Source organism: Rattus norvegicus, chromosome 5 (genome assembly GCF_021556685.1).
Source record: "Rattus norvegicus strain SHRSP/BbbUtx chromosome 5, alternate assembly SHRSP_T2T, whole genome shotgun sequence".
In the NCBI taxonomy this organism is placed as follows: Eukaryota; Metazoa; Chordata; class Mammalia; order Rodentia; family Muridae; genus Rattus; species Rattus norvegicus.
In genome coordinates this window covers 29340981-29401928 of record NC_141538.1, presented here as the reverse complement: position 1 = coordinate 29401928, position 60948 = coordinate 29340981, and the positions used below count along the sequence as shown (strand labels likewise).

Here is a 60948-nt window from a genome sequence, read left to right as displayed (position 1 = left end):
TTCTTGAGCTCTCAAAACTCATTCACTGTTGAGTCCCAGTGAGTGTGAGCACCCAGCGTGCATGCTGGGAACTGAACCGGGTCTTCTGCAAGAACAGCCTCTGAGCCACTGTCTCCAGGTGAAACTCCTTTTAATAGCATCCAAGATAGAAAACATAATTATTAAAACTTTAGTGCCAGCAAGATTACACTAGATAAGACCTAGTAGTCTGTGTTTCTCTGAAAATAATGCGAGTAGAAGTGTAGATAACTTAGGCTGGGAATCTACTTGCCCAGCTACTGGGTGCCAGCCACTATTCTCAGCATTCTATGGGTCTTAGCTCAAGTAATCTTCACGACTACTCTAAAATTAGGCACCACCATTATCCCATCATACGGATGAGAAAATCGAGGCACAACTATGCTAAGTAACTTTCGAGCAGTCAGTCATTGAGAACTGGAGGCCCTCTCTTCCTGTTCTCCACCACGGCGCAAGATCGGGGTGAAAAGGAGAACACCATGCGAGAACCTCACATCCGAAAGCCCTGCCTCGGTATCTGTGTGTGGGAGAGTGGAGACAGACTGACCGGGCAGCCAAGGTGTTGGGGCCCCTCACAGGCCAGACCCCTGTGGTTTCCAAAGCTAGATACACCATCAGGTCCTTCGGCATCTGGAGAAATGAGAAGACTGCTGTTCACTGCGCAGTCCGTGGAGCCAAGGCAGAGGAGACTGAGGAAAGGCCTGAAGGTGGGAGAGTACACATTAGGGAAGAGTAACTTCTCAGATACTGTCAACTTTGGCTTTGGGATTCAGGAACCCATTGACCTGGGCATCACATATGACCCAAGCATCGGCATCTAAGGCCTGGACTTCTGTGTGGTGCTGGGTGGACCAGGTTTCAACATTGCAGACAAGGAGTGCAGAATGGGCTGCACTGGGGCCAAATACAGAATCAGCAAAGAGCAGGCCATGCACTGGTTCCGGCAGAAGTGTGATGGGATCATCCTTCCTGGAAAGTAGATTTTTATACAAAAGGCTAATAAAATTTTATCAGAAATGCAAAAAACAAAACAAAAGAACTGCAGGATCCTTGACTGGGGCGGAGACCACACTGATCTATGGGTAAAGGACAAACATTTAGATTGCGGTTAGAGATTATGAGTATTTAGTAAAGTAGTGGTTGTACAGTCTCCTCCAGTAAACGTGATGTCACTAACAATGAGTAGTTACCTGGGTTTCTAGTATGAGGGTCCAAGAATTGCTGAAGGAAGACCCCAGACACAGAGGTTAAGAGCATTCATTCTGGGCTGGAGAGACGGCTCAGTGGTTAAGAGCACTGACTGCTCTTCCAGAGGTCCTGAGTTCAATTCCCAGCAACCACATGGTGGCTCACAACCATCTGTAATGAGATCTGATGCCCTCCTCTGGTGTGTCTGCAGACAGCTACAGTGTACTCATATATAATAAATAAATAAATCTTTAAAAAAAAAAAAGAGCATTCATTCTACAGAAATCGCCAGCATGCAGGGGTCAATTCATCAAAATGGCCCCCTTTTGTGCAGGGCTGGGGGAATTTTCCAGAAGGGTTAGATAACCTCTAATATGATTGGTTGTGGGCAAAGCAGTGACATTGCTACAATTTTGATTAGCTGCCGTGTTGGTTTCATTGTATTTGGCGAGACCGTAAAGAGTTTGAGAAACCAACTCAGTTTTAGCCTTGTTATCTCCTCTGGTCAGGCATCCCAGGAGCAGACTCAGCATCAGATTTATTCTCCCTAAGTTATGGCCACCATTGAGAAACGGCCCATTGTCAATGGCTTCCTCTGAGAGGCTGGTTTGCTTCTCGGAGAGTTGGAAACGTTTATTCCCAAGGTTTTCGGACTGTTCACCAGTGCCGGGTATGGCTTCCCTCTTGCTGAGTAGATCTTATGTCTAAGGAGTGGGCTCTTGGTTCCCACTAAGGCCTGCATGCCACTGCTGCAGCTGTAGGGCTATTGTGCCATGCCTGTCACTGATGTGGTTCATAGTCATCATAGCTGGGTATGCCTGTTGTTTGCCTCCTTTGGGAGCTTGCTTGGTACCATGAATGCTGTTCTCAGGGAAGAGGCATTCAGGTCAGTTTCAGCTCAGGGATCCCTGGGCCCTGTTTCTGAAATGTACGGTATCGTCAACAAGGCCTTCTGCCTCTAGTGAAGCCCAGTCTCACTAGATAACATCTACAAAACACATCTACGTATAAAGCCCAGGGAACATTGCGGAAGAGGGAGCGGAAAGATTCTAAGAGCTGGAGGATCGGTTTGCTGTGTGATTGTCTCTCCTACTAGTATCAGAAGCTACACCCATAAAGTTTCACTAACAGGATTGCCCAAACATGAGGTGAAAACTGTATGACACCAATAGTCATGCCAAGAGAAACAGTCTTCCCTAGGGAAGAGCACACCAATCGGCTGTCCAACGCCAAGCTCAGCCTTGAAAACATATACGAATACGTTATGGAGACTGAACAGGTTATATTTAGGAATCTGAAAGTATATGCATAAACATATGTCTTAGGGTTTCACTGCTGTGAACAGACACCATGACCAAGGCAACTCTTAGGAGGACAACATTGAATTGGGGCTGGCTTACAGGTTCAGAGGTTCAGTCTATTATCATCCAGGTGGGAACATGGCAGCGTCCAGGCAGATGTGCAGTTGTAGGAGCTGACAGTTCCACTTCTTGTTCCAAAGGCAGCTAGAAGACTCACTTCCAGGCATGGGATGAGGGTCCTAAAGCCCAGGCCCACAGTGGCACACCTGGGGCCAAGCATATACAAACCACCAAAACATATATGCATGTAACAACAACTGATGAAAGAAAAAAAGGACCTGAATTTGAAAGAGCAAGGAGGGGTGTACAGGAGGGTTTGGAGGGAGAAAAAGGAGGGGAGAAATGTTGTGATGATAGTATAATTTCAACGTGGAGTATCCAGTATATGAATCTATGTCATGCTGTCCAGAGTCACATCTGGGCCCATGCAATACACCTCTGAAATAAGAGGAGGCCTCCTCGAGACACGCAACCAGTCAACGCATCTGCCTCACCTTCCTTGGATACAGCTCATGGGTTAAGGATGTTCTAAGACCGGGAAGGTGGCTAGAAAAAGGCTCTAGACTATGCCTCAGAATTGAGGTGAGACAGGTTTTAAGTCAATCACGAAACATCACTAACACTTAAAACTGCCTGGAAGGGGCTTGAGAGACAGCACGACTGTGTTCTCATGAAGGACCCGAGTTTGGTTCCCAGCACACATGTCCGGTAGCCCACAACTGGCTAACACACATGCACATGCACCGCACACACACACGATTAAAAATTTAAAAACCGTTTTACATGTATTTGCAAGTTAAAGTCTGGGAATATTTCGAGGTTTACTTCAAACATAATTTTTCTACCCCCAGATGTATGAACGCCCAGCTCTGGATAAGTCATCACAAATACATATGGAGTGGTAGCCATGGCCTTCAGCGTGCTGTCTCAGGGAAGTCTCAACCATGGTCTCAACAACAGAACAGACAGCTGAGATTATATACATATAAAATTTTACCCATTTTATTTTGTTTAAATATCACGTGTCTCATGACTCATTTATTTGGTTGCTATTTAGTCTGCATATCTAATAGGGAATAATATTAGCCCCATGACACTAGCCGCCTGGGTTATCTGTTCACTGTGACAAAGCAGGGCCAGGTCAGGAAGTGGACAGTGAATGATCGGTACGTTCTTGTGTAGGCTGAGCATTTGGATAAGATGACAGTAAGACAAAGGAGACCATGGGGAAACACAGGATCACGAATGTTCTGCTCTCACAAGAAGACAGAAAACTAAATAAGAAAGTGCGGTGTTCGAAAAGTCGAGAACAGAGTGGCGTTTTTGAGTGCAGGTGACTGTGCTAGGACATCCTGCAGAGAACCCCAAAATGATGAGAATCAGGAAGAACCATTGGTTTAGCTTGGGGAGGGGAGGCAAAGAGAAGGCTACAGCAGCCTGCAGGGCAGCTACAGCAGAGGAAGTGGAGTGGAATTCGGTCCACGCAGGAACACAGCAGTTGGGACAATGAGGAAGTCTGCCAGTGAGCCGGCAGCTGCCCATCGGCTGGCAGGCAGCGCTGTTAATTCAGTGAGGAGTGTGAATTGTCACTTGTCATTATCTCAAGAGGAGGATCCCTCTGGTTCATCCTTTGTTCTGAGGACAAAGAGCTCCCAGTTTCAACCGGGCTGCCTGATCTGAAGCTCAGTTCTTCCCAGTACAAGAACCAAGAAGGAAGAGCCAACTCCTGAAAGCTGTCCTCTGGCTCCTCTCTGCGAGGATGACACACTTCACACTGAGGAAACATAAGAAAGAAAAATGAGCGGAAAAGAAACTCTCTTAATATTAGCAAGTCTTTATTCTGTGTTTACATAACTTGCTCATAACTAATAAAGTTTCTTATAACTAATTAAAATGTCTGTGCATTACCTTAACAGTCTTTCCTCTCTCTTCAGTTTGAATCTGATACCTAATCTAATTAGCCTGTGATATAACTAAAGATATGGAGCCTCTTTGTATCAGGTACCATTCAGCTTCCTCTGGTACCAATCTCCTGGCTTGGTGCCGGTTCTGCTTCCTAGCCAACTGGACTCAGACTCCTCCAAAGGACAGCAAACTATGACACCACAGCAGGTAGAGTCACTGGACATTTGAAAGCCATCTTGTGTCATACTTGGACATGCAGGTTTCTGTCTACACAAAACAATGCTTGCTACTCCTATGGGTGGGATGTAATTTGTCCCCCTGAATCTTCACGTATTAGAACCTGGCCCCAGGGATGTAGTTTTGGGTGGTGGTGTGGAATCTTAAAAGGTGTAGGATCTGGAACAGGCTCATGTATTCAGGAAGCTGAGGCAGGAGGATCACCAGTTTCAAGACCAGCCTGAATGATAGACTGGGAACAGAAAAGGAGTAGGGACTAGTCAGAAGTCTGGGGGTTACTGGGGGCTGCTGCTGAGAGGATAAGGCTGTTCTCGAGGAACTCCTGAGCTAAGTTATGAGTGACCGCAAACCCTAAATCACTGTTGACTTCCGGTATGACCATGTGACCCCTTCCTTTTACACATGCCCCTTGCTCCTTGGTGGTCTCTGCTATGAAGCCCTCAAAGGCAGCATCGTACTCCTTGGATTTTCAGTCTCCTAAAGTGAGCTGAACGAACGACAGAAACAACATTCTCGTCTTGAGTATTTTATTACGATAACAAAAAATGAGACTAATTAATCTGCAGAGCATAGAAGGTAGTTTTTGTAGCCAGACTTTCACAGAAATTTAACCTGCGAAAAAGCTGGCAAACAGATGAGGTGTAATTAAGAGATTTTAATTACTTGATTGATCAATTACTCAATTAGTTTTCATTCTTAGATGAGTCTTATATAGCCCAGACTGGCTTCAAATTCTATACATGGCTGAGGTCAACCTTGAACTCCTAATTCTCTTACCTCCACCTGTCTCAAAAACAAAATAAAACAAAACAAAAGGGCTGGAGAGATGGCTCAGTGGTTAAGAGCACTGACTGCTCTTCCAGAGGTCCTGAGTTCAAATCCCAGCAACCACATGGTGGCTCACAACCATCTGTAATGGGATCCAATACCTTGTTCTGGTGTGTCTGAAGACAGCTACAGTGTACTTATATAATAAATAAATCTTTAAAAAAAACCAAAACAGTAACAAACAAAAACAGTAACAAACAAAAACCCCAAGCAAAATAACAGTGAAATCAGTTAGGGCCCAAACATACTTGGACATAAATTCCTTGAATAGTGTTTGAGTTGTTTTCTGGGACCCACCCAGCCTGTGATCTACAGGTAGATCAGAAGTTTAAGGTGGTCCTTGGCTGTAGAGTTTGAGACCAGCCTAGGCTACCCGAGGACCTGTCTCAGAAATAAAAACAAATGGAAACGTGTATAGGCCATAATCGCTGTCTAGAAACAAAGCAAAACAAGGAACAAGTAACAAAATATTACAACACCCACGCTGGAAAAAGCACGTTTCTTGCTGGTAAAAACAGAATGTTGGAAATAACCTAAATGTTAAACAGAGAGCATGCAGTCAGCTTATGCTGTGAACCCATCTTCTTATGTTATTCAGTTAGAAGCTGATGTGTTCCCAACAAGTCTAACGTCTAACATCTAAATTCTGACTTGCAAAAGCCTCGGAGAGCCTAGGATTTGCCAACTGGAAAGTGCCTTACCAGCAGCTCCTAGCGCTGACCCAGCAGTCTCTGGCTTGCAAACTCATGGCCTCTTCCCAGGACTAAGGCCTGCTTTGTTTTCTGAAGCCAAGTGTTGGATTTGAGGACGGGGCTGTGCAGCCCTGGAGGGAGATTGTGATTGGGTCTAGTCCAGTTGTCTGGAGTTGCTAGGCAACATAGAAAAGGTGAGAGGAAGTGCAGTCTGTCCTACCGCTAACTTGTCTGCGAGCAGCTGCAAGGTGAGACCCACTCTCTGTCTGGAGTGATATTCATTTCTAGAATCTTTCTTACCTCACTCCTAAATTTAATTTTCCTTGCTTGCTTCCTTTCCCCCTCCCTTCTGCTCCCGCTTTCTCTTCTTTTTCCTTCCTTCCTCCTCCTTTTCTCTTTTGACACAGCGTCTGAGGTAGCCCAGGCTACATGGTGGGTCTGAGGGCAGCCTGTACCCTTCATCCTCCTGCGGCAACCTCCCATGTGCTGGGATTGCAGGCATACATTACCACCTCTTCTACCGTTTCTTAACATAAATTTTAGAAAACTTTGATGCCTACCGCTCACGCGGATCGTTCATAATTAGGGAAAAGATCTGGAGAGCAATGGTCACTGAGCTATGGCAATTATTACAATTAATTAAAAAATTAAACCACATCCACTCTCTCGCCACTATGTCTCACACTATCAAGAGTGCCATGAGAGGGAGTGTGGAGAAGCGGGGTGAGCAGTAGCGCACGGGCAGAAGGAGATCCTGAGACCGTTGGAGTCCTTGGCATTCGTGTGGTTTCCTGACTCTGGAATTTTCCTGGGAAATGAGACAGATATGTTGTCCCATGACAAAGAATTCCTTAGAGATTAGCTATGTCTGGGAAACCCAGAGGAAGTACAGAGTGGGCACGTGACGAGAGAAATCTAAGGAATTTGAAGGGACATGTTTAAAGTTAAATTTTAATTAAAAGCTGTCTATTGTTAAACCAAAGAAACATGGTGACACATGCCTGGAACCCAGTACTTGAAGTGCTGAGCAATAGGGATTGCCTGGAGTTCGGGGCTAGTGTGGGCTACACAATAAACCCCTGCCCACATAATAAATAAATAAATAAATAAATAAATAAATAAATAAATAAACAAACATTCTACTTAGAAAACTTAGGAGGGGGAGGAAATGCACAAAGAAAATTAACTGTATTTCCACTATCCTGAAATGGCAATTCTTGGCATTTTGCCGTATATGTTTTTCAAATGTTTTTAAGTTGAATGTATAATTTCTGATACTTATGATTAAGTATTTGCAACTGAAAATGAGTCTCGTTAACCACTTTAGGTGTATGGAGAGGAACAATACCGACATTCACATAGTGCAGGCACTATGACCTGAATGCTTTTCATTTTACAAGACTAGAACTTGAGTCATTATAAATAACATAACTTCCAAGACGCCTTCCTGAAAGCCCAGCCCTCTGGAGGCAGAGGCAGAGAGAACCAAGGGCTGGAAGCCAGTCTGCACCACAGCAAGTTCTAGGTCAGCCTGAACTAATGGCAAGACCAGGTCTGATCTATTTTCTGCTGGGTTATATTCTAGGCCATCATCAGTGACCATTAGTTCCCCTGGGCTTTTCAATGGCTGACAGAAATGGTCACTGTCATCTGTGCTGAACTCTACAATGTTTGTCCTGTCTGGCTCAGACTGCTGATAGTTCATGTAAGGGACCAACGGTAGAGCACTTGATATAACCTCTGCTCTGAACCCCAACACACACACACACACACACACACACACACACACACACACACACACACACAGATACACACACATACACACACACTCACACACACAGACACACACTCACACACACATACACACACACTCACACACACTCATACACAGACACACACTCACACACACACTAACACACACAGACACACACAGACACATACAGACACATACAGACAGACACACACACACGCAGACACACACAGATAGACAGACACAGATATATACAGACAGACAAACACACACACAGACAAGCATACGGACACACACAGATATACACAAACACACACAGACATACACAGACATACACACAGACAGACAGACACACAGACACACATACAGACAGACACACACATACAGACAGACACATAGACACACACACAGATAGACAGACACAGATATATACAGACACACACAACACATACACACAGACAAGCATATGGACACACAGGTAGACAGACACACACAGATATACACAGACACACACAGAGATATACACAGACACACACACATACAGACACACACCGACACATACATACAGACAGACAGATACACACACACAGACAGAAACAGATATATACAGACAGACAGACAGACAGACACACACACACACACACACACACACTCCTTGCAGTCTGGAGACCTGTACCTCGAAAGTTCTCTCCTCCCATCTCTTCACATACACACAGAGTCTGTGCCTTCAGGTGTCCCTCTGACTGACTACACCCCTCCACTCTCTCATCTCTGAAGTGTTTCCAATTGTAGGACATTTGTAACTGCGCATTAATCCTCTGTTGTTAGGAGAGACAACCTTTAAATGAGGTCTCTGGTGACCTTTCCATTGCCGCCGGGTCTCACAGAACATCTGCAAACAAGTCTTAGGTTCTTTTGCCTGGCTATGGGATGCAGACAATTATCCTGTTTTCTTTTTTTTTTTTTTTTTTTTTTAATTATCCTGTTTTCAAGCATAAGGTTTTGGGTGAGACATGGCTAAGTCTGTCTGAGCTGGAAGTTAAGAACTGAGGTAAACTGATGAAGGGAGGTAAACTCTGAAGGCCCATCCCTCACCACCTCTCCCCCAAGCCCCACCCCTGTCAAGTAACCTGTCTTGGTCCACTCGCCCTCCGAGGAATAAATGGGCCATCAGTAAATGGCCCCGAGACGGAGATACCTGTGCGGGTCAGGTTTTAAATAGATTTCCTCCTCAGGATGTGGTCTGCATGCAGAAAGGAAATAGGACAATAGCAAACAGAACATGGAAGCAAGTGATTAACCTGGAAAGGGCTGTACAGCACAGACGTCCGCCTTGCCTTTGCAACTAGATCGTTTTTGGTGATGATGGTGGGTGATCACAGCTGATAAACTGTTCGGTCTAGAGGTTTTCCACTTTACATGGCTTCTGACTACATGGATTCCAGGCCATCAGACCCACCGCTTTACATTTATACAAGAACTAGAGCCAAGTAGATGGGAATCGGACATCTTTAGAAAGGAAACTAACTCAGAGGGTGTTGGAAAACGTTGGCTGGATGATCCAGTTCTCGGCAGCGTAAGCTATTCGCAGGAACTTCTCCACACAAAGCTCTGACCTGGAGTATCTTCACCAACAAGTGCATCGTTTCCTGTTTCCCTGGGCATTTCCTGCTGGATTTTCACACACTGTACAAGGGGGTGTGACGGTGGCTTTCTTTATTCCTGTAGCTGGACAAACCAGGGTTCAGCAAAATCAAGTTCGTTTGCTTTCTTCCCCCGCCCCCCACCCTCCTTGCCCGACTCAAGGTTACTAGAAAAACAGGATTAGAATCCAGAATCAGGGTTGGCTGCCTCTCTCCCAGCGTCTCGCTCCAACCTTTAGGTAAAGCCTAGTCTCAGGGCACTTTTCATTTGCTGACTCGTTGAAACAATGCAATTCTGAGTCAGGTAAACATGCTTCAGCCGAATGAAAGCCAAGTGTCTACTATGTTTCTTTTCGGGATAATTTTGTTTACAGTGATTGCTTTGCTGCATTCCACACGATACATTGTGTTCTCGACGGGGCAAGAAGTCTGTATTTAAATGTCACTATCTGGTGACTTGGTGTCTGTTCTTTGCATCCGATGACATCTGGCAGTACCCAGAGGTCCTGATGACACAATGCACAGCATTGCCCCTGTCTTTCCTTTAGCTGGGGCTTAGTAGAATCTTAGATTTTGGAGGGACTTCATGGGCTCATTCAGTTGCAGCTCAGTAACACGATACAGTACCCAGCGCAGTAACACGATAATCTCTTCCATAGTAATCTGGGCAGTAACTGTCGCTCCTTGTTCCCAACATCTCTACAACAAGGCACTCACAACTGAACAAGGCAGTTAAATCCACTTTCTTCTTTTGGAGACAGGCACTCAATATATAGCTCTGACTGGTCTAGAACTCAAGTATGGAGATGAAAGGCATGGGCCATCGCTCCTAGTTTGATTCCATTTTGAATACTGAGTTCCTGCATAGTTCTTCATGCTGCCACAATGAACTAAGATTTGGTCTCCCTGTAACTTTTGTTCTTTTGGCCCCGACCTGTTGCCGGACATGTGAGATTGAAGTCAAATAATTTGAGTTGGCTGTAAGGTTTAACCCTTTGCTGTGATGAGTCTGTACGGTTTCATTTTGCCTCCTGACTGGGCATTTGGTAAGGATTTTTTTGTTCCCTTGGTTGTTCCTCTTTTGTAGCTTGTATGAGTGTCAGTCTTCGATTTGCCAGAGAAAAGGAAAGGGTCTATGTAATCGCGGTACCCCCTGAGAGAGATAGTTTAAAGCTTCTGAGATTGGCTGAGATGGCTCTGTAGGGAAAGGTACCTGACATCCCTCGATCCCAAAGGTAGAAGAAAAATCATCCTGAAAGTTTTCCTCTGTCTTCCACAAGTCAACACACACACCCAGATAAATAAATCAAGTTAAAAAATGTTCAACAAGGGGCTGGGGATTTAGCTCAGTGGTAGAGCGCTTACCTAGGAAGCGCAAGGCCCTGGGTTCGGTCCCCAGCTCCGAAAAAAAAGAACCAAAAAAAAAAAAAAATGTTCAACAAAAACCTTGAGATAGGCCCTTGTTATGTAAATTCAGACTCTTGATTCTCCTGCCTCAGTCTCCCCAGTGCCGAGATATCATAGACCGGAAACCGGAAGCTCCAGCTCTGGCTAGAGGGAGCTTTCGATTCAGACAGATCCAAACTCAGACATTCCAGTCGTAGCCTGCTCTTACTTCCAGTGGGACAAAAATAATTATGGGATCATTTTTTCAGGGAAAAAAAAAAAGCCTAAAGAATGCTTTACTTCAATGGGTGATTGGAATAAAGGATTATTACCAAGTGATGATGGGAAGCCCCCAAAGATACAATCCTGAATATTGAAATCCTCGCTGATCATCCTTGAAGCCTGAACTCCAGGATCATCGTCCCCAGAGATTCAAATCCTGAGTGCTGAAATCCTAAAACCTCAATCAAGACCCCCAACCCGGAATTCCCACATTGCTGGGAAACTGCTACATAAAAAAGGGCGGTAAGTCCAGCCTCCGGAAGGGGGCAGGGCAGTTGGGGAGGGGGTGGGGAGGGATTAGCTGCATGGTACCGCAGGGGTGAAACTTCAGTGTGTTTATTATCTGCATTGACACCCCTTCAAGTTCTTGATGCACTTACACTGCACTTGTGTGAAGAAGCCAGAAAAGTTAACTGGTCCCACAATTACGGAGGTGAGGAGCGACAGGATGTTCACCTGCTGCCGTTTAGTCCGCAGCCATTTTCTGTCAAACGCGTGGCCAGTACGTGAATACCCGCAGAACGGACTTTTGTATATTCAAAATAATGCGCGCTGCGACGTGGGAGACGGAGAAAGTGGGAGGGAATTCTACGTCAGCGAACATCAAATCACGGATAAAAAGTAAAGCTAGCGGGCTGGGGCTGGAGGCGTGGCTCAGCGGTAGAGCCCTGGCCGCTCTTGCAGAGGACTGGATATTTGGTTCCCAGCGCCCTTGTGGTGGGTCGCAGTCATCTGTTCTCCAGTCCCAGGGGAATACGATGACTGCTTTCGGCCTCGGAGACACATTGGTGCGTGTACACACACACAAAAATAAGTAAGTGTGGGGGGAAAACCAATGAGTACTATCTAAAAGGTGACTGAAGATTTTTTTCCTCCTGAGAACCCCCCCCCCCAAAAAAAAGAAAGTAAAAAAGCAAAAAAGCAGATATTCGCTGATTCAAGACTTATATAAAATTTAATGATAGTTGCCCACTGCTATGGACTTACTTGTAGGCGATTGCCTACAACCCACCCGCAAAACACACTTTATTTTTGGTTGTGAGCCTGACCTTTAATGGCTGAGCCAGCTCTCCAGCCCATACACTTTTAATATGTTAATATGCGTAAGCTTTACTTCTTGTTTTACTCTCTTCCCACACAGTGTTAAACCTTCAACTTTACTTTCTACACCTCACCATGTTATATATTTCCTCCCCAGGTCTTCTCAGATATTAGATGCTTTTATTAAAAAAAAGATTTTATTTGTTTTATGTGAGTACTCTGTCGCTGTCTTCAGACACACCAGAAGAGGGCATCAGATCCCATTACAGATGCTTGTGAGCCACCATGTGGTTGCTGGGAATTGAACTCAGGACCTCTGAAGGAGCAGTCAGTGCGCTTAACTGCTGAGTCATCTCTCTAGTTCGATGCTTTTTTTTTTTTTTTTTTCCTGTTGTTTACTTTTTTTTGGTGGTGGGGGGAATGGGATTCCGGGGTGAATTAGACATGGTCTTTCTATGTCATCTTGGCTGTCCTGGAATTCACTGTGTAAACCAGGCTGGCCTTAAGCCCACAGAGATGTACTTGCCTCTGCTGGGATTAAAGATACTCATCAGCATGTCTATCCTCTAGATGCATTTTTGGCAAAACCAGTTCTGTGAAGAAACATTGTTATAGTTGATTTGATGTGATAAAGATCTTAAAATCTCAGTAGGGACATGGTGGCTCATGACTTTAGTCCCCAACACTCCAGAGGTAGAGGCTGACGGATCTCTGAGTTCCAGGCCAGCCTGCTCTTCAGGGCAAGTTTCAGGACAGGTAGAGCTAACAGAGAAACTGTGCCTCAAAAATAAAACAAACAAACAAACAAACAAACAATCAAATGTCAAATTTTCTTTGAGACAAAGAGATTGTCTTTTGTATATCTCCATTTGGGAAAGATAACGTTTCTTAAGATCTTGGCTCTTTGAGTAACTGCATAAACAATGTGTTCCTGATACGACCCATTGTGTGTGTGTGTGTGTGTGTGTGTGTGTGTGTGTGTGTGTGCGCGTGCGTGCTTTCTTGTAGTGCTGGGATTGAACTGAACACTGCCATGTGTTAGGCATGTGCTCTACCCAATACTGAGCGATATCCATGCTCCCCAGTGAGTTTTATTTATCTTACAAAACATGCAAATCGCTCACCAACCACAGTTATAAAGATGAATGCATGAAACTATTAACCAAGAGATATATATGTCCATTGTGCATTTTTTGTTTGTTTTATGAGATGGAGGTCTCACTGTGTAGCACTGGCTGGCCTGGAGATTCCCAAGTAGGACCAGGCTGGCCTTGAACTCATAAAGATCTACCTGCTTTAACTTCCCAAGTGCTGGGATTAAAGGCCTGTGCCACCACTTCCACTCTTGCATTTTTTTTTTAATTTATTTTATGTGTCTGACTATTTTGCCTGTATGTATGTCTCTGTGGGGGTGACATCGGTGACATCTGTGAAGTTAGAAGAGGGTGTCAGATCACTGGGACTGGTGTTATACACACTTGGGAGCTGCCATGTGGTTGCTAGGAATTGAAGCTGGATCCTCTGAAGAGCAGCCAGTGCTCCTAACCATTGAGAAACCTCCCCAGCTCCCCGACCCCCATGTTGATAGTCCAGACTGGACTTGAACATGTCATGGAACCGAGGAAGACCCTGAGCTTCAGCTCTTCTAAACTCTGCATGTCTTGTAACTTTGCATTTTGAACAATGTATGAATACAGCTCATCTGCTCACAACCATTATAATCATGGAATTCTCTGTAGTAAGCTTGTGTGTTATTGTGCATGCTCCCCCCGCCACGTGTGTGTGTGTGTGTGTGTGTGTGTTTCATATATGAAGTGGCCTATAAAGGCCCATTTCATGATTTATGGTCCTGGCTCCTCCATGTGCTTGGTCATGCCTGCTGTGTTGAACTAAGTCACGTGATATTAAATTTCCTAACAGGATATAAAGAGTCAGATTTTTCATTTGGGGAGTTTTCTCAGGTAGGTGACCTGAAGGCTGTTCCCTAAAGACATTTCTCTGCCCCCCACCTTCCATCCCTCTCCTGGGGTTTGGAACAGCTGCTCTTGCCTGGCCTCTCTCCCTCGTTCCTCTTTACAGGAAAAAGCCTGTCTGTCCTTCAAGGCCACATCCTGCTTAGACCTTCATGATTGTATTCTTTCTGCCTAATACCCCCCACTCTACTCCCAGGCCTGGTCATAGCCTGGAAGCCATTCCATTCAAATAAACTTCACTAAAGAAAAAAAAAAAATAAAAAAGAAGTGGCCTATAAAATAGTCTATTGTATTTTTACATTTCTCAAATAAATCTCCTCTTAAAATGTAACTAAGTCTTTTAAAATAAATTTGAATCTTCCCCAGAAGTGTAATTTTAGAATTTTAATCTTTTTGTTATCTTAGACTTAAGGATATTGAACTTTCATGATTTCAACATTCTGGATTATGATATTTAGGATCATGTCTTTTGGCTTTATGGCCCAAATATGAGTAGAGATAATTCTAAATAATTCAGATACGGAGAACACCTAGGGTTGAGACAGAATACTCGAGGAAGAAAAAAAATCGGCCACCTTGTGTTTTATGACTGACAGGAGTTGCTGCGGCGAGGTGTCGCTACAGTCCCTGGCATTCCCAAATTATTCATGGAGAAGTGTCTTTCTGAAGGTACTGGGGGAGGTGCCCGTTAATCTGGTGAAACAAAAGAGCCAGGAGGCAGAAGAGCCGTGGGTGTTGCAAGAGCTGGGCACTGAAGAAGTTGAGCTGGCGTAGAACATACCAGAACCAGAAAGCAGAGCCCTTTCTTTCTTCGGCAATGTCTCCCCAGTGCCCTCTACCGTCAGAGTTCATAACTGCTGCAGAGGAGAAATATTTAAAGGCCGGGCTAAATTTTCTGCTGAGCAAGCGATCAAGGGTGAATTTGTAACGGAGACATCAACCACCCCCAGCCCTATGCATTCCTCTTCCCTCTGCTGGCTTCGCACTCGCCTTTAAACTTGGAAGGTCCACGCTCCAGCGCACACGCCCTTTACACCGCGAAGGTTTAAGCTCCAGGCCTGGAAACTTTTCTTCCAGAAACCCTAGGAAGAAGCCTTGTGCCCTCCCAATATGGAACCAGATTGTTTCAGATAACATTTCCTTGACTCTGACATGCCAAACTCATGTCATGTGTTTGTTTCTGAGACAATTCTGGTGTGCAGGTGGCTTTGCTGTTCCAATAGGGCCTGGCTGTAGGAATCCCACTGTTGGAGGTTGGAGTGACCCAGTCCCATGTAAACAATCCCACAGAGAAAATTCCAAATACCACTCGAAGGAGAATTGTTGGGGAAGAAAAGGTAGGCAGCGAGACTACAGACAGGCAGAGCACTCAAAGGTAAAGTGGAAAATTCTGCTTTCTTTAGAGACTCAGGTTATGATGATGTTTTGCTGGGGCAGACAGGTAATAGGATGTCTTGCTAAAGCAGACACAGGTGAGAGGATGTGCTATGCTTAGAAAGAATACAAATATGACCCCCACAGAGAGTAGGAGCTCCAGTGTTGATTTGCTAGTCTTTGTTGATGACAGACATGGATTGGTTTGTCTTACATTGTGTTGCTAAGCTTCGCTTGTGGTGACTTCCTAGAGAGAACCTCACCAAAGAACTTCTGTTAGATTCCTGAGGCTTCTTGCTGCCTCTGTGGACTCTGGCCGATTGGCGAGCCTTGTGGATTCGTCTGAATTGAACTGCTCTTGCAGGTTTGTGTGTGGTGTCTGCTGAGTGCACTGAACTGTAGCCGCTGATTTGTATTTGCTAGTGGACTGGACTGAGAACAACAAAGATTGGAATCACCCCCCCCCCCCCAAAGAACTATTTCTAAACAATCCCTTGCCCTGTATACTAATAACCTTTCTTTTTCACTTCTTCTGGTGGGTGGTAGGCTAGAGGAGAGGTTGAACCTTATTAAAGTAGGTTGTGAAAAATATATGCCTACAGCAAAGGCCTTTTTTTTTTTTTTTTTTTTTTTTTTTTCCGGAGCTGAGGACCGAACCCAGGGCCTTGTGCTTGCTAGGCAAGCGCTCTATCACTGAGCTAAATCCCCAACCCAGCAAAGGCCTTCTTGAAAGGTGGTCTGGGCCAATCTGAAGGTTTGAGAGAATAAGGTTCTAAATAATAGAACTGGGAAAGGAAAGTTACCTAGAAAGAGGGAACTCTGGGATTTCTGGTGAGTTTCTTTGCCTTAGTGGGGCCTTTTGTTTCCATGATTTTTCTGTTTGGTGCTGGGGTAGACTCTTGCTAGTCAAGCAAGGGGCTATGTCTGCTACCCTTCTGGTTCTTTTTATGGACCATTCTGTTCTGCCTCCAGATCATTTGAAGTTGTGTTTCAGTGTGTGGGTCTTTTCTTCACTACACCCATTCCTTCCTCCACTTACTTTTTGTTTGTTTTGTTTTTCGAGACAGGGTTTTCCTGTGTTGCCCTAGCTGTCCTGGAACTTGCTTTGTAGACCAGGCTGACCTTGAACTCAGATATCCACTGAAGTGCCAAGGTTAAAGATGTGAGCCACCTCCATCAAGCATTCCCCCACCTCTCTCTCTCTCTCTTTCTTTCTTTCTTTCTTTCTTTCTTTCTTTCCTTCTTTGTTTCTATTCTTGTTTTAAAGACAGGGCTTCTCCTGAGTGCATGCTGGGATAGAAGGCATGTGCTACTGTACCTAGCTCCCCTCTTTCTTGAGTTTTTCATGCCTGTAGACCAGACCCTTTTTATTTAATCTAGTCTGACCTCAACAATACTCCTGCTTCAGCCTCCACATTATTGGTATTATGGTATTATGGCATGAGCCATACTCCCAGCATTCTTTTTTATTCTTCTATTTCCTCCTTCTCCTCCTCCTCTTTCTTCCTCTGCTTAAACCTATCTATCTATCTATCTATCTATCTATCTATCTATCTATCTATGTATCTATCTATGTTTTTTACTGTGTAACACAGGTTGACTTAAACTAACTATGTGGTCTGGTCTAACCTCAGCCATCCTTCTGTTTCAACCTACCAAATGCTGGGATTTATATACAAGCTACTATGTCTAACTCATAGTCATTTTAAAGTTATTTAATATAATTCCCTTGGGAAGGGTAATCTAATGTCCCACTAAATATCATCCATTTCTGGAAAGGAATGGTTATACCTTCTCTCTGGTGCTGTACTTGGAAGTGAAACCTGTGGGCTAGCCTGTGATTATCTAGCTGGATGAATGTGGTCATGGCAGTGTTCATGGGGGAAGAGAGATGAATGACCGGAAAAGAGACTGGAGTGATGTGGGATCAGGAACTAGGGATGCCAATTGCTCGTAGAATCAGGAAATACGAGGAAGTAAAGATTGTATTCCGAGTGGGAGAAGGATGCTAAGGAACATGTCTGGGAAACACTGAGGTCCATGTTTGTAGGATGATGTCATTATACAGCAATGCTGGTCCAGGATAAGGCGTAGTCTTATCATTGGATGAGAAGGAAGAGGCAGCAAGGAAAAGTCTAGGAAGGAGAGAATCAAGATGGAGATGGAGGATTTCCCAGATCCGGGTGATCCTGATTTGCCAAGGTAACAGGAATGGATTTCTGTAGACAAATTTATCTTATGTAGGTGGGCGGTTTAAATCCTTATCAATTATACATTGAGTATTTAACATATAAATCAGAGTGGGAACTTTCTGCTGCTTTTTTGACTTTACCTCAACAGGTGGCGCCCAACGTGTGGTAATATTAAAAAAGGGCATGACCGGTTCCCTAGTGTCACTAATCACCCTGGACCCCTGGTACTCTTAGGCCCAGGTGGTCACTCCCTGGTGTTAGTTCTGTCACCGTAGGGCTATATAGAGCTAACCTTAATTTGTCTCAGTAGAGGCTGGCTTCAGTGAGGCACCACGCCATGTTAGCCTAACTATCCTCTGGCCTCAGTGGTCTCTCCACTCCCATTGCTAGTCACTCTGGCCAGCCTTGGCCAGCCCTGGCCAGCAGGAACTCTGGTCCCAGCTACTTGGTAATATCAAGACTCAACAAAGTGTAACCCAACAATTAGGTTTATATATTAAATACTCAATGTACAATACATCCACACAATAAACTCACAATCAATTGATAAGGATATAAACTGCCCACCTAGATAAGATAAATTTGTCGACAGAAATCCATCCCAGTTACCTTGGCAATTCAGGGTCACCTGGATTCTCTCCTTCCTAGACTTTTCCCTGCCTACCCTTCCTTCTCATCCATTCTTATCCTGGACCCACCTTGCTGTATAATGACATCATTCTACACATGTTGTAAACTTCAGGGTCATAGAAGGACAGCTTGAGAATCACCCAACATTAAATAGACATGTATGAACCATAGTATCTGTTAGGTGTCCTTGTAGACAAAGCACCTGCTTTGGGATGTATTTAAGTGGACTCCGTAGTGACTGCCAGAGAGATGTGCTCAGATATCAAGCCCCAGATGCTGTGAGCACTGGTCTTATTTGGAGAAAGTTCTTTGAAGATGCAATGACGTTATAGATCTCAAAGTGAGATCACCCTGGATTCTGGCATCTCCAGGGACAGGGGTCCTTTTGAGCTAGGCAGAGGGAGATTTCACTAAGGAAATACCTGTGCCGATGATAAGAGCAGAGACTAAGCGATGATGTCACAAGGCTAGGAACTCTGGAGTCTCCATCAGCAGAAACAGCAGGGAGGATCACGGGGCCTTCAGAGAAACACAGGCTTCCCAGCCTCCAGAGCTGAGGGAGAAGACTGTGGTTGTCAAACCTCGTGGCTTTCGGTCACTGTTGTGGTAGCTATAGTCAATAGCAGAATTGCTTTCCTCGTTCCTTTATTAAGGAAGTAAGCCACTAAGACCCTGTTTGCAGACCATGCCATAAGCAAAAGTCCCTGGGCCAGGTTCTCTCCTATCCCTCTGATACGTTGGCCTGTGGTTCCTGTCCCTTCTCCTGTGCTTTGATGATCCATCAGTGCACATTCTGCTGTGTGCTTTGCCTTCAGCACGGGTAGTACAAAGAGTGTTAGGATAAAAGCTGTGTGCCAGTCAGGTTGGTATAGCTGTCAACAACCCGGATGGACGGATGGACGGTTGCTAAAGTGATGGAGCGAAGTCCACGAGGCCCCCAGCTGGACAGACATTGATGGTTTTAGAGGCTGCTGGACTGTGTGTGTATGTATACTCGAGTGACTGAGTGTCCGTGCTCTCAGATACCAAGAAACAGGAGACGGAGGAAGGAGACAGGGGAAGGGAGGGAGGAGGGAGAGAGTCGTCTATGTGTCTGGTGCTGGGGGTGCTCCAGCGCATGCCACATAACACAAATGGAGGTCAGAGTACAACTCTCCTTCCATTGTGGGCTTTGAGAATTGAACTCAAGTTGGCAGCTGTGCGCGGCACACTCTCGTACCCTTTGAGCCATCTTGCTAGCTTTTTGTGTCAGTTCTTACCTCGTACCTGTCTCTGTGCTCAGCTTTGTGATAACCCTGTAGATGACCAAACTGACGCTGAGGTTCATGTATGTGCTGGAGGTCACGCAGGTAGCAGAGCATGTCAGCAGAGGGGCAGGCAGTCTGACATCTTCACTCAGGATCTGGAGAGACATAATTTCTCTATGGAGTAAGGAAAACAAAGAGAAAGGAGACACCCAGTCTGGATGCCTTCAAGAAAGGAAACTCTACTTCACAGAAAAATCATGCAGGGTGGAACCTGATGACCAACACTCAGTGTCCACTGGAATGCAGGTCTGGAAGCCTGGAGGCAAGCCTCATTCGGGAAGAAGGCCATCTTTCAAGGTCAGGTGTCCTGTCCTCCACTCCACATATAAAGAAGTAGAAATTCCAGGGAGTGGGTACCCCAGTGGGGTCCCAGGGAAGGGACCTTGGTTAGCTTCCATCAGCCCTGAGACTCCCTGAGGGGACGGTTCTCGCTTTGCCTGCAAGCCTGAGGCCTTCTTCAGCAGAGCCTTGGATCTAGGAGGACGAGAGAGCTTCTGGGAGGGTAGAGCAAAGACTGGGTTGAATTCATATCTCCACTTTAGAGCAGAGATGTGAGGCCAAAAATAACCCACGGCTGAGATCCGGTACCTGAAAGAAGGAAGGTCCGGAAGCTGCCAGCAAGCACAAGAGAAAGAGGGAAGGAGAACCAGGGAGGCCCGTTCAGCCTCAGCTGGAGGTGTGGCCCCCAGAGGTTGTGGGCAGATGGGTGGCCACAGTGAGGGACCCCGTGAATGCAAGAGCAAGCGGTGCTGCAGTCTATTGGTCCGCCATTCGCTTGCCTTGACCCTCCTGTGCTGAGGGCCATGTTTGACCAGAGTTGGCATTTCTGGCACTGCAGATGGAGGGGTACATTTAGGGACTCTTTCAAATAACCCCAGTGACAAGTTATCAGTGCTCCTATTTCCCTGTTTTTTGGCAGATCCATCACACTATATATTAAGGCTGAGGTATTTCAGTGACTGCATTTATGAGTCATCTTGTCGAATTTCTGCACTCAGTTGTTACCTCTGCTCTATAATCTCCTTTTGTTCAGGGGATATGGGCAATAATTACGTTTTTTTTTTTTTTTTTTTTTTTTTTTTGCCTACCTTTCCTTCTGTGAAATCACGATGGCAACCGTAATGAAAGAGGCAGACCCGTTTCCTTGACTATTTCACTGAACCCGGTAGTGTGCTTCAGTCCAGGGCAGAAACGCTCTCCCGCTCGCCACAATAAACAAAAGGCTGTCTCAAGGGTGGGCTGATAGAACGGAGATCAAGCATGTACAAGGACTTGGGCTCAGTCCCCGAAAGGCATCTCTTCTAAATGCAGTCACACTGTCATTTCTTGTCACCTGCCTACCTGCTCAGATGTTGTAAGTAGGTAATCTGAGGGAATTATAATAAAATTGCTCCTGCGTTTGATAAAAGAAACACATGTACATACACACAAATACACATATACATAAACATTCCAACACACACAGATACACACATGCACACACAGATACTTGCTAACATACATACAGAAATACAGATATGTACATATATACTCATACATAAATACACATATATACATTACATACAGACATGCAGACATATACATACATACATATATACAGACACACACAGATACACAGACGTATACACACACATACAGACATGCAGACATACACATACACACATACATACACATACACGTATTACATACAGACATGCAGACATATACATACATACACACATATATATACCCCAGCACAGATACACACAGATACACAGACAAATACACACAAATAGTCTTGCTTTTGAAGTCTATCAAATTGTGTATCTATCTGGACAAATTGCCAACTCCTCAACATTTTTTCTAAAAAATATTTTACATGTATGAGTGTGTGTGTGTGTGTGTGTGTGTGTGTGTGTCCCACATAAATGCCTGGGGCCTATGGGGACTAGAAAAGGCAATCAGATTCCCAGTTACTGGAGTTAGAGACAGTTGTAAGTGGCTGAGTGGGTGTTGGGAATCAAACCTTGGACCTCTGCAAGAACAGGAAGTGCTCTTAGCTGCTGAGTCATCTCTCTAGTCCCCACCCCTCCTTTTCATTTATATTTTTGAGACAGAATCTACCTATGTATTTTAGGCTGGCCTTAAACTTGCCATGTATCTGTAGCTCAGATTGGACTCAAACCTGGCCTTCTGCCCTACCCTCCTGTGTACTGGGGCTGTGTGATGCTCTGCACGGTCAGGCTTCTGTGTCTTAACGGATCTGTTGTCCCATCATTTGACATCAAAGATTATTGGCTAGTTTGTCTCTCCCCCTCCTCCTCTCCCTTCTCTTTGTCCTCCTCCTCCTGGAGACAGGGAGGTCTTAAATAGACCAGCTAGTCTCAAACTCAAATATGGGATTGTCCTGCCTCAGCCTCCTGTTACGGGACTACAAGCATGTGTCATCATGACCAGTTCACTGAAATGTAAAGAATTTGTCCTGAACAACTCAATATTTTTAGTATCAAGAGGGCTGAGAGACCTTATTTAGGAAAAAGAGAAGGAAAGAGACTATAGTAACCCAAGAAAGATGACTTTGTATGGTGGAGAACACGGAACCATGTGGTTTGCTTACCACAGTTTCCTGGGGGAGTTTTAAATGTGGCCAGATTTATTATTCCCCAGCACAATTCCCTCTACCTGCTTGACTGTGGTAAGGAGATGAGAGAATTGAAACAGAGGGGAAAGCTTTATTCTTCTAATTGGAAGCTATGTCCCCATTTCTTTTATTCTAATTTACCTATCAGACACTCTCCAGTTGACTGAACCACACTGGTCAGCGCTTCACCGCACATACTGGGGAACACACTTTCTCTTCCACACAACCCATCAGGAAGTTAAGAGCCTAACTTCCTGTTAGTCCACAGGGGCTTTTCTAGGCACGTGGTGTCTAAATAGCTTCCTCCTACCAGGTTCTTCTTATGCCCCAAGGCTGATTTTTTTGCCTGTCCAACTCAACCTATTCAGTGAATAGTTTTGAGAGAGCTTGGAGCTCAGAGAAGAGTGCCCACTTGTCTAGGTACATCCTCCAAGTGACAGATGACTACGAGTCAATGTCAAATGGATGCACCCTTGACAACAGGAAATCAGGAACAGTTTCAGATTTTAAAGTTCTTCCTATGTGCTGGAGGTCGTGGTTGTGTAGGGTCATGTGACCATGTCCTGGACTTGCTTTGGAAAGGGAACGATCTATGCTAAGTACTATACCGCCCAAGCCACTGGGCAGGATTCTTGGATCTTGATGACGATGGCCAATATATTTTGGGGTGCACGAATGTATTTTGAAATAGAAGGCACCTGGATTTTGAAAAAAAACCTGAAAATAACTTTATTATTGTGGCTGTTCACAGTATTAGCACCAGTAGTTAGGACTTTTGTGTGGAAATGGACAGAAAAAGAGGAGAGTCATTGATGAGGAGGGGCTGTTGGAAGCCTGGATGCGTGAGTCAGCTGCCCTGGAGAACAGACAAAGGTCCTTCTCATTGATTTCTATACGGCAAATGGTCCTAGTGTTTAGCTTGGCGCTAAGGAGATGGTTCAGCAGGCAAAGTGCTAACCCTGCGATCCAAATAAGAAGCCAGCTATAGCAGCTCACATCTATGGTCTCGCCACTCCCACAGCGAGATGGGAGGCAGAGATAGAAGGCTCTCCCTGAAGCTTGCCAGCCAGCTATCCTGGAGCTAACCATACAGCAGCAGAAATAAGAGACACTGGTTTCAGCACGGTGGAGGGCAACCAACTCCTGGAAACTGTCCTGTGGAGCTACTGTCTCTTGTGGTTTTGTGAAGGCTGACAGGGTTCTCAAGGTATCTCACACAGCCATAGTTGAAAAGCTGGAGCTTAAGTCAGCCTCCTTATGACTCATCTGAACTGGAGTCTAAAATGGTTCCCCCAGTAGGCTATGAGGGGTGATGCTTATCTACAGACAGTCCTGGAGGCTACAACCCGAGCATGGGTGTGACTCGGGCTTTTCAATGCTTGTGTGCTAGGATCTTACCAGGAGCCCTCAAAATCAGGGCAATTTAGGAAGTGTCTTATGTGGCTGGGTGGTGGTGGTGCACACTTTTAATCCCATCATCAGGAGGCAGAGACAGGCAGATCTCTGTGAGTTTGAGGCCAGCCCGGTCTCCAGAGTAAGTTCTAGGATAGCCAGAGCTACACAGAGAAACAAACAAAAAAGGACAAGCATGTGCTACTGTGCCTGCTCTTTACGTGATACGGAGGATGAAACCCAGGTTTTGTGCTCACGGGGTGAGCATTCTGTTAGCTGAGCTACACTTCTAGCCCAGGCTCCCATCCGCCATGCAGGGAGAAGCACGCCGTCAAGTGCTTGCCTTGTTTGTGAGGACCTGGGTTAGCAACTAGCTAAACTGTAACAATTAATGATTATATGTGCTGAGGCCTAACCAAAGCGGGGCAAGGAAACTGTTCTGCATGCCTACGGCCTGTTCTCTGGGGCAGTCTCTTTTCTAAACCCTGTGCTTTGTGCTTCCTATTCACTCCTGCCTGGCTGGGTACCCAGATCTTGTGTCTGAGCTTGAGATAAAAAGTAAAAAGTTATGGATGGATTCCGTTGAAGTCAGATTGGAGAAGGGTGTTGGGGAAGTTTTACCCAGCAGGAGACTAGATAAAGAGGGGAACTGGGTGGGTCAAGGATAGCATGTGCTGAGCCCAGCGTAAACCTGGTGGGGACAGAGGGACATGGTTCCTGCCCCTGGGACAGGGCCCCAATGTGAGTGTCCATGAGTGTTGATGGCTGCTGTGAGTGTAAGGCCTGTTTGCATAATAATGTACATATTTTTATATTCTTCCGAGGAATGCCCTTCCTGTAGATGTTAAAGACTCCATGCGAATTTGAAACAGCGCCAAGTCCTGGAGTCAAGGGTGTGGCTATGTCTCTACGAAATGGTAAAGCTGGAACCTTCAGGACAGCCCTTAAGGCTATAGGAAAGAGCTCTAAATATATGTAAAATTTCCCAACTATACAAAATGAAAGGATGCAATATGAATTGTGAGGGACTTCATGAATCTAAAGGAACAAAGGCAACTGCATTAATGAGCCAGCTTTTTGGAATACAGCTTTGGATACAAAGGTAGCAGATTCCTGAGTTCAAGATCAGCCTAGGACAGAAGAGGAGGTTAGGCCCAGGTGTGGTAGAAATGATGATTTGAGGGTCCCACCCAACTAGTTTATGTCAGTGCTTAACAAAACCAGACAGATCTCTGAATTCTTTTGCAATGTTAAGAAAAAATTGTGTGCTTGCTGTCTGCTTGCTGTCTCTTAAGAATCAAAGGTGTCGTTCATAAGATTATCTAGACCTGGAGTGAATGACTGGATTGATATGTAAAGAAAAAGACTGGACCTGTTCTCTGCAGAAGACAGTTATCCAGATGGTTTTTTTTTGGGGGGGGGTAAAAAGAGTGAAAAGGTGTTCATGCAAGCAGAACATGGACAGAGAGATCTTTTAGAATGGCAAAAAAAGCTAGACAAAGACTTCCAGAGAGAAAGCAGACAGAAGCAGAGAGAAGCAAACTGGAAAGGCTGTATCAGGCAGACACAGGTCACTAGCTTGGATCCACTATTTGACATCGAGTCCTTCGTTTCACCATTTTCTGACACCCTTCTCTCCGAATCCCTCTCCATGCCTAGGCTGGTTCTCGGCAGGCGTGTCTGTCTGGCATGTGTCCTGCTAGTGAGCAGACTATGTGTTCTCACTTTTGAAGGAGTGGTGGAAGGCACACCGTGAAGGAAAGAGTTTGGTAAGAATGGGTCGAGCTCGATTGTTAGAGCACCTGCTTAGTCTAAGGAAGCGTTGGAATCGATCTCTAGCACCACAGAAACTGGGCATGGTAGAATATTCTTAAAACCCCAGAATTCAGGTGGTACAGGGAGGATTGGGTCGAGGACATTCTGAGATACACAGGAGCCTGTCTGAAAGAGAAAAAAGGATGGAGGGAGGAAGGGGCGGGGAGAGAGAGAGAGAGAAGAGTCAAGGATCTATGAATTACATGTGTCAAGGTTTAACAGACAATTTCACATGCTTTTCAAAGAGTTGGTAAAAAATGTATATCCTGCTAATAACTTCAAAGGCAGGCCTATTTATATCGATTACTGCCACTGCCATTTTACTGAGCATCTTTGATCTGCCAGGTGCCTTGTGATCTGCTGGGCCTGCCATTCACCTGATCATTATAATCTTAGGAGTCAGAGTCTTATAAATTTTAAACATTCAGAGACTTTGCACAGTTATCCCCTCCTCTTTCACATGCTTGTATGGCTGATGAGTTACACAATACCAACAGGGACCCAGCTGTGTTTGACTTCGAAGGGCAGAAGTTTCCTGTTTGGTTTTGTCTTCCAGAAGATTTTGTTACTACTTAGGAAGAAGTTTCAAAATGAAACCATACTTACATTTCTCTTTACAAAGGAACGCATGGTTGACACCAGCGCCTTACCAAATGCTGTGTTTTGAAACAGATTCTCTCGGCAACATTCAGATCTAAATATTCTCTTGAGTTTTATTTAATCTGGAGCCAAGTCATCCCCTCTCCCTCAAGACAGGCTTTCTCTGTGTAGTCTTGGCAGTCCTGGAAATCACTCTGTAGACCAGGCTGGCCTTGAACTCAGAGATCCACCTGCTCCTGTCTCCCCAGTGCTGGGATTAAAGGAATGCGCCACCGCTGCCTGACAGGAGCCAAGTTTTAAAAACTGTTCTTTGATTGATGTATACGTATTTTGAAGTAGTCACGAGAAGTAACGTTATTGACTAATTGCCTGCCACACATACTACTAATAACTGAAATTTTGTTTTTGTTTGTTTGTTTATCTGTTTTGAAGATAAGGTCTCACGGTGTAGCCATAGCTGACCGAAACTCACTATGTAGATCAGGTTGGCCTCAAACTCACAGAGATATTCTTGCCTCTCTCTCTCTCCAGGGCAGAGATCAAAGATGTGCATTACCATGCCCAACATAAAGGAAAATTAAAGAAGGTAGTGTGTATGGAGTGTAGGAATTTGCAACAGAAAAAGGAGACGTTATATTTTTTGTTTGTGTTGAGAGTATTTGAGTAAAATTTATGCCCCATTATAAAACTTGACCACAATTATTGTGCCTATGTATGTGTGAGGGAGTGTGTGTGTGTGTGTGTGTGTGTGTGTGTGTGTGTGTGTGCAGGCTTGAAATTGATGTTAGTTGTTTTCCTTAGGTGCTTTCTACGTTATTTTGTTTCCATCAAGGCCATCTTTAGTTACATGGTTAGTTAGTAACATCCTAGTTACATGAAACAAGACAGCTTGTTTCAAAAGGAAAAGAAAATGTAATTTAAAAATAGGAATAGGATCTCTTCAAATTTAAACATGATTTAAAAGATTCTAAGGTGAGATTTTGACAGATGCTAAAAAGAGCAGTCGCCTAAGAGATACAGTTTACAGAAATTCTCCACAAGATGCACTCAAATGCCTGCCAAAAAGCATCTCAGATCATGTTTCAGCTTAAGGCCCATTTTCTCCAAGAGACACATTCAATATATATTGCTGTCTTCCTTTTTGAATAGATTTTACTTATTTATTCATTTTTAGGGCAGGTTTTGGTTCATAGCAACTATGAGGGAAATTTACACAGTTTCTATAAGCACCCTCCCCAGCTCCCCAACCATAACTGTCCTGAGAAACGGTTGTATGTCTGTTAGATTAACATGTACTGCCTGGAGGATCTAGCCCAGGACCTCGTGCATGCTGGCAAATACTCTAATGGCCCCAGAAGGTTCACTTTTGATATTCAGCATTCTGGGGGATATAAAGAACATGTATCCATTGTTACAGTACTGTCAAACACCCAGCAATCCTCCAGGGTCCACCTTTTCACTCGTCTCTCCCTCCCCACTAATATCTGACAGCCACCAATGTTTTTTTTTTGTTTTTTGTTTTTTGTTTTTTTCTTTTTTTCGGAGCTGGGGACCGAACCCAGGGCCTTGCGCTTGCTAGGCAAGTGCTCTACCGCTGAGCTAAATCCCCAACCCCGCCACCAATGTTTTTAATTGTCTTGTGGCATTATTATTTGAGACAGACTCTCATGTACTTCAGACTGGTTTCAAATGTTCTATGTAGCTTCGCGTAGATGACCTTGGACCTCTGACCCTCTTGCCTCTATTCTCCAGTGCTGGGATTACAGGTATGTACCGGCTCACCCAGTTTTATGCAGTGCTGGGACACAGAGGCCAATCTCAGAGATCCTTTCTCAGGGACCACCCAACATAGTGTCTGTCATTTGGCCCCAGAGGTAGCAGAGGTTGGCTGGCCAGTGAGCCCCAGGGATCCTTTTGTCTCTACCTTCCCAACAGTGGGATCACAGGTGTGTGCCTCCATACCCAACTTTTTATGTGGGTGCTTGGGTTTGAACTCAAGTCTTCATGCTTGTCAAGCAAGCTCTTTACTGACTAAGCCATTTCCACAGCCCTTATTGCTGCTGTTTTCTGAGTTAGGGTCTCATGTATCCCAAACTGACATCCAACTCCATGTGTCCTGCTGAAGATGACCTTGAGCTATCAATTCTCCTCTTTCCCAGGTGCTTTATGAGCAAACACCACCACACAGTGAAAGAGGAAGTTTTTTGAACACAGATCTTTCTATGTTTTGGAAATGGAGTTTGGATTTCAGGGGATGAAAAAAGGGTAATGACTTATCAAGTTTGTGGATGTGGCAGTGCCATTTCACTGTGATGGTCAAGACTAGGGGAGAGGGAAAAAAGGCTGTGGGCAAAGGAATAAAAAACAAACAAACAAAACAAAACAACCAAGGAGTCATAAAAGTTTAGCAATTTGTGATCTCCCTTTGAAGGCTGTTTTCAATAGGGTTTCATTGCTGGGAAGAGACACCATGACCAGGGCAACTCTTATACAGAACAACATTTAATTGGGGCTGGCTTACAGTTTCAGAGGCTCAGTCCATTATCATCACGGCAGCATCCATGACAAGGGGCTGGAGGAGAAGCTGAAAGCTTTAGATCGTGATACAACGGCAGACAAAAGACTGGCTTCTGAGTGGCTAGGAGATGGGTCTCAAAGCCCACCCCCACAGTGACGCACTTCCTCCAACAAGGCCACACCTCCTAGTAGTGCCACTCCCTGGGCCAAGCACATTCAAACCACCACACAAGCTCTTCTCACCCCCAAAGCAGACACCCTAGAAAACCCTTTTGATTGAAGGACAATTAACAAGTCAACTTGGTCTTACAGGCTTATAGAATTCAGTTGATTAAGACTCAAAAATTCACTGCTATTTTTAAAGCTTCTCTATGTGTTAGACCTTTGCCAAACTCCATACACTATTATTTCCTCCACCCATCCGTCTCTTTAATCTTCTTTAATCTTCATGTTACAGCTGTGATATGAGGGTGAGGGGCGGATCCTACCGTCTGAACAGCTGCCGGAGTGACAGGCCGCACCAGGACGGCCACTGTCTTTAGGTGACTTTGGCTTGCTGTGTTACAGAACGTTCCAAGATGGTGGGAGTGCTTTATAGCTCTAGCGTCTCGTGGTCACGTGATCAGCGTCAGGCAGGAACCAGATCTTAAATTTAAATTTTAATCAATACACCTGCGTAGCGGCTTTTGCCAGTATGAGTCTAAATAAATGGCTTCCAAACTGGGGCGCACACACCCCAGGAAGAGACAGGAATGCACAGACTGCAGGAAGAAAATGTAATACTCCATATATTTACATCATTATTTGGTATGTCTTATTTAATATTTAATAACGAGGTAAAGTGTAGTAGACATATAGGTGTACACATAGAATATGCATGTTTCACTACTTTCCATCATTCTTACATAGCACTTAGCTTGTGCTTGGCATGTTACAAATATTGATTATCTAATGACTCCTTGAGGCACTCTTATTATCCCAGTTTTACACACGAAAGAACTAAGGGTAACTACCCCAAGGAAACGGGTATCGTAGTTGGTGGCAAAGCCGAGACTTTGAGTTGTAGGCGGTCTGGTTGCATCTTTGTACTTAAAGCTAAATAAGTGTCTTGGTAGGGAGGGCAATGTTTGTTACACAGACACCGAAATAGGGAAGGATGGGAAGAACTTAAAAAATTCCAGGCACAAGAGCAAGAGGAAAACCAACAGGATCACCTCCCCCCTTCATTTGTGGATAGAATAGGTCGGTGGACCCACTAATTCAACAACTGGCTCTCAACCTTAATGCTTTAATACAGCTCTTCGTATTGTGGTGATCCCCACCATAAAATTATTTGTGTTACTACTTCATAACTATAATTTTGCTGTTATGAATCACAATGTAAATATCTGTTCTCCGACGGCCTTAGGCGAACCCCTGTGATCCACAGGTTTAGAACTGCTCAACAAGAGGTTAAAAAAAAAAATCCCTGAAATAATAAAGTTTACTCTAACTCAATTTCTACCCCTCCCCTGTTTAAATGGTGTGCTTTGGCCACCCCACTCGCCTAGATACCTGTGCTAGCTCTCCGCAGCGCCTAGTAAACGCTCATCTAACCCAGCGGTTATCTTAGCACGGAGTCCTAGGTACGCGAAGCAGTTGGCTGAGGCCCAGGCGCCAGGGAAGTTTTGAGAAGAGCAGAGCTCTTAGGCATGAGGTTATAGAGAAGCCTGCGGGACAAGAGTGCGGTGGGCGCAGACCCCTGGCTCGGGAGAAGCGACAGCAGGTGCTCCGCGCAAGGCCGAGCCGGGCGGGGCTGGCAGACGCGTTTGGGTGGCGAGATGCAAAGCCTTTCCTGTTCCTTAGGGAGGCGTGGAGGCAGCTTCCGCCCATTCTTCCAGAGAACTTCGCGGACTGCTTAAGAGCCCTTTCCGAAGGCTAGCCCGAGTCAGGAAAGTCAGGTCTGGCGACCCAGGATTGCCTCAGCCGGTTTCTGTGCGCGTCACCTCTGTGCAGAAGAGCGCGTTCCCCAACCCGGCCCCGGGGAGGCCCCCCCAGTGGGTGTGGCCTCCGCTGAAGACCCCGCCCCTCGTGCGGTCGCGTGGGGATGGAGGGGCAGGGCAAGGCGATGGGCGGGGCGAGGGAACCGGGAAGAAAGGGCAGGGCCGGTGTGCTCGTGCCCGTGTTTGGCGCTTGGGCGGGGGCGCGCCAGTGCGCGCGCAGGAGGGAAGCCAGCCCGGACGGCCGTTGTCGGGTTCGACTGGAGGGGCGGTGAAGTCACCTGCGAGCGGTGCACCCGCCGCGTCCGAATCGCGCCGGCCTCGCGGGGCCCCACGCACCCTGCGAGGCTGGGGCCGAGGAGCAGGCAGAGTCCGCGCCCCGAGTCGGCGACGAGGAGGAGGAGGAGTCGCACCCTTGGCGCCGCCGCCCGCACCCGGGCGGGTAGGTACCATGGAGGTCGGGACGCACCGGGCGGCGGCGGGCTGGGGAGGGAGAAGCGAAACTTTGCGGGCGCCTGTCCCCGCGGGCCCGGGCCAGCCGTGGCGCGGGGAGGTGTTGGCCCGGGCGGCGGCGGCCGACGCCATGTTGGGGTCTGTGGGAAACGGGGCGCTCGGGCGGCTCCCCTCCGGGCAGGCGCTCGGGCTGGAACCGCCTCCGTCCCGCCGCGGCGGTCCGCGGGACGCCGCCCCGAGGGCCGGGACCGGGAACGGCGACTGGGGACTTGGACCTCGCGTCGTCCCTCGAAGTTGTGGGGCGCCAGGACTCAGGTCTCCAGATCGTGCGGTCTGAAAACTTGGCAGGGTCTGGGCGTCAGGGGCACGCTGTGTCCCAGCGGTGTTTTTTATACGACTTTATACGAAAATGGCACCACACAAGTTGGCTCTGATAGGGAGCAGTGGCTTACACGCTATTTGGAGTTTTTTTTTTTTTAAGTTTTATGATCTTTTGACGAGTTTTTTTTTTTTAATGTTATTAAAGGCCGAGAGCTGGTTCCCTAAGTACTGGAGTAGCCTTGTATACTCCTAGAGTATTAAAGCAGCACGTTGTGTGAGTGTGCAGTGGAAATGAATAGAATTCAGGTTACATACACCTAAGCCGTAATTCAGACTCCCAAGTGCATTAAATTGGTAAATGCCTTCTTTGTTATGCTTTAGTACGTTGCCTAAGAGACTCGTTAAAGAAACATTAGAGTTGAAGGTTCAGTTGAAACGTTAAGGCACGTGTTGTCTTAAGACTAAAGTGAAATAGCCTAGTGTTGGCTCGTGCCCATATTGCGGAAACATCGCTGCGAGTTCTAGACCAGCCTTGGCTACTGCGTGAGCCTGATAGAAACAAGCCCTCCAAACCAGCCAACCACAACAAACAGAATAGGGTGCAGTGATCGATCTTGACATTTCAATTTTTTTCTTCTTTTTCCTTTTGGTTCCTTAAAAGTGCATGAGTTTTGAGCCCTTATCTGTTTACCCTGGTAGCTTAAGGGACGGGAGGGCTCAGGTTAATTTAGAATTAACAAAGGCTATTTTTAATCACCGTGGGTCGTGATAGCATTGGGAGGTGAATGGTATTAAGATGCTTATTTGGAAAGCTCCTTATAATCACGTCCCTCCGCCCCCCAAACGAAACTGGTGTACAGCATGAAGTAGCCTAGTAAATAAATACCCTTAAAAAAATAAAGACGGCTTTAAAATTTTGTTAAATGGGCGGAAAAGGCTCTTAACAATGCAAAAGCAGTAAACAGGCCATAGAGGCTTCCCTTATTTTACGCTTTAATTTTTTAAAATCACTCATCTGCATGGAGAAAGGGGAGGCGCTCGGCCCCAGACCTCACATGGAGAGGTCAGAAGACAAATTCCCTGAGTTTCTTCTCTCCACCATGTGAGTGTGGGGATGGTTGTCAGACCTGGGGGCCAGCTGCTATCATTATTTTCTGAGCCGCCTTTCTGACCCCTCTACTTTTAATTATATCTCTTTATTGTGTGTGTGCAAACGTGGACATTTGTGTGGTCACATGGTTCAACTGCGGAGGTCAAAGAGCTAAGGTGGGAGTTGCTTCTCTCTTTCCACCTTCTGCCCCTGAGGATAGAACTGAGGCTGTCAGGCCTGGCCTCGCCTCAGTGCCGTAACCCTCGGAGCCGTCTCCCTGCCCCTCTTCTTAGTCTTTAGTAGGTAAAAGTGCTTTCGTAGGTGTGTTGGTCAGCTTTCTTAGGCTTTTCTTTTCTTTTCTTCTCTTTTCTTTTCTTTTTTTCAGAGCTGGGGACCGAACCCAGGGTCTTGTGCTTGTTTGGCAAGCACTCTACCACTGAGCTAAATCCCCAACCCCAGCTTTCTTAGTTTTTTAAAAAAATTTTTTTCCTTTGAATTTTGCTCCCTATCAGGTCAGTTCCATTTCCTATATATTTATTTTTTGGACCAAAAAATTATTTATCAGAAAGAAGTTACTTGCCTGATACTGCAGATCTTAGCAGTCAAGCTGATGACTCTGTAGGCCTCTGTCTCTAGAGCAGAACATAGCACATCCCTATGTGGGCATTCTCTGCCTACCTTGTTCCTTCTTTTTTTTTTTTTTTCGGAGCTGGGGACCGAACCCAGGGCCTTGTGCTTGCTAGGCAAGCGCTCTACCACTGAGCTAAATCCCCAACCCTTGTTCCTTCTTTTTATCACTTATCCTTCTCATTCAGGTTTCACTGTAACCTGCTGCTAACAGGCCCTAGTGCAAGGGTACGATGCTGAATTTCTTCTTCTTCAACCCTTTCGGAGGAACGCGGGGGTGTGAGTGGAGCGTGCCTGTCAGCACACTGAGGCCGAATTGCTGAGAGTGTGATTGAGATTCATAGTGAGACCATGTCTCAAAACCAACCAAAACCAGAGCAACCCTTAGACCTGTCTTCTTTGAAGCTTTCCGCCCACTGTGCAGTCATGCTTCCTCTTTCTCAGCAGGAATCTGTTCTCTTCCCCCTCGGTGTCCTAGAAGCACTGTATAGGTCTATAATGGCCTGCCCTAGACAGCAGGCATCGGGTGGGGTCCCGTTTGCTTGTTCTTCAGCAAGCTAGGGCGGAGCAGATGCTCAGGTGAGGTCTGAATGTTTTCACTGGAAATAGTCTTCATGAGCTCTGGATAGTTACGCGGCTCTGTAGTCTGCCCTATGTACCACGGACTCTGTTCAGTCGGTGGATGAGGTGCTTGAACTTTCTTTTTAGACATAATTAACTTTGGTGACTGAATTTTGGCATGGGCACACAGACTTGAATATTTATGAAATTTCCAGCAGACAGTGGACTGATGGGTAATTGTGATGGAGAAGCTGTGGATGGACAAAAGGATGAACAAAAATCAGTTTAAAATGTGGTTGAGGACTGGAGAGATGGCTCAGTGGTTAAGAGCACTGACTGCTCTTCCAGAGGTCCTGAGTTCAAATCCCAGCAACCACATGGTAGCTCACAACCATCTGTAATGAGATCAGATGCCCTCTTCTGGTGTGTTTGAAGACAGCTACAGTGTACTTATATATGATAAATAAATAAATCTAAAAAAAAATGTGATTGAAGTTTGCCCTTGATGGAATATTAGTGCCTGGAAAAGGAGAAGGTTATGTTTGTTTATAGGCGTTTAATTAAACAGTTTTGGTTGTGGTTTTGTCATAATAGTCTTAGAATTTCCTTTAAGAGCTCAGTGAGAAGCTATTTGAGAACCTGATTTTCTATTGATGTTGATCTTTTGAGACACAGCTTTACATGTAAGCTATTTGCTTAGATAGCACTCCTCAGACCAGTAGATAAATAAGAATTCTTCTCTCTCTGTCTCTCTGTCTCTGTCTCTATCTCTCTCTCCCCCTACCTCCCTCCCTGCCCCCAACAAGGTTTCTCTGTGTAGTCCTGGCCCTCCTGTGACTAGCTCTGTAGACCAGGCTGGTCTCTAACTCAGATCTATCTACTTGTCCCTGACTCCTGAGTGCTGGGATTAAAGGCCTGTGTCACCATACCTAGCTATGCTCTTGCTTTTCTAGGTTAAGGTGTTGGTCACTTTGTAAGGCCGAAAATTTTGGGTTCATTTCATGTCCTCACTTAAGTCTTTCTCAGTCTGTTTACTGGGGCAGGGTTTCATGTAGCCTAGGCTAGCCTCCAATATAAATGTGGCTAAGGATAACCATAGGCCCCCAATCTTGTCTCTAATAGACCTTCCCCACTGGACCTAGTACATTTTTTTGTTGTTGTTGTTGGTGCTGTTTTCCTCAGTGATCTTTTCAGGGTGATCTTGAATTCTCCGTTTTAGGCTTCTGCTTCCTCAGTGGTGGAGTCACAGGTGTGTGCCGTTCTAGGTCCCATAGTCAATCTGTGAAGCACAAAGTGGTGTGTACAGTTGAAGAGAACCTGAAAAGAGAATAGTGGGCATTAATAATTGTTATGAGCACACTAGAAAAGCAACGTGAATGCAAGAAAGACTGAACCAGTCACCTGAGTCCTGGCATTTCCTGCTTGTTAGCTACATTCCTGAACAAAATTCTTCATTCTCTGAGCTCCACTGGAGTCCTTCGTAAAAAGATGTCTGTGAAAGTGCCTGGCACACGGTAGTATCCTCTCGCTGATTTTCTACTTAGCAGCCAACATCTCATGGATGACAACTGAGTCTACCTCTGTTCTGGGATCCTGTTCATGCTGGCATTTCTAGTATTGTGGATCAAGTGTTGTCTTGTGGGTTCTCTGAAGGACGTCAGGATAAATGAGCCGACCAGTTCCTCCTTTCTGCAGCACCTAACACACATAGGTCTTGCCTTAGACTTCCCCGGCACCTCGCCTCCCTTTTCATGTGTATTCAGTCAGTTCCTGACTGTTGTATGTGTCTACTGCTCTTCAGCCCCTCCCCTTTTCATTCCTAGTCTCCATGGTTCTTTATTACCCGTGTGAAAATGATTTTGTTGTCGTGTCTTAGTCACATAGGACACTGGTTTAACTGTGATGATGTATTCAAGCGTGTGTATGATGGACGTTGATTACATTCACTTGGAGACTGCTGTAATACTCTTGCTTTCTTGGCTTCCAATCTGTCTTCACATTCTCTTCAGTTCATCCTGTGTACTGTTCCCTATTTAAAAAACCCTTTAGTTCCCATTGCCTGTATATTCAAATCTAAATTCTTCAATCTTAAATTCTCTGATTGTGTCTGTTTTTAAACTTCATTTTTAATTATGTGTATTTGTGTTTGTGTAGATGTGTACACCGGAGAGCAGGTGAGGAGGAGGGGTGCTGGGTTTCCTGGAGCGGGAGTTGTAGGTGATTGAGAAACACCTAAGATCCGTGCTTAGGACTAAACTTGGGCCCTCTCCCGGAGCAGGTTGCTTGTAGCCCAGAAGGCCTCTCTGTGCACTGTATAGCTGTAGATAAGCCTGGATTGAGTGATCCTTCTGCCTCCATTTTCCCAAATGCTGGGGCTCTAGGCATGTGCCACCGTACCCAGCGTCAGTCCATGCTCTCTTTCGCAGCTCATCACCTACTTAGTTTACCAAGATTAATATTCTTGCAGTAGCAAGGTGATTAAGAGGCGAGAGCTAGTCTAGTGCTGTTAGACCCTAACGATCGATACTGCTGTTCCTAGAACCTGGTGGTGTTCTCTAATCTGCACTTGTATTCCCTGACAAACGCACATCTGTGCACTCTTGAGTACACACACACACACACACACACACACACACACTATTATTTTAAATTAGTATTCCACTACTACACTTCCTGCTTGCTTGCTTCCCTTCTCTAAGCCTGGGCTTAAGTGTCTCTTCTCCTGGTGTAGACATAGGTGCCATCATCTAATTCCCGAATTGGTTTAACCTACTGTTTTAAATAAGAATTTTAATATTTTGGAATTATACTTATATCCTTCCTTTTTCTCCTTTACACCACCCTTGTTCTCAAGTTTGTAGCCTCTTTTTCTTTGTTACTTCCTTCCTTCCATCCATCCATCTGCTTCTGAATACATGATATACTGCTCAGCCTTTGCAGTTTTACCTGTGTGAGTGTGATCGCGGGCTGACTTCTTGGTATTGGGTAACTGAGGAGGTGGTTCTGACCTGGGAAGGAACGTTTTCCAGCTTCCAGCATTCTTGTTCCTGTAGTTCTTTGAGTAGAGCTGACACCGCCAGAGCCTTCCCTTCCACCTTAGCATGTCCGCTGCTGACGTCATTGTTCAAGGTCTGTTCATGAAGCCACGTTGATGAGAATATGTATCTTCTCTGACATTTCTGGGAGACACAATCTCACAGGAAACCTATGGCTCTTACAGTCCTTCTGTCCTTCTGTCCTTTGTTCTGCAATCACCCATAAATAGTCTGAGATGTAGGAATTGTCTTATGGATGTGACCCTTGGGTCGGGTACTGTACTGTGATGTCTTGTTTGGTTGTGGATTGCTCTAATGGTCTCAATCTGTTGCAAAGACTCGTTTCTTTAATGAGGGGTGAGAAGTACACTTACCAGTGGGTATAGGAATAAAGATTTAAAATGTACTCAGGGGTCAAGCTGGTTCAGTTTATAAAGTGACAATAACAAAACTCCGACACTAGCCATGAGAAGCCATGTTTTGAATTGTTGGTCAGAGTTGAAGAGACTCCCAAAACATTACAGGCTCTACTGCCCTTGGTTGCCTCCCTGAGGTAAAAGTCCATATTGCTGATGACGCCATGCACTTTTTTGACACAGAACACAGAGGGAGCTGAGCTGGATCTGACCTGAAGGCCTCCTTCATTAGGACTAGGCTGGTACCAGAAGGCACTATACAAGCTTCTAAGAGAAGGAGCAGCCAACAGTCCTACCTAGTAGTTATGCCTCTGGACATAGCAACCAGTGTGGCACAATAATCATAAGGGTGCACTAGTGGCATGCATGCCCTCCTGGTAGCCAGCACTCTCCAGTGGGACCTCAGGCCTACTTAGCTGGAGAGAAAATATGCCTGGGACAGGAAACATATCCCCAGCTGGTGAAGTAATGGGTCTTGGAGGAGAACCTACTTCTTTTGTTTCAAGATTTGGGCCTAGATATCTACATGATCAGAATTATCACTGCTCAGCTCTTAGCCCTGAGACTGGTTTTGTGTGTTGTCTGGTGTTTTTGTGTGTTTGCTGGTTCTTCGCTTCTCTGCTATTAGACTTTGAGTGCAGAGGTTTTAGTCTTCATTTTCTATCTAGTACATTGAAGTAGCAGATCCCTTTCTTACTGGCTTTTTTGGGGGTTGGGGGTGGGGGTTGTTTTTAAGATAGGATCTTAAATATACAGCCCTGGCTGGCCTGGAAATTGATTTGTAGACCAGGCTGGCCTTGAACTCACTGGAATCTACCTGTATCTGACTCTTGAATGCTTGGGTTTAAGGTGTGCCATTTTTCCCTTTGCAATTATTTTCGTCATGCTCTTTCCCATAGACACACCTGCATTGTATGCACGTGTGAGGTCACCGCAAAGCTTTTTAGTTATGAGTGTCTTGTTTACTAGAGGTTTGCGCAGTGCCAAATGGCTAGTGGCTGATTCACCGCTTGGAGCCCATTGACAGTTTTCTCTGGCTTTCTTGCTTCCACCTTACTTAAATTTATACCCCCCCATCCCCGCCCCTCCCATGCTCAGTGCGCGTTGTGCTTCTGGCCTACATCTCCAACTGCAGGTTAGTTTTGGCTTTACTCTTACACAGCGTTAGTCATAGTGCCTCACCTCCAACTCCAGCCCTAAGACCCATGTGGCCCAGATTGACCTGGAACTTAAAACTCTCTTCTGCTGCTTTTAGCCTTCTAGATGGTAGACTGTAGGCCCGTTAGACCCCGTCAAAAGCATTGTCTTTCATTGTTTGCAAGGTTATTTTAGGGAGGACTAGATGAAATCAGGCTAGCCCTGAGGTTGAAGAAGGAAGTCTTGGGAACTGAGGTGGTGTGGTCAGACACCTTGTCCTCTTGTCTTTAACTTCAGTAACTCCCCCACCTCCACTGCAACTTTGTGCAGGTAGCTGAACAAAACGAAAAGAACAACTTTTGACTCCAGGGTTTTCTGTCTTTACTTAATGGGTTTTGTTTTCATTTTGTTTGTTTTGTGTTTCTCTTTCCTATTGAAATTTCACTTGTTCTTTCAGATGGTAAGATGGTAAGTTGTGTGTGCCTCGTGCTTTCTCACTTCCTGCTTCCTGCTTTGTTGATTGATTATTACAATACTCCGCCATTTGTGCGTACATTAAAGTTGAATGTAAGCCTCCTCTGCCTGTGCATGTTCAGTCTTCTTTCCGACCAAATATACAGTGAACACTTTACAAGTGTGTGAATCATACTAAGCGTTGGCTGTGCCGAGGAGGCTGGGGTGGCTCAGCCAGCTCTGGGGTCGCTCAGTGCCCTCAGAGTTGGCAGCACCGTGCTGCTGTTCTTGTCACTTTCATCTGAATTCTGTCGAAATGAAATACACTTGTATTGACAAAATAGCCGGGCTTTTTGGAAAAAGGAACTCATAGGTTATTGTGACATTGAGGGTTTCTTTTTCTTAAATAGGAACGTCCATGCTGAATGTTTAGAATTCATAATTAGATGTGGTTGGATTACATTTGCTTGTCAGTCTGAAATCTGTGGATCCAGTGAAGCGCTTGATGAGTGGGGCAAAGTTCCCATTTTTTTTTTTTGTTTTTCGTTTTTTGTTTTGAAGATTAGCAGGCTTTTAAGATGTAGTTGGTAGGGGTTGGGGATTTAGCTCAGTAGTAGAGTGCTTGCCTAGCAAGCGCAAGGCCCTGGGTTCAATCCCCAGCTCCAAAAAAAAAAAAAAAAAAAAGATGTAGTTGGTTTTCAGCAAACTCCAGATTGAGAGACTGCTGTTACTTGTAACTGCTAATCATATTCAGCTCTGTGTGTCCTGGCAGGCACAGTGCAGCAAGTTTGTGGGTGCTGTTGGGAATACATAATTGTAGGAAATACTGTTTTTGTTTTCAGGAACTCCCAAATCTATTTGGAATAACATGTATCCAAATGTTACTGAAACCCTGTGTTTTAAGTGGTGTGGAGAGTGAAGGTGAAGCTGTGTCTGGGTGCCGGGCCTTGGTCTGAGTCCTTCCTCAGGGACCGGTGAGAGTTCAGCAGACAAAGACTAGAGAGATGGGGCAGGAGGCCCAGAGCCCATTGCTGCTGACAGTCTGGTTTGATGTTCAACAGAGACAACATGGAATGGTGGGAAAGAAAGCTTTGAGCACGGTTAAGGATTCAGTGACTTGCCTCTCTTGGCCTGGGGGTCTGATTTTTAAAGAGAGTTCCTGGACGTAAGAATGTTAATCTTGCTTTCTTTAGGACGACTAGCTGTTTGAGACTAAAGGGTTCTTGAGGAGCTTGAGGTCTGCATTCTACTCTCCTGAACAGACTTTAAAAACAAGCAGCTCGGTGCGCTTGTTCTGTGTTTCTGGTCTAGTGTGACTCTGTCCTGTGCAGCATTACTTCTTAGCCTGTTTGAGACCACTTTTATCACACTGAGACCTAGTCAGAACCTTGCTTTTTAGTACTTTGGGAATCCTTTGCATGTCTTACTCTGGGGCAAACCTCTGTCCTTTCTGACTCCTGCTCAGCCTCGGGGTTATGTTAGTGGCAGGGATGTGAAGGTTTTTAATATTTTCTCTAGTGGATGAGCGACAAAGTAAACGATGCTATGCAGTGTTTTTGGAGGCACTGTTGGCAATGTCAGATTTTTAGGAACTTCCCAGTCTGTTTGGGATAAGCATATATCGAAATTTGAGCCTATGGGTGAAATAAAGCCCTCCTGGAAATGTTAATTTTTTTCTTTTTTTTTTTTTCCCCTTTGGTCAGTGGCCTTTCCTAGAGATCCATTATTAAAGGTCTACATCAGCAATCTAGTTCTTCAAGTAGCAGGGAGTACAGAAGAGACCACGCATCTCCATCAGCCCATTAAACATAGCAAGCTGTGACATCATAGAAAAGTCGTTTAACTTACAGCATTCTAAGTGTATGAATGTTTTACCTGCATGGATTTGTGTGCACCACAAGGATGCCCGGTATCTGTTGAGGCCAGACACCCTGGGTCTGGAGTCACACATAGTTACAAGCTGCTGAATGGGAGCTCGGAATTGGACCCCAATCCTCAACAAGGACACATGCTTTTAACTCCTGCTCCACCTCCCCAGCCTGCTTGACTGGACATTCAGTCCTCCTCACTCAGCTTCCTGAATGAGTTAGGAAGGATACTAAATGTATATTACTCTACATGCCTTTTTTTAAACAGCCATTTTATGACTTGATTTATATTTACTTATTGATTTGGCAGAATGAATTATTTTCACCTAACACCATCATTATTATCATTGGTTTTCGAGACAGGCTGGCTGTCCTGGAATTCACTCTGTAGACCTTGTTGGCGTCAAACTCAGAGAGATTCACCTGCCTCTGCCTCCTGGGCGCTGGGATTAAAGGCGTGCACTCCCACTCCCCATCTTCATTTACCCAACATTATTACATGAAAGAGTAAAGGGAATATGTCTAGTAGGCATTGGTCGTGTGTGGGTTTTTTCCCCTTTCATGATTGAGGTTGTGAAATAACTCACCTTTATAGTAATAGGAAGATCTGGATCCTAGGAGAGATTTTTAAGTTAATGTTGTTTCTCTATAATATGATTCAAATCTTGAAGTTTCATTTTCTCTCAGCTAGTAAAATATAGCACTGATAAGTTTGAACATAAATACAGACTTTTGTTCCGTTTTCTTACCTGCAGTCAGCCTATCCCTTTACAGTGCATGTTAGCAGTGATTTTCTACCAGGGAGAACTCTTAGTGACAGGCCAGGGAAGCCTAGACTCTTCCTGTTGATTGGAAAAGCAAATTCACCAAATTTAGTTTGCTCAAGTATCGAGTACTTCTTTGTTTTAGTATCCCAGTCCTTTACTTAGACCTTTCTTCAGTAATCTGCTGTGCTGGTTATTAGACTGTGTGGTTGTGAAAAGAAGGCAGGCGTTTAGAGCGTCTTTTTGGCTGCATGGACTGAGGGAGTCGTGGGGCTGGCTGCATTCTAGGCAGTGTTCTGCCTTGCTGTGTGGTTTGTTCCAGCAGGTGCTGGAGACTGAAGCAGGGCTCCACCGCTGAGCTCGGTGCAGGCTGCACTGTTTGTTTCCGAGGTCACTTCCCAGGGTTCACAGCCTTGTCCCCTGTTTTCTCTAACACTCAGTTCACAGGAGCTCACTTTAAAGTATTGATCCGGAGACGCAGTAGTCAGCTGTGGGGTTGACGCAGTAGTTTGCAGGCTCTGACTTGGTGGTAGAACTTGGTGTAAATGGGAATCCAGCCGGCCCACTGTTTATGTAGGGTCAGTGTTTAAAGGCAGAAAGTACCTTGACTGAGATGGCTGCTGCTGCTGCTGCTGCTGCTGCTTCTTTTGTAAACCAGACCTTTTGGCTCATAGTTTATTGGGGTTTTTTTCCCCTTCTGTAGCCCATCGGATTTGAATATTGGTCTTTAGTAATGTCAGAAGCCGTAAGTATGAGTAAAAAATAAAGTAAATTCTGCCAGGCATAGTCCACATGTCTTTAACTTCAGGCAGAGGTCTCCGAGCTCCACACCAGCCAGGTCTGCACAGTGAAACCTGTCTAGGAAGGAAGGAAGGAAGGTCAGACATGAGTCTGTGAGGATGAGATTAGACGTTCTCATTGTCTGCAGGAAGAACAATGGTCTTGACAGGTGGATCTGCTCTCCATTGTAAATAGATAGGAGGATCCTTTGTCGTCTAGGTCTGCTTCTTCCCCCAGTATCACATTTTAACAGATGGGAAGCGTATCCTATCCCACTGAGTGTGTTTAAGACATGCATGGACAGTGTAAATGAGGTTCTTGTCAGAATAGGACGGTTTTTCTTCCTAGTCCTTTAGAGTCTGGAATTCGTTCCCAAGATCATGTTAAAGATGGCAATTAGATGATCTCTTTTAGGCTTCACTGCAGCCAGTGGTGGGCATGGATTTCAGTCCTTTGGTAAAGAAGTGGGACAAACATGGAGGATGGTTTTTTGTTGCCATTAGGTGTGTTAGAGGAGAGATGCTAACTATGATTTGAAGGGTGATTAAGAGGTAGCTGGAGTTATAAGTTGTAAGGAAAACAGTGAAATCCACTTACACAGAGTAGTGTTTGCTTCAAATGCTGTGTTTTAGGCAAGGAATGACTTAGGTTGAGGTGAAGAGAAGTCCAGTAATAGCTGGATGCGGTGACAAATGCCTATTGTTCTGGTACTCAGGAGTCTGAGGTAGGGCATGGCAAGTCAGGACCAGCTTGGGCTGAATAGTATAAGAGCCAATCTCAAAAACAAAACAGTTAAAACCAAAAGCCAACCTTACACATGATGCTAACGGTTACAGATTTTAAAGATCCAGGGAATCACTTCAAGTGACAGCAGGAACAACCAAGCATTTTAGAGATGGCTGCCTACACATTGACTCAGGAGGTGAGGCTGGCAGCAGTTGGGAGAGCATTGGGGGAATCCAGGTGAGGACATTAGGGCCGAGGCTCCGGAGTTATGGGCGGCTTCTTGGGAAAGCTGGAGTTGTGGGTTTTAAGTGTTCTTTGGATTCTGTTCTCCAGAATCCCGCTGAGGTTCAGTTTCATGGAGCCAGGTTATCTTGTGGAATTAACTTGTTTTTGATTGTCCCGTTGTTTTACTTGTGCAGGGTATAAATGACCCACACTGTGATCTCACTTGAAGTAGAGGCAGGAGGACTGTGTTCTAGGCCTACCGGGGCTGCCCGGGAAGACTCAGCAGGTTTTACGCACAGTTTAGCATGTTAGTGATTATTTTAGAAGGAAAGAAAACAAGATTACTTGCCTTTGGAAAAATCAGTGCCTTGGTAGATGACATTTTGTTAATCCCTTATAGGAATGTATACTTTGCGTGTGCTGATTTCTTTTCTTTTTCCCCTAAAGGTTATTAGCAAAAGATGGTGGATCGCCTGGCGAACAGTGAAGCAAACACCAGACGCATAAGTATTGTGGAGAGCTGTTTCGGGGCAGCCGGTCAGCCCTTGACCATCCCTGGGCGGGTGCTTATTGGAGAAGGAGTATTGACTAAGCTGTGCAGAAAGAAGCCGAAAGCAAGGCAGTTTTTCTTATTTAATGATATTCTTGTATACGGCAATATTGTTATCCAGAAGAAAAAATACAACAAACAACACATTATTCCCTTGGAAAATGTCACCATTGATTCTATCAAAGATGAAGGGGAATTACGGAATGGATGGCTTATTAAGACACCGACTAAGTCGTTTGCAGTTTATGCTGCCACTGCCACGGAGAAGTCAGAGTGGATGAACCACATAAATAAGTGTGTCAGTGATTTACTCTCCAAAAGTGGGAAGACGCCTAGCAACGAGCACGCTGCTGTCTGGGTTCCCGACTCGGAGGCCACCGTGTGCATGCGCTGTCAGAAAGCAAAGTTCACACCAGTGAATCGGCGGCACCATTGCCGCAAATGTGGCTTTGTTGTTTGTGGTCCCTGCTCTGAAAAGAGATTTCTCCTTCCCAGCCAGTCTTCTAAGCCTGTGCGGATTTGTGACTTCTGCTATGACCTGCTTTCCACGGGGGACATGGCCGCGTGTCAGCCGACTAGATCAGACTCTTACAGTCAGTCGTTGAAGTCTCCTTTAAATGACGCATCTGATGACGACGATGACGATGATAGCAGTGACTGAGGACATGCTGTGAAGTATTTAATTGACTGTCTGAGAATCAGCTTTGGGGGAAGTGTAAAACTCCTGGCTCCCTCAGTTTTGCTCTCGCCATGACTGCCCGAGAAGGTCTTACTTACTCTCTGTGCCTGTATCCTGTAGAAAGCATCCGATAGGGGCTTGGCTTTCTACTCCTTATTTCTAGATGATTTTCTTGTAAGTTGGAAAGATGTTTATTTAACAGATCTTGTATCACATTTCCCCCTGATTTGGAAAAACTAAAAGCACAGAATGGTGGGAACCTCGACATCTGTGGCTTTTCCCCAAGCATTCTATGTAATGGTTAAGACACCAGTGACACAACATGGGTTGGAAATTCCTCATTACTTCTCTTTTCTCAATACCGAGTGGTGCCTTACTGTGGCAGCATTGTCACTGAAATCAACGTACACCCTACCTTCTTACTTCTTTGATGGATTTAAACACACTGGTGCTCTTACAGGTGGAAAATGAATGTTTGATCAATGTAGGTGAGAATATTTATTTGACAGCTACCAGGAACTAAATTTTGAGGTATCTCCTTATATAAATACATATTTTTCATAAAATAGTTGCAATTATATTTTTATGTCTTTTAGGCACCAAATGATAATGGTCACTTGTATGCTTAAAGCTAGCCAGATGCCACTCTTTGGAATTTGATTTGAAATTCATCACTAGTTAGAAGTGGCGTATTCCACTGGCTTTCACTTTCCTAAGATATTTTTACATAGAACTATTTGCTTTACATTATTTCCTAAAGGAAAAATCTGAGGAAACCCCTATTTTTCCCACACAGGGTTTCTCTGTGTAGCTTTGCTTGTCCTGGAACTCGATGTTGACCAGGCTGGCCTTGAATTCTCAGAAATCATCTGCCTTTGCCTCCCCAGGCACCACTACCACCTGGCAAAAATGAAAAGTTTTTAGAAAATTCTCACAGTAGAACATGGAATCATACAGATCTGGAAGAGATCAGAGTTTGACTAGATTTCCTGTCTGCAAGCATTGTCAATTTTTTTGTGTGAAATTATCTTGATTTACAGGTGGTGTTGTATTTTACAGAGTTTATGAAGCCCCAAACAATTTTTATTTTTGTAAAACAATTGTATGTTTAATCTGTTTCTGAAATCATTTCACGGTATATGGAGATAGAGTAGCAGTTGATATTTCTAGATTGCAGCATCGATGAGGTTGCTTTGAGAACTGGTAGTTGCTCTCTTTATGTTTGGAGACGGCTGTTGGGCTGTGGGCCTGCTCTCTGCACAGCGCTCTCTGCACAGCACTGGCCATGCTGTGCACATTCTGGCCATTGGCGTGCTGCAGTAACTAGGTTTTCAAATGTGGGAAACCAGCAGGCAGAAAGGTTTTTGTTTTTGTTTTTGTTTTGTTTTTTCCAGAGTTCTTTTCAAACTCCACCCCCTTTTCAAAATTTAAAACATAATTCTGCAGATGCCCTGGAGTTTGATTCAGTACCGTGTGAATGGAAGAGTCATTGTTACTTCGCCGTGTGGTTACAGTACTAATCTTACTTTTCTGTTCAGATCTGAAAGTGTGTGGCTGTATGGGTCTGTCTCCCTGCAGGAAATGAGGAAAGCACAGTAGAGCATGGCCTGGGGGCTCCGTTCCTGCTTTTTGTCTTGGTTGGTTTTACTGTCAAATGGAATTTTGTTTCAGAGCAGCACATATGTGTAGTCAGTAAGCGTGTTTGAAAGGACCATAAAAATCAGAGAAATGCTGGTGGAAACTTGCAAATTCAGGAACCAAGGGGAAATGTCCTGAGATAACATTTGCATTGTTGACCTTTGTTGATTGTTTTTACAGTAAAAATATTTTGCAGCTTATTTCCTGTGTTTTTATACTGTAACTAGAAGATGTTCTTCCTTTTCTCACTGAGATATTATGCGTAGTCCCACCTTCTTATTATTAGCTGTGGATGCCCAGCATGTAGGCACTGATGGGGAGTTGGGGTTTTTGATGATAGGGTCTCATTTAGACCAATCTGGCCTCAAATTCACTATGTACCAATAAAGTACGAAGCTGAGAATTCCCTTGAGCTGATCCTCCTGCCTCCGTGTCCTGAGTACTAGATTAGCAGGCTGGGCTGACACCTTGTTTACTGAGCACTGGGTCTGGAAGTGAGGTCTTCTAGGTAAGCACCCCACCAGCTGAGCCACACTCCAGCCCTGTCCTCTCCAGGACAGGCTAATGCGGGATTGGCAGAATCGCTTCCCAGATCTTTTTTTTTTTTCTTTTTTTGATTTGGAAACCCCTATTTATTGATCCTCAAACCCAATTCAAAGCTATGCACAAGGTGTCCAGGCCTTTGACCTCGAGGCCACGGCTGCACTTGCCGAAGGCTTGCCTGCCTCTCCGCTCCATTCTGCTTGCTAAGACGCTTTCGACCTCCAAAGACTGCACGGGTGATCGTCATCAGATACGGGGAAACCAGGAAAAACCAAAGTTTCTCCGTAGGCGGAGGTGAGCCCCACAGCCAGTCCAATGCCAGATCCCGGTAACAGGGTTTTCTCTCTTACCGTTGGGTAGGATCCTAGGAGCCTTATTGCTCCATGAAATGACCATTCCTGTAACACTTGTGAGCAGCCACAATGTGGTAAAAATGGCCGGTTGGTGCAGCCACCCAAAGCAAGGTGTATGCTTAGGTGGCCTCTCCTAGATGCAGGCTCTGCAGACCGGGGTGTGTCGGTGAGCCGGCTGCTCTAGGCTGCCCCCTCTTGGTAACTCCTAACATCTTAGTTTCCGGAAGGTAGAACGACCAGGGAGATTGGGTGGCTCGCACTGCCCCCTTTGCTATCCAGTTTTATTAAGTAATCCACATTAAAATGGTAGTTGAAAAGCTTTGGTGATACAAGTTTATTGGGGGAAAAAAAAGAATTTACCACTTTACCAGGCGTTTGTGCGTGTGCCTGTGAGTTTGTTTGGAGAAAATATAATTGTGTGCCTTTGTTAACTTACCAATTTTATTTGAAACATTCTCCATTTTACCTACCTGCAATTAATCTGTTTTGAGATGTTCGGTTCAATGAGTCATAGTCATTAAAGCTGTCAACTATGTGACACTTTATCATGCCCTGCCCCTGAGGCACTCCATGATTACTGCTCGATCCCCTGGCCTTAGGCAACCACGGTCTGTCTGTTTTTGCCCTTTTGGGGGTTGAAGGGAACCCATTTAGTTTACTAATGATCTCATGGTTCATTTGTATAGCGTTAATGAACACTTAACATTCTTATTACCAAATAACTTTTTCAGTTACATGTGTGTGTGCGTGAGTGTGCACACACTCCTTCCACTCTCTTGGGTCAGGGTGTGTGTGTGTGTGCGCGCGCGTCTGGCTTGCTTGTGAGAGCCATTTGTATGTAAGTGTAAGGCTTGGAGAGAGTATTGTCACGTCTGGAGCTGGAGTTAACAGGCAATTGTAAGTTACCAGATAAGGACAATTGTCCCCGATTATCTGGAACCCAAGCAAGCAAGCACTCTTAGCTGCTCCCATCACCTTAGCCCTTCCTCCCTTCCCTTGTTTTCTAATTTACATTCCTACCCAGCATGCCAGAGTTCCCTTCCCCAGCACGTGCTGCTACTCATCTTGATAATAGCCATGTGAGCTCATCGTGGGTTTGTTCCCCAGTGATTAGTGACAACTGACCATCTTTTAAAAAAATAGACGTGTTAATGTGTTGGATGCCTTAAGAGAAATCTCTGTAGTTAAGTCCGTTCTAGTGACTGGGCAGAAAAGGCAAACTCAGTGCAGTTCTTAGTGAGACTGGCTTTGCTTCTGGCATGTTCTAGAAGATGGATGGTGTCTGTCTTCCGAGCCTACCCACCCCACATTCAAAAGTGTAATTTACCCACTGATCGGAAGAGAGGAAGCTCATGAAGTTCACCAGTGTTTTATTTGTCTGGAAATTTCTAATGAGTTTTCTGTTTCACTAGAAGACAGTTCCTAACCCTTTCTGGAGGCACCGAGGGGTGTCTTTTGTGAATCAGTAACTAGAGTCAATTAGAAAACACAGGAGGAAAGCCTGGTAACCAAGGCAAGATTAAGCAATTGTTTCCAAAATAACGACAGAAGAAAAAGGGATTAAGCTTCATCAGAATTAAATTTGTGCTTCAAACAATTCCATCAAAAATCCTGGAAAGACCTGGCCATGGTGGTACATTATGGCTGTAATCCTAGCACTTAGGAGTCTGAGGAACCAGGAGGGTCAGAAATTCCAGTCCAGCTCAGTCTTGCTAAATTAGCAAGACTTGTCTCAGAAAAGGGGAAATGTGAAAAAAACAAAACAATATTTGCAAATTGTGTGTTGGATCATAGGATACGTAGGAAAAAGATAACATTTATCACTAACACTGATGCTGTCTACACGTGATGTGGCTCCAGGACTCAGGAGGCTGGACACAGCCCTCATAGTCAGGATGTTGAGTGGGAAACCAGCCAAGATTCTTCTGTCCCAAAGATAAAACACTAAAATACCTAATTTTAAAATAGGTAAAGTATACCCAAGCTACCCCCTGAACTCGCTATGTAGCAGAAGGATGGAAGTTTGGTTTCCAGCATCGACTTCAGGCTAACTAGCCTGAGGGGACCCATTCCTCTATGCTGGCCCCCAAGGGCAGCCAAACACATGGCATACACTCACGCAGGCAGAAACATAAATCCTTTTTAGACGATATTTAAACTATTTGATCAGTGTGTTGACTAGTTTTATGTCAACTTGACAAAAGTTAAGAGTTGTTAGAGCTGAGGAAGTCTTTGAGAAATTGCCTCTAGAAGATAGGGCTGCAGGCAAACCTGGAAGGCATTTTCTTATTTAGTGGTTGATGGGGGAGGACCCAGCTCATGTTGTAGGTTTAAGCGGGCTAAACCGCTCTTTATGAGCAAGCCATTAAGCAGCATCTCTCCATGGCCTCTGACATAGTTCCTGCCTCTAGGTTCCTGCCCTGCTTAAGATTCTACTCTCACTGTTTTTGATGAGGAACTCTTCAATGGAACTGTGAGTGGAATAAACCCTTTCCTCCCCAATTGCTTTTGGTTTATGGGGCTTCATCACAACAATAGTAACCCTAAGTAAGACAGTCAATTTTCCCTGTGTAAACAGATCTTTCATCACCATCTCTGTCCTCTCAACTCTAACCGTACCCAGGAGTCTCCCTTGGTGCCTCATGAACCCTTCTTCAAACAGCTATTTCCTCCACACTCCTCTGCTCAGCCTCTCACAGGGTTGGTCCTCATTTTGCTCATCCACTAAGCTGCCCCTATCATTCATCTCCCCCACACCTCTTAATCTCACTTGGGGTTCATTCTCTGCCTTTTGGGCATTTTATTTTATTTTATTTTTTGGACTCTGGTCCATGACACTGCTCTCATTCATTCTGCAAGGATCTCAAAGTCGTGTGAACGTTAGGTTTCAACATGAGACCACCTTCCTTGGCTGCCAGCTCTGGCACTATTTAGAGGGCAGAATTGGCCTCAGATTCCTCTCATGGGCTACCCTGCATACCACTCCACCCCCGTTCTTGAGCATTCTCATTCTGACATTTGATCCTGGGTCTCCCCCTTGTGTAGATCTCCACCCCATCTTGGATTTATAACTGCCACGCCCTCACGTGGGCCTGAACCTATCTGGGTTCTGCCTCCTGCCCCAGGTTGCCCTGTCCCAACATTCCTCAATCTGCGCAGGCTCTGTGCCGCTGCGCACGTCCCTCATCTGCAGGCCCTTCCCTTGCTCTGGCCCACTTGCTGGACCTTAGGAATGAACTGTTCATAAGGAAACAGGAAGAGGAATGCCGATCATACAAACTATTCAGTCTGAGAAAGAGAGAGAGACAGGGAAGGAAAAAAGGAAAGGAGGAAGGAAGACAGGCAAAAAATGTTCCCAAGAGAGCAGCATGTACAAACAAGACAGATGTGACTAGAGCTCCGGCACTCCCCGGACTAAAGACAGCACCGGACAGACAAGCCATGGCCTGCCTCTCAGCCGTCCGAAGGCCCCTGCAGAGGAAGATTTGAACGTCATTGCTTCATTCCCAAGTCTCTTAACCCAGATGCTTTCTTACAGTAACCCAAGTGCTTTCCTGTGCCCCCAGAGTGTGTCTGGTTATCCTCAGAGCTCCAGCTTAGCATTTAAGTAAGGCAGAAGTCAGTGTCACTGTGGTGACCCTGACCTGGGGCAGCCTCTGGAGGAGACTTGGGACTTTCAGTTTGGATGAGAAAAGGAGCCAATGGTAACCGCTTTGAAGTACTCAAGTTTCCAGAAAAGGTAAAATTTTGTATTGATACAGAAAATAAGTGACCACGATTATATACAGTTTGTGTTTGGGCCAACATAACAAATAATAATGTAGTTCAGGAAAAATATCTATAAATAGAAACTGGCATGCACATTAGAATACACAGGAAACACTGCTGGTTAAATGACAATAACTATACAGAATAGGGTGCCATTTGGAAATAGAAAATGCAGGGCAAACTACTAGAAAAGGGAAAACATTTAAATATATCTGCACACACATATATGTATTTAAATTCTTGATTATTTTGGAAGCCAGATTACTTTTAACTTGATGCAATAGAATATATTATTTATTTTGAGGTTTAATTCCCTTCAGTTTCAGAGGCTTTTTTTTTTTTAAAGATTTATTCATTTATTATATATAAGTACGCTGTAGCTGTCTTCAGACACACCAGAAGAGGGCACCGGATCTCTTTACAGATGGTTGTGAGCCACCATGTGGTTGCTGGGAATTGAACTCATGACCTCTGGAAGAGCAGTCAGGTGCTCTTAACCGCTGAGCCATCTCTCCAGCCCTTCAGAGGCTTTTTAAAGCATTCTTTCATACTTTAAAGTTTGTTGCCTTTGGTTATTTTTGGGAGATTCTCACTGTGCAGTCTACTTTAGTCTTGAACTCATGATTCTCCTGGATCAACCCCAAGTGGTCAGTTTAAGCCTGTGCCACCATGCCTGACTTGGGGTAGTTGACATTTGTTTTTTTTTTTCTTTAATACTAATTTATTTTTATATGTTTGGGCTTTTGCCTACATGAATGTCCATGTACCATGTGCGCTCAGTGCTCATGATGGCCAGAAGGTGTTGGAACTGGAGTTACAGATGGTTTCGGGTCCCCGTGTGGGTGCTGGGAATTGAGCCCAGGTCCTCGGGAAGAGCAGTTGGTGCTGAGTGATCTCCCGAGCCCCTGAGGAGATATTTTATCATCTACATATCTCAGTATAGAAGTTGTAATGTTAGGTGTTTACTCGTTCCTTTGCATGAACGAAATCATGAGACATGTGCTTCACATAGGAACATGCATAACTCATAAAATGTTTACTCTTTTCTCAAAGTTTATATTCTGCCATGAAGATGTAGCAGTGATGATACCTTTATTTATGGAAGAATCTGCCATTTTACATGTAGTGGCATATATTTCTGGGATTTAGACTCTCTATTAATTTAATAATAGAGTCTCATGTAGCTCAGGCTAGCTTGGAATTCGATTACATAGCCAAGTTTGGCCTTGAACTTTTGTCTGATCCTCCTGCTTTCACCATCCAAGTGCTGGGATTACTGGCATATGCCACCATGCCCAGCCATTTGTTTGTGTGTTTTTAGACCGGGAAGCAGTCAATTTGTAGTCCAGGTTGGCCTGGAATTCACCTCTTGGCAATCTTCCTGTCTTAGTCCCGCAAGTGTGCAGTGTTATGCCTAGTTACTGTATTTTGCTGGTAGCTACTTTAAAGTCTTAAGAGCAGACGGAATGAGTGACAGAGTGTTAGAACAGCTTTCCTTAGGGCGGATGCTTGGGTGTCAAATGACCTTCAGCAAGTCAGAGATGCCGGGCTGAGCCATGCAGATTGGTAAAAGACACCTTTGCCTGCTAGGTCTCCTCAGCCATGATTTAGAATCTTTAATTTCATCTCCTGCAGAGTGACTAGAATCAGATGCGTTCACACGGTATGACAACATGAGGGATATCATATCTAGTTTGCTCCCGAGTAAGAAAAAGAAATGAAAACATGTCCTTAAAACACATCCTTTTAAATTTTATTTTAATTTATTTTTTGAGACTGGGTCTCACTGAGTAGACCAGGCTAGCCTCAGGTTCACTTGTCTCTGCCTCCTGAAGGCTGGCGGTGTCCACCGCTGTCCCTGGTGAGGTCGTCTGTGTGTGGATGACACATGGTCTCACATACTGCAGTCAGGCAGGTCTGGAACCTATTTTGTAGCCCAGGCCTCAGACTCACTCTCCCACCTCCCAAGTGTTGGGATTATAAATGTGAACCACATCCAGGTTCTTTTTAGCATTTAACACAAATATAATGTTTAAGCATACACTTAATGGATAAATGTGGATTTTTCTTACTATGTGACAAGGAAAAACATTATTTTTATGAGCAAAAAGCTGATAAAGCTATCAATATACAGATCTGTTTTCTGTTGCAGACACTTATGTTGGTTATAAGAAGCATAGTGGAGAGGGTTGGGGATTTAGCTCAGTGGTAGAGCGCTTGCCTAGGAAGCGCAAGGCCCTGGGTTCGATCCCCAGCTCTGAAAAAAGAAGCAAAAAAAAAAAAAAAAGAAGCATAGTGGAGATGTGATTTTCAGTTTTAGTACACTGTTTATACCTTACACAAACTGTTTTCCCCGGGCTGAGAGGAAGCATGCATTTGCAATAGCTTGTGAGGGCACACACTTCTCAAGTTACGCTTGAACTGCTTGTTAAGCCCACAGGGTTTCTGTGGCATCTCCAAAGGTTCCACACTTCCTCCCTTCATTGCATCTCTAGGTCCCAGGCAGGCTGGGACAGCTGCTGTTCCCTGAGAGTTCTTCGATGCTTCCCCCCTCCAGCCCCTGTTCCCACTGTCCCTGCTGCCATCTGCTCACTCAGCCCTCGGATGGGTTCTTTCTCCTTGGGAGACCACCTCTTCAAAGCCTCCCGCCTCCTCCAGAGCTGCAGCAAGCCCATGGCACTGCCTTTTGCCTTACCTTATAATTACACTGCAGCTGTAGCCGTGTCTCCTTGCTGTGCATGAGTATTTTTAAACGCCTTCCTTAGAATCTAACAGCGTACGCACAGAATAATCGGATAAGGTTTAAGGGTGTGTGTGTGTGTGTGTGTGTGTGTGTGTGTCTGTCTGTGTGTGTGTGTGTGTTGTTTTTCTTTTGTTTTTTTTTTTCCCAGAGCTGAGGACCGAACCCAGGGCCTTGCGCTTGCTAGGCAAGTGCTCTACCGCTGAGCTAAATCCCTAACCCCTCTGTGTGTGTGTGTGTGTGTGTGTGTTGAGACAGTCTCATTACATAGCACCGGCTATCCTGAAAGTCACTGTTAGACTTCATTTGCCCTTTTGTAGACTGGTTGGTTCCCCTGCTCCTTTCCCATCTCTTTACTAGCCTTCCCTACCTGTGCCTTCTGCCTGAGTATACTCTTTCCAATTTCTCATCACATGTGTGCTGTGACCCTCTCCAGTGCCCTTGAAACCACTTTCTCCTTTTTTTTTCCCACTTTCTCCTTCTAATAGTCCTTTCTCCTCTGTCCCTTTGTCCCCTCTCCCTCTCTCCTTCTCTCCCTTTCTCCCCTTTCTTCTCCCTCTCTCCTTCTCTCCCTCTCTCCCTCCCTCCCCATCTCTCTTTCTTTGGTTTGAGGGAAGGGTATCACAATGTAGCCCAGGCTGGCCTGATACTCTCTACTTAGACCAAGCTGGCCTCAGACTCACAGAGATCTGCCTGTTTCTGCCTCCCGAGTGCTGGGATTCCAGACGTGTGCCCCACACCCTGCCCCCTTTCTAGTTTCTTGATCTACATCCAGTTGGTGACTCCCAAGTATACACATGTATAAAATTAGAAGCTTGGACCTGTGTAGGAGAAACCACATATAATGCTTGTCTCTCTGCATCTGTTGACACCATGCTTTCCAACTCTCTCTGTTTTCTGCCAATTTCATTTTTCTTTATGGCAGGATAAAAATCTGTCCTGTGTATGCGTAGAGGTCAGAGGACAACTTGTGGTAGTCTGTGTTCTTTTTCCAGTATGTTGGGCCTGGGGATTGAACTCAGGTGATCAGGCTTGACCACAAGCACCCTGTCCTGGAGAGCCATCTCATTGGCCCACATTTATTTTCTTGACGCAATCTTTTATTCTAAGACAGGAGGTGGTGGCCCATGCCTTTAATCTTAGCACTTGGGAAGCAAAGTGGGGAATCTCTTGTGAGTTCAAAGCCAGCCTGGTCTAAAGAGCAAATTCCAGGACAGCCAGAGCTACATAGAGAAACCCTGTCTTGAGAGACCAAAACCCCAAAAAACAAACAAAACAAGACAAAACCCACAAAAACAAAACCCCCAAATCTTTTATTCCTAAAATGTTAATGTGATTTGATATTTAATAAACAGAGTATTCTTGATTGTATGAGTATAAAGTAGATATAAGCAGTATGATCATGACAGAAAACAGGCACCAGGCATGGTGGTGTATACATCTGTACTCCCAGCCATTTGAGACACTCAGGCAGGAGGCTCACAAGGCTACACAATGAGACCTTATTTCAAAAACAAGCAAATGGCCCAAACACAACAATAGAAAAAGGGAGGGGTTTCCATTTTATTAGTTAGTAATAGGCTATGTCAGTCTGAAAGAAATACTTTATAAACAAGTGAATAAATAAATATAGGAATGAAATATCCTAATAATAATAGCTATTATTATTATTAATGTACTATGCCTTATGGAGTTTCTTGTGTAGGATCTAGTTATTCTTCTCCCTCTGTGTGATTTCTTTAAAACTATGTGTGCACTGTTATAGTTGGTCTTTTCGTGGGCTGGCCACATGACTCATGCTACCAAGACTGACAACCCAAGTTCCACCCATGAAGCAATTCTTGGCACATACGTGATAGGAGAGAAATTACAACTGAAAGCTGTTAGTTAGCCACCATGTGTGACCTAGTACATGCTGACATACATAAATACACGAAAAATAAAATAATAAACAAAAAGTGGATCTCCTCATTTGGAGGCCCACTTTGACTCTGTGTGGCCCAGATAAAGGCCGCCTTTAAGTCCGATGGGGTGGTGGCTTGACTAGAACGGCCCTCATAGGCTTATAGGTTTGAATGTTTGGTCACCAGGGATTGGTACTATTAGGAGGTGTGGCCTTGTTGGAGCAAGTGTGTCACTGGGGGCCGGCTTTGAGGTTTCAAATGCTCAAGTGAGGCCTGGTCTGTCTGTCTGTCTGTCTGTCTCTCTTTGCCTCTTGCCTGCTGATTCAGATGCAGAATTCCCAGCTCATTCTGCTGCACCATGTCTGCCCACACACCACCATGCTCCCCGCCATGATGATAATGAACTAAGCCTCTAAACTGTAGGCCAGTCCCAACTAAACGTTTTCCTTTATAAGAGTTGCCATAACCCTGGCATTTCTTCCCAGCAACGGAACACTGACTAAGAGAGCCGTTAATCTCTTTTCTGATGTTCAGGAATGTTTTTGTTAGTGAGAATAACGATGACAGCGCCACTCTGCCGTAAGTGGGCTTATTACATCCACTTCGGTCAGCCCTTGAGGACGTCTGTAACATTGGAGGGCAGAGCTGCAGACCTCTTGTCTAGTAGGTGGCAGACCCAAGGTGTGGCTCTAGGGCTCACATCCCTGCACCCAAGCTAAGAGGCTGTTCAGTTGTGCAAATCTTTGTGCTGTGAGGAACTCCTAAAGGTTTGTGTCCTGGACCCTATTGGTGGATTCAGTCTTGGCAAGCTCCCGCTGGAGGACCTCAACCCTTCTTTCCCTTGTGGCTGGTTTTCTGGGGCTTCCCTTGTGTTCTCTATGCATTTTATCCATCATATTTGCATACCACAAACCTGTTTTTGCTGGTTAGAACTTCCTTAGGAGAAAAGAATTGTATGCTGTTAAAGTAAACTGTCTCCTTAGCTCTGCCATGATCACCAAAACACCCCCCAAAATGATCTAAGTAGAAACCAATATGCTTGCTACGGAGAACCTATTTTGAGGTAAGCTTCTTCCTTTCAGGACTAGACTGGGGCCATCAACTTCTTCTACGTGGGAAAATGTCACAACGTCATGACATCACATTGAGCGCTGTACCTCCATTCTCCTAAATGACAGAGCATCTGCAGTCAATGAACAAGAGCTTTTATTTTATTTTTTATTTTTTGCTAGACACTGTTCTTAGGCTCTGGAGTCACAGCGGTGATCAAAACAGTTTGACGACGTGCGAATGCTATGGGATGATAAAATTTAATGTCATATAGTCTACACTCTGTGCTGACAAGTGAGGTAAAGTACTAGGGATGGAAACAGATGGAGGGAAGTCAGTTTTGAGGCTTAGTGTGTACATAACAAGCACTCATGACTACCAGGATGAAAGCCTAAGATTGACAGGTGTGGTAGTACATGTCTATAATCTGAACATTCAGGAGGCTGAGACAGAAGAATTGGAAGTTCGAGGCCAGCTTGAACTGCATAATGGGATTCTGTCTCATTAAACAAAAAAAGAAAGAAAAGAAAGAAAAAGAAATTGAACCCATGAGTCATCGAGACAGCTCAGTGGTAAAGGCCATTGCTGGCAAGCAGGACAACCCAGTTCCATTCCCCCAGGACTGACGCCGTGGAAGGAGACAGTGTACTTAAGTTGGTTTCTGAGTTCCATGTGCAGACGAGGTTTCTATTGCCATGGTAAGACACTGACTAAAAGCCACTTGGAGAAGAGATTGGTTATTTTATCCCACACTTCTATGTAACGGTCTGCCATCCAGAGAAGCCAGAGGCAGGCACTCAAGGTGGAAACCCGGAGGCAGAAATTGATGTAGAGACCACGGAGGAGTGCTCCACAAGGCACACAGCCTGCTTTCTCATAGCACCTTAGAACCACCAGCCCAGGAATGGCGCCACCCATTATGGGTTGGGCCCTAACCCCTCCCACATCAATCACTATTGAAGAAATGCCCCCAGAGACTTGCCTACAGGCTACCTTGAGAAGGCATTTTCTCAACTGCAGTCCCTCTTCTCAGATTACTCTAGCTTGTAACAAAAGACTAGCCCCACATACACGGTGGTGCCCCCCCCAAGTAGATGAATAAAATAATAACAGGAATTGGGCTTACTATCCGAAATGAGAATCAGCTATTATAATTCCATTCTGAAGGGCGAATGAATACTTGAGTAACTCATGTTTGAAAGAAAGCACGTCTTCAGTCCCAGACAAACTTGAACCTCCTAGACTTTTTTTTTTAAGATTTATTTATTTATTATATATGAGTACACTGTCTCTGTCTTCAGACAGACCAAAGAGGGCATCAGATCCCATTACAGATGGTTGTGAGCCACCATGTGGTTGCTGGGATTTGAACTCAGGACCTCTGGAAGAGCAGTCAGTGCTCTTAACCACTGAGCCATCTCTCTAGCCCACCTCCTAGACTTAAAAAAAAAAAAAAAAAAAAAAAAAAACTTGCCTCAAGAACTTGCTTACTGCATTCACCAGGAATGATAGTTTTCAAGGTTAAGTTTACATACGTCTTTTAATTAGTGAATTTGTTAATATTCCCCCTTGCAGACTGCTAAAGAGAGATGGATCTTGCGCTGGGGTGACAGAGACTGAAGACATTTCTTAGTAAATTAGGCATGCCATCAGTGGCCATAATTGGGAAGCCAGCCAAGACGTAGCTCAGCCAGGACGTATTCCAATTTATAGTCCCCCTGTGTCCCAGTCTGTCATCAGAAGGGTGGCTTTGAAGCCTACTGCTTGGAAGCTATGTTTGGTCGGAGGGCAACCACTAATTAGGACGTTATGTATCTGAAGACTGTAGCTCTTTTCAAGCCTTTGCCAACTCCTAAGACAAAGAACTCTGAAAGGCAGGATTGGGGCTTGCTTCCTGGCACTGGAGTGCCACAGAACCAGGCTCAAATGTGGCTGGCAGGGAGAGGCTTCCCAGCCCCCACCACAGTCTTCTCTATGAAGGGCTAGACCAGCACCGGCCCTGTACTGTATTCTTGTCTTGCTTTACCTGGGTCTGCATCTCAGGCTAGTTTGGGACCCCTTAAGAAAGGTCCTTCTTACTTGGGTGTGGTGATATAGGCTTGTCATTCCGGCATTTGGGAGAATGAGCAGCTGGGAAGTGAGTTCCAAGTCAGCATATGGGCTACAGGAAGAGGTTATCTGAAAAAAGGAGAGGAATTTACTTATCTGTCCTTTAACTCACAGCCGGACACAGGGCTAGCTTGGTGACTTGCTTGCTGAACTGAATTTGGTAGCAACACCTATCTGACTTCACTGACTCTTGGGGGAAGATGGCTTCAACAGTTGCAAATCCAAAGAGGCATTTATTTTTGTGGCTCAGTGGTGGAGTGTTTGCCTAGCATACAGGAAGCCTTATGTTTTGTCTCCAGCACTAAAAAATATAATGGCGCAGGCTTGTAATTCCAGTACTGGAGAGATGAGGTGGACACTGAAGAATTAGAAGTTCAAGGCCATCCTGTCAACCTTTGTGTTCAAGGCCTGCCTGGGATCAATGAGACTCCTGTCTCAAACCCCAGACCAAACCAGACCAGACCAGACCAGACCAGACCAGACCAGACCAGACCAGACCAGACCAGACCAGACCCGAGACTGCTTTGTGCTGACAGTTCATTTCACGAAGTGGAGTGCCAAGGAAACCAGGTGCTGTTCTTGCTTCACAGCCACTCCGTGATGTGACAGGAGGGGTGGCTTGCTTAGTCTCGTGTTCCAGGTGCCAGCGGGTGCAGGGTTTCCCTTTGAAAAGACATCTGTGCCACCTCCCTGCGCGATGCTGTGCCTTGGCAGAGCCCCCAGCCTCTCGTTGGCACAGGATGTTTTCTTGATTTTCACATTATCCCAGGAATGTCTAGCAGGCTCCCTCTTCAGAGTGCAGAGTTTGGTCTAGCCACGGTGACTGTCACTCCCCACACCTCTTTCCTACTGGGGAGGGGGTGTATCTGCATCACCCCCTGGAGGAGAGACCTCTGCCTGCTTTTCTTCAGCCTTGCTCAGGGAAGCTCACAAATCGAAAGGACACTGTTGCGGTTGCTGTGGAACGAGACGCCCAAAGCAGCCTCTAATGAAATTTTAGGCCAGCAAAGGCCTGATCGAGCATTAGTAGCTCTAGGACTATAACAAGAGAAAGATAAAAATAAATAAAAAGCAGTGAGTACACTGCCTATGTCTGTGGTCCTGGTCACCCAGAGACTAACACAGGGCAACACTTGGGCCAGGAGTTTGAAGCTAGAGTGTGATTTTGACACTGATTGTTTTCTTCACGTTTGTTTATTTATTTATTTATTTATTTATTTATTTATTTATTTATTTATTTATTTATGTTGCATCCGTGCCATGGCCTATGTATGGAGATCACGTCATGACAACCTGTCAGAGTTAATTCTCTTTTTTTTTTTTTTTAGTTCTTTTTTTCGGAGCTGGGGACCGAACCCAGGGCCTTACGCTTCCTAGGTAAGCGCTCTACCACTGAGCTAAATCCCCAGCCCCGTTAATTCTCTTCTTTTACCATGTGGATTCTTTTTTTTTTTTTTTTTTTTTAAGACTTGTTTATTTTATGTATGTGAGTACACTGTTGCTGTCTTCAGAGGGCATCGGCTCTCATTACAGATGGTTGTGAGCCACCATGTGGTTGCTGGGATTTGAACTCAGGACCTCCGGAAGAGCAGCCAGCGCTCTCAACCATTGAGCCATCTCTCCAGCCCTACCACGTGGATTCTCATGGATTGAACTCAAGCTTGGTAGCAAATGCTCTTACCCACAGAACCGTCGTGCCAGCCCAGAGACCCTGACATTTAAGTAAAAACAAAACAGAAAACAGAACCAACCCAGAAAGCGCTTCCTCTCACTAGAATGGAATAGAAACTTCCATATTGGGGAAGCCACAGGGTGCCATGGAGATGTGCTTTATTTAGTGAGCGTCTCACTTAGGGTTTCTATTGATCTGACCCAATGCATGACCAAAAGCAACTTACTGATCTCTCTTCCTCTTCCACATCGTAGCCAGTTATCAAAGGATGCTGGGTTAGGAACCTGAAGGCAGGGACTGAAGCAGAGGACACAGAAGAACACCGACTCCTTGCATCTTGATCAGCCTAGATTCTTAGACCAACCAGGACCATCTCACCAGCCAACACCCTGTCTTTTATTTTTGAAGTTGGTTTCATTTTGCCATGCTGTGGGTCAGGATGACCTTGATTTCGATATCCCAGCCACCACCTCCTGAGTCCTGGCATTACAGGTTAGCACCACCACGCCTGTTTTGTTTTTAACGTCCCCAGCAACATGGACTGAATGGTAGAGCCCCATGCATCAAATCCTTGTGCTATACGGGGACATTGGATCAAGCTGCAGAACCTGCATTTGCATGGTAACCCCGAGTGTGAGGATGTGGCAGTCAGAGGGACACAGCCAACTTCAGCCCTCATTCAAGATGCAGGGGCTCATTGGAACCGGGTGGACTGGTAGGAATAGTACAACCAGTGTGCCCTGCCTGACTGCCCCT

The 60948-nt window shown here is 45.1% G+C and overlaps 1 protein-coding gene, 3 long non-coding RNA genes and 1 pseudogene across 5 annotated transcripts in view; 3 read left to right on the top strand and 2 right to left on the bottom strand.

Annotated features, from left to right (window-relative positions):
• The first annotated feature begins 461 nt into the window (after nucleotides 1-461).
• On the top strand, nucleotides 462-998 carry Rpl11-ps4 (ribosomal protein L11, pseudogene 4; annotated as a pseudogene).
• Nucleotides 999-3547: 2549 nt separating this feature from the next.
• LOC108350932 (uncharacterized) lies at nucleotides 3548-11849 on the bottom strand. The gene is made up of 2 exons (XR_015620704.1): nucleotides 11671-11849; nucleotides 3548-4341 (listed from the first exon to the last, which is right to left on the bottom strand). It is a non-coding gene; the product is annotated as an uncharacterized LOC108350932 (long non-coding RNA).
• A 3022-nt stretch (nucleotides 11850-14871) lies between these two features.
• LOC108350932 (uncharacterized) lies at nucleotides 14872-28847 on the bottom strand. Its single transcript, XR_015620705.1, has 3 exons — nucleotides 28756-28847; nucleotides 19760-19902; nucleotides 14872-15161 (listed from the first exon to the last, which is right to left on the bottom strand). It is a non-coding gene; the product is annotated as an uncharacterized LOC108350932 (long non-coding RNA).
• Nucleotides 28848-30940: 2093 nt separating this feature from the next.
• Nucleotides 30941-46253, top strand: Plekhf2 (pleckstrin homology and FYVE domain containing 2). Of its 2 annotated transcripts, none has more exon segments than NM_001108655.1 (2): nucleotides 30941-31172; nucleotides 43634-46252. In NM_001108655.1, a coding segment is annotated over 1 exon segment (750 nt). In that variant the 5' UTR covers nucleotides 30941-31172; nucleotides 43634-43647; the 3' UTR covers nucleotides 44398-46252.
• A 12673-nt stretch (nucleotides 46254-58926) lies between these two features.
• LOC102555924 (uncharacterized) overlaps nucleotides 58927-60948 on the top strand; it is an 8720-nt gene continuing 6698 nt past the window's right edge. The window contains exons 1-2 of the long non-coding RNA XR_015620703.1: nucleotides 58927-59090; nucleotides 60447-60684. This is a non-coding gene — a long non-coding RNA (uncharacterized LOC102555924). The remainder of the gene's footprint in view (nucleotides 59091-60446; nucleotides 60685-60948) is intronic.

What these genes read in the sequence shown, in the direction of transcription:
- Plekhf2 (XM_087549652.1), top strand. Translation starts at nt 43,648, where the DNA reads ATGGTGGATCGCCTGGCGAACAGTGAAGCAAACACCAGACGCATAAGT.